Genomic DNA, 64,042 nt, shown 5'->3' on the forward strand with positions numbered 1-64,042 from the left:
TTCTCACCCTAAATCCAAACCACAGCACTATCCCTGTTACTAGGTAGAAAATTAACTCTATCCCAGCTGAAACCAGGACACCCCCAAAGAGCTGGGGCTTCTGAAAATCATCCTGGATGCAGAGGGAAGCACTGCCAGGACAGCAGCTGAGCCCCCAGCCCTGCACCATGGGGTAGAAGGCCCTGGACACCTTTGGGATGCCATCTGAGAAGGCTTTAACCTGGGCTCTGGCCCCAAAACGCCATTGGGATTCTCTTCAGCACCTTTCTGCTGGGCACTGGGGCCCCCCAGGGTGGTCACGAGCCTGGGAACCCTCCAGTTAATGGATGGGGCTTGCTGCAGAGACAAGCAGGCACAGCAGCTTGGGCCAGCAGATTCATAGAAGCGCTTGCCTGGGGGTCCTGAGCAGGTGCCAACATCACGCATCACCCTGTGCGTGACAAGCAGGGGCTCCCCTCTGCCTGACGGGGGGTCTGGTTTAAGGAGGACGCCCTGCTAGTCCTGACCGTGGCCTGATCCATCCCCTGATCCTCACCTAATGTTCTTCTCAGGCTTCACCCATTCTGCTTTAATCCTGTCTCCTTCCCTTTACCAGCAACGCTACCTTCATCCCCAGCCGAGGTCTCCTTCTTTCCCGTGACAGTCCCACAGACCTCACATTCTCCTCTCATCTGGAGAGCGAACATAATATCTACAAACCCGGCTGCCTTCCTGAAGCTGTTACCTGCTTTCCTCATGGGAGGAAAATAGGAAAAATTAGTATGCGGCTTCTTCCTCGAGAAATCAATGTGATCTCAACTCACTGTGAAGTTCCCTGACTGTTAGAGATGCTGCACTAGTAAAAACTAATCCTCTAAGGAGAAATAGTGGAGGAAAAAAGAAAAATAGATTCCAGTGACTAGATGAGGTTAAAATGGTGCAGAGGGCTAAATTCCTGCTAGTGCCAGAGCTTGTTTGGAAGTCCCAGAGCAGAGAGGGCTGCGGAGTGGATTCAGTCCAGCTGTTTATCACCCAGCTAAGAATCAGCTGTAATTGTTAATTCTAATTAAAGCTGTTGAGGAAAAAAAAAATGTAATCAAGAGTTTCCTTTCAAAAAAAAAAAAAAAAGACATTTCAGCTAAATTAAAAATTTTGAGTTTGGGAAAAAGGGGGGTAAAATGTTGAAAATTTTGAAACAACCCATTTCAGCATTTTTGGGATGAAAAGGGATATATTTTTGTTGTGAAATGCATCATCAATTCAAATGTGTTTTATCTTACAGTCTGAAGAGCAAAAATAGTTTTCAAATCAAAGCAAAAATGATATTTTTAGGCTTTCTCTTTAAAAAAGCCTATCTGGGGGTTTCTGTCCTAATTAAGAATGAATTTTTCCTTCTTTATTTCTTTTTTTTTTAATGGACTAAGCTGTTTCTAGTTAGTTGTACTCTGAAATGCTGGGCTGGTGCTTTTCTTGGTGTGTCCACTCACGTCTACCCGACCCCAGGATACCTGGGCCATGCTTACACCACCCTGCTCCCCGTGCCAGCACCCCCTGAAATCCCCTGGGGCTCAAGTCAGGCTTTACAAAACCTCACAGAATTAAACCAGCACCAGCAAAATGGCACTCAGAGTAATTGGGGTTTATTATCATAGTATGATTTAGAGTAATTAGAGATCCAGAACAGCCCACTTACGTGCTCAGGTCGGTGCCATGCAAGCCCACCTCCAGGTCTCCTCCACGTAATTAATCCCAAACCCAGCTGCTTGTCCCACAGAGCTTCTTCCTTGCTGAGAAGGGACCTGGCGGGCAGTGAAAGGAAGATGATCTGCTTTTGTTAGTCTCCCTGCACGTGTAAATTCCTAAAATGAAGATGATCTGGGGGAGCGGAGCAGGTTGTGATGCCCGTGCTCGGGGACAAGGCAGCGACCTCACCACTTGTACATTCGCAACCGAGACAGACCCTGCGGCTTGATGCCATGAGATCTGCTGCAGATCCCAGAGGCGGCTTGTGTCCCGGGGGATCCCCCTCCAGAGGATTAGCAGATCACGTTGATCACGTGGAGAAAGTGACTTAGGATCTGTTAGGGGAAAGGCACTGAGTAACAGAGATTGCAGTTTGCAATCTGTTTTCTGGATGGGAGCACTGAAGGAGGGAGAGAAGCAAGAAAATGGAGGTTGAAGAGGAGCTGAAGGGGACACCAGGGAAAGAGTCTTGGCCCCGGGGCGCCTGGAGGGACGGCAGCTGGGGAGCTGGAGGGCAGGCAGGGCATGCTCCTGCCCAGCCAGGCGCGGACCAGCACTGCACTTGGTGCTGGGGCGGCTGATTTTGGTTTGTATAACCTTTTTCGATTGCTCTTTCCTCTGGGCCAAGGGAGGTTGCTCTCTAGCTCCACAGTGAAGGGAACAGCCTGAGCGGCATTTCCCTGCGCTGCCCAGAGGGATGTGTCCAGCTACAGCCTCAGAGACAGCTCAGCAGCAGATCTCGTCCCGCTGCCATCCCCGGGGAGAGCTGTCACCCCAGGAGACAGCACAGCCACTGGTCTATCAAGACAGACAAATACCAAGCCACGGTGGGAGGCTGCAGGGCCCTTGGCCAGGAAAGGAGACGCAGTTAGATCACTGCTGCTTCTTGCAGGGAGCAACTAGTGGATGAAGCCTGGAGCTCCCACTCATACGCGGGAACAGCAAGCCTCACATTAACCCAGCCCTGCATCTTCATCTCACCGTGCAGCCACTGAATCCCATAGCAGGACAGCTCCCTCCCACTGTGGCCCAGGAAGGTCCACAGAGGAGCAGGGTTTTGTACTCACAACAAGATGACGGGCCCAGCAGGGAGCAGGAAGGTCTGAGCACAGCCAGGTGCTGCTTACAGGGTCCACCGGCAGTCCCAGGTCCAGCTTGTGATGACCCAGGTCCAGAGCCCACCCAGGAGCAAAGGGAGATGAGCCAAGGACAAGGCTGGAGGCATAGCTACAACACAGGTCCAACGTTCGTCTAGAAAATAGAGCCAGAGACACAGCTACAACGTACATCTGAGGGTCCTTCCAGGAGCAGGGCCAGGGGAGGGCTGGAGCCAGGCTCTCCTGCAGCATCACTCATGAGCGAAGCTCTAGGGTTGAGATTAAGTGGGGCTCCTCTCCTGGGGATGTAGGGGTCAGGAGAGGCTGGTCGGGGCTGTTAAGGGCTGTTGGTCTCTTGGGGATGATCCAAGCTGCATTATAACCCTCAGCAAACAGAAACTACCCAGCAAATGAGCTCAGCTATGGCAGCCTGACCTGAGCGAAGCGTTGCCTGCTTTGGTGGCAGCAGCAAGGGCTGAAGGGGAGCACAGTTCCATAGGAGCCAAGGCCATTGCTGATGTCCTCTCCCGAGATCACAGAATCACAGACTGGTTTGGGTTGGAAGGGACCTCAAAGCCCATCCAGTCCCACCCCTGCCACGGGCAGGGACACCCTCCACTAGCCCAGGTTGCCCAAAGCCCCATCCAGCCTGGCCTTGAACACTGCCAGGGAGCCAGGGGCAGCCACAGCTTCTCTGGGCAACCTGTGCCAGGGCCTCAGCACCCTCACAAGGGAAGAACTTCTTTCTAACATCTAAGCTAAATCTCCCCTTTTTTAGTTTAAACCCATTACCCCTTGTCCTGTCACTACACTCCCTGATAAACAGTCCCTCTCCAGCTTTCCTGCAGCCCCTTCAGGTACTGGAAGGGGCTCTAAGGTCTCCCTGGAGCCGCCTTTTCTCCAGGCTGAACAACCCCAACTCTCTCAGCCTGTCTCTATAGCAGAGCTGCTCCAGCCCTCCGATCAGCTTCATGGCCTCCTCTGGACTCTCTCCAACAGCTCCATGTCTCTCCTGTCCTGGGGCCCCCAGAGCTGGATGCAGTACTCCAGGTGGGGTCTCACCAGAGCAGAGCAGAGGGCCAGGATCCCCTCCCTCGACCTGCTGGTCACGCCTCTTTTGATGCAGCCCAGGACATGGTTGGCTTTCTGGGCTGCAAGTGCACATTGCTGGCTCATGTTGAGTTTCTCATCAATCAATACCCCCAAGTCCTTCTCCTCAGGGCTGCTTTCAATCCATTCCTCGCCCAGCCTGTAGTGGTTCTTGGGATTGTGTGATGATGAGGCAGCATATGGGGCTGGAGCTTCCTCCCCAGTGGGGCCGAGCTGAGCTGTGGATGTCAGCTGTGGGTCACGCCATGGGTGGGCAGGTTGCATCCCCTTGAGGGCAGAGGTAGTAGGAGGGATGCAGAGGGGATAGCGCACTGCACTAGGGCTTTACACACCAAACTCAAAATAAACTCTATTAAAAAAAAAATAATAACAAAGAAGAGTGATTTTTCTCTTTTCATTATTATTTTAAAGCTGCAAATTATTGAAAGACTTATCATCACTCTCCCAAACCACTCTAAGGCAAGACAGTTCTAAATTTGGCAGCGCTTTGCAACAAAACGAATTGGGTGCGTTTCGCTCATAATTTGCCCCTGGCTCCCTTTAGCCATGTCTTAAACTACTTCACGGCTCGGTCTGATTAGCAGTGTCTCCTCGGGGGCAGAGGAGGCCCTGGAAGAGCCGGAGGTGTTGCAGGTCAAGATTAAAGCGCTCTGCATGCCATTAACTGTCAAAACTATAACTAGCTTAAATCGGTGCAATTAGATGGCTCACAGGTTACAGGAGTAACGGCTGCAGCTTTTCATACCGCATGCCGTGTGCTTAAAGCACAGCCTTGACATTAAAGGGATGTGATTAAAAGCAAGCGTTGGGGGCTGAGACCTGGCAGAGGAGCTCAGCAGGCAGGGTTAAGTCCACAGCTTCTTCTGGGGTTGGACACCCCAGGGTCTGGAGAAGAGCTCTGAGCATTAGCAGAGCCAACTCAGCTTTTAGGTCTGTGATGCCACCTTGTGATGATAGCTGGGAAGTGGAAATTGCAGGGTCCCCTCTGGAGTCAGATGAAATGCATGGCTCTAAGCACCCCAGTTTAACAACTCAGGAGCTAAGAAAAAATTAGATTTTGATAGAAAAGTCCCTGTTCTTGCTTTGAGAGAGGGAAAATGATCCATTCCATTCATATTTCTCTCTCTAGTTCAATTATCTGGCTGAGAAATCAATTTCTTTCAGGCTGAGGAATCCGACTTGTGTCTCTCCTTGGGTGCTGAGGGCTAATTTTCCTTCTCAGCATGCAAGAACACAGTGCCGCCTGTGTGATGAGCTGCGGTGGAAGGACCTCTGGTTCAAAGTGCCATATGCAAGCAGTAAAAGTACTTTTCTTCCCAGATTGAAGCTGGAGAGTTGATCAAAATCAATTTTGCTGTAAGCATCCACACCGACCTCAATGCTGAGATGCATGTGTAGGGGCGTGAAGAACCAGCGCAGGAAACACAGGATCTGTGACGCTGGAAAAAATGAAATCAAGCGCCAGCTAATGGGAACCAGAGCACAGGTGAGCTGGCTCTCTGCTCACCCCAATGCTGCGCTTCAGACACACAAGGAAGGAAGAGCCAGCTCAGAAACGGCTGTGGGCTGCCAACAGCAAAAACCCTGCCCCGAAACAAGCAGACTAAAGGCGTAGTCCTACCAAATCCCTCGCTGGGAGAGACGCAGCTACACCTTCCCCAGCCTCCACCGGATGCCGTAACACCGGCTCAGTGCTCCGTGTGTCCATGGCCAGGGCAGTGTAGGTATAACCTCTCTCACTTGGACCTGTTCAAAGGAAGTTTTTCATCAGGACTGTGTGGTCCAGTGAGACATTTCAAATGCCTCTGGGGAAAGGCTGGGATCCCTCCCCCAAGCTCCTCCTGTAGCTTAGGCTCTCAGAGCTTGGGGATGCCATGGAGACTCAGCTGGAGCTGTCTCTTGCCTCAGGCAATCATCTGTTCCCATCCCTGTCTTCTTCGAATGCTTCTTAGTCTTTTTTTTTTTTTGGCCCAAAGTGGGCAGCTATTCTTCCTGGTTGCAGGGCTGATCGTGCAGGCAATGATGTGTGGGGTGCTCCTCCCTGACGCAGCCTGTCCTTGCCTCGTCCCAGGTCCCAGGAAATGTCGGGCTTGTTCTGCCCAGGACAGTGTGAGGGGACAGAGGCTGGTGCTGAGCGGTGGAAAGCGTTAGGTGCTTTCCCACCTAGTGATAAAGCTACTGAAGGACAGCAGTTTCCTGGGTACGCTCCAGTGCAGAAGATCCAAGGCTGATGAAAAGCTACGATGGTGGAGGGACAGGTAATAGCAAACACAGAGGGCTCTTCGTGATTTTGTTCTGGAGGTCTTACTGCCTGTGGCTGAGGGCACATGCTCGCAGACGGGGACGGATGATGAGCTCTGCCGATACTCGGAGCAGGCTGCCTACGCCATGGCTCCAGTTCAGAAGCTGTATAACTCATTAGCGCAGCATGGGGCCCAAATTAATATGCCTTGCCTTTTATAATAAGACTTTTTTCAGCAGAACCAGGGAGATACTTCAAAAGCTTTCTGAATGCCAAATACCAGAACTCAGCGACTCACAATGCCAGGACCAGCCTCTCACTTCACAGCGTAGATTCCCTGTGTTCCTGCATGTCTTTCTCCTCTAGTGACTGCGCTTGGAGCATCAGTTTAGCTCACGCGGCGAGGGGAGCTCAGAGAAATGTTTGCACGTTATTTGTGAACTTTGGATAAAAGGTGTTGCACCAGGTGAAACAACGGCTCTGCCCTGGGTATCAAGTAAAGCCCTCTTCTGCTGCAGCTTCCCGGCAAACGTGCTTGCTACGTCGGCTGCATCCCTCCGAGGGGATGAGAAAAGGCTTCTGAAGCTGGCTGAGCCCAGCGATGCCGTGCTGGGAGTCCATGCTGCAGCAGCCTGGCCAGCCACCAGCCTGCAGAGCTGAGCACAACCACACCGTGACTGGAAACAGCACCTGGCTGGGCAATGGGTCCTCCTGCCTGACCTCCTGCCTGCTCCCAGGCCTGGGGACGGGAGATACAGGCAGCTGCCTGAAGCAGCACCCCAGCAGTGTCCACAGCACTGGCTTGACTATCCTAGAGTTGGTTTCATGGCAGTTCCATCTGCTTAGGCATGATGGCCTTCCCCCTCTCCCAGGCCATAGCTGATGGCAGCAAACATCACGTTGTTCTCTGATACCAAGGTCTCTGCTTGGCCTGTTGTTCATCTTAGCTCGGTGGAAGCTAAGTACCTCCTCCTTTTTGCCTGCAAGTGCTGTCTTGGGGACTGAAGGGACTGAAATGCTTTGTTTCAAGCCAGATTAGAGACAATAAGTTACCACAAAACACAAGCACAGCTCTTCAGAAGAGTCCTCTGGTCTAGACACAGCCTCCCCTGAACTCTCTGTGTCCCAGTGCAGCCCTGCAGTTTGTGTTCAAAGCAACACAACAGGCTCCAGAAGCCTGTTTAACCCCTGTCGAGTAAATAAATGCTCAGTTACAGAGTAAAGGAGGGATGGCATCTGAGAGATTTAGCTCCCATAAATTAGCAAGATGGGTTAAATCAGGACATGAACCGCTCTCTGCCTGCACAACTCATCTGCTCGAGGGACTTGCAGTAACATGGAGCTGTAACGCTTCAAAAATATGTGTGCTACCAGCCTAGGATGGGACAGACCGATGTCTGGAGCTCCTGCAACAGCAAGAGCAATGCTTTACTGTAATCCTCAGCTCCTAAACTGCCTGTGCCTGGAGACTTGCTCCCTGCCCCGGGTCGCCGGCTCTTCTCCAGCTCTGGCACTGCAGGCTCCATGCTGTGATTCTTCAGCACGTATCGGACCGTGGCTCAACACCAGCTGTGCTGTATAGATAGTCCCCGGCGCAAAAGAAAGAGCAATGCTGTGGGAGAGGGAAGAAAATTCAGTGTATAGCTGCAAGAGCAGTCCTGCAAACGTGCTGTGGCGGCCAGTCCCATTTCCCTTGGCCATTACGGCCCCCATGCACTGTGGCCGTGATGTCCAGCCCGGGTGCAGAGCAGCTCTGGGGCATGAGCTGGGCTCTGCTGAAAAGCACTTTTATAACCTTAATTGTCTGTCACAGCTGGGGACCAGAGATGGTACCACACTGCATTTATTCCTACAAGCCCTGCATGATAAGATACAAGCTAATTCTCCACACCGGCATGTGTTCTGGCCCCGAACAGAGGAGATACAGACCCACGCCGCTTAAGCTGCCTGTTTTCTTTCACGAGACTATCGAGTTTATGTTCATCCAGCCTGCCCACAGGAAGGCTGCCCGCGCCTGCCGGGCCCCGCCACCGCCCCCGAGCCCCGCCGGGCCGGGCCCGCCCCGAGGGGAGCGGCCGAGGCGGCGCCTGCGGAACCACCCCGGCGGCGCGGCGGGGCCCGACCTCTCTCTGTTCCTGGCGCCGTGGGGGCCTGCATCGGCGCTGGGTGGGGTCGGCCGCCATGAGGTGAGGTGAAGTGAATGCGCCGGGCCGCCTCCCCACCCTGCCGCCATGAGGTGAAGGCGCCGGGCCGCTTCCTCTCCCCCCCCTGCAGCCGTGAGGTGAGGTGAAGACGCCGGGCCGCTTTCCTCCGCCATCCCCCCCCGCCATGAGGTGAAGGCGCCGGGCCACCTCCTTTCCCCCCTGCCGCCATGAGGTGAGGTGAAGACGCCGGGCCGCTTTCCTCCCCTACCCACCCGCCATGAGGTGAAGGCGCCGGGACTCCGCTGCCGTGAGGTGAGGAGCACTTGGGGTGCCTCACTCCTACCCAGGGCTCTGGAAATGGAAAACGCCACGTGCAATATTGCTCCCTTTTGTTTTTTTAATTGTTATTAATGGCCGAAGGGCGGTCCTGCTCTGCTGCCCGCGCTGGCTGATAACATCTGAGGCCATGGGACCAGAGGGTAATTTGTTCAGGCTGTGCCGTTTAGAAGTAATTTCTCAGCCTATTATTCGGTTTGATCCCCCCCCCCCCCCTTCTGTAAGCCAGATCCCAGCTGTTTGACTCTATTAATACAGATTTAATTAATTGAATATTTGAAGTGATGTTTCTCTTGTGCTCTCTTCAGGGCTTCCAGCTGATATGCAGCTTAAGTGTGAGTGAAGAGATGGCTGTAACTCGGAAGGCTTAGGTGGCAAAGAGCTGTCTGGAAGACACATCCTTCAGGTAACGGGTCCTCACTGGTGGCCTTTGTCCATGAAAACCCCCAAGTTTTGCAGTGTATGAAGCAGCCATGCCATGCATGAGGCATCTTCTGGAGGAGACCGCCGCTCCGGGAGCACTTCCCGTAGATGCGAAGGAATAACCTGTGCATGAGGCACGGGGAGAGCTCAGGATCCTTTCGAGCTATGTGGGTGAGCTCTGTGAGCCCAGGGGAGATGGGCAAAGAGACTGCTCCTGCTGCCATGCTGCATATGCTGGCTTGTGAACAGGCTGCTGTGCCGGCCTCTGGGTGAAAATAATAATAACCTGGTTTCTCTAGCGAAGCAGGCAGCGTTTCCCGGGAGCCCTGAGGAGAGGAGGTGTTAAAGCAAGGCCCGCATCACCAGAGCCATGTACTTTTGGGCCTCTACTTCCTTCTGTCCTTTAAAATCTCAATTTTGAGTTCTGTTTCATCCAGCGGTAGTCAGCTAGCCATTGCTGCTCAGTGCCTGTGATAGTGTTATGCTGCTGGGAGAGAAATGTGCTGCCGAGTCGCTCCTGGCACTGCCAGTGCTGTTCTGGCATTAGGTGGTGCCAGGGTTTGGCAGCACTCTGCATGCTTGAGAGTGGAGTAACTCCTTCTCCGTGGAGTTAATCCTGGATTGGATGCAGACAATGCACAGTCAGAAAATATATATTAAAAAAAAAAACCCAACTGTTGCAGATTTTTTAATGTTGCATTTTTTGTACAAAAATGAAGGTCAGCCAATTAACTGGTCAGTGTTAAGGGTTGAATTTGGGGTCTTTAGCGATATTCCTGTTAACTGTCTTTGTATGTTTTTTAATTACAGGCAAGTGGTTTGCATGTTTCCCTGCGGGTGGGGGTTCACTGAGGCAGCAGTTGACAAAAGAAAAGAAAGAAGCTGTTGGTGCTGCATTGAAGAGCCCCATCTGAAGGAGACTGAGAAGATGGAAGCTTCCACAATTTAAATGGGGCTACTGGAGGAGTACTTGTTTTCAGGATCTGGATGTAGTAACTTGAAACATCAAAGGGGGTTGGGGCAAGGTATTAACAAGAATTACATATACACTTTGTTAATTGTTAATCCCCTCCTGCTGTTTAAACCAATATTTTTTCTGTGACCTCTATTTATTAAACTTATTTAAACTTGCAAACTTATTTATATTTAAACTTTTCGTTTTGGTTTTCATTCTGTTGTAAGGCTGTGGGTGCAGCAGGGTTTGAAAGTCAGGTTGAATTCTTGTCTGTGGGAGACTGGGGAGGCCAGAATGCGGTGCTGAGCGCCTGGTGCCCCTCCTGAGGCCACGCACACACGCTGTGCTCCGTAGCTTCTGCTGCAAGGGCTGGTTTTTAACAAGGTTTCCTTTTCTCCTGCACTTTGAAGGAGATCAGATGTTTACAGACAGATGTTTATGTTTCCATAAAGGAAATAAAAGTCTGGAATTCCTATTTCTGCTATGAGTTCATAAGATACCCTTCCCATGCTTCAGTTCCTCACTTGAGAGAACTTTGGCATTATCTCCCTTCCCTGGGTGAGTTGGAAAGGTGCCGATTACGTAAAATACATTGAAACTGGTGGGGAGGGGACAGGCGATAAAAATGCCATTGAAACTCAAAAATGAGCACAGTTGTCAGAGCAGAGGAGGGTGTTGCTCTCGCCAAGATGCCTGACCCATCTGGATTCAGTGCAGTCTTCTGGAGAACCCCGTGCTTGTGAAATAATCCAGACTTAGGAGGTGTTTCAGGCTAAAACGTCTGTTTTCAGCTTTTAAAAAATGGTTCAAAAGTCACATTACGTTACAATTAGCCAACTGTAGATGCTGCTGTAGTTACAGTGCCATCTATGTACAAACTGACCTGAGAGGCAGGACAGGGGACTGCTGCTGCACCCCGTGCTGCAGTGCAGGGGTGTAACGGGTATTCACAGTGTTAGAGCTGGGGCTTGTAACTGTGGGGCTTCTGGTAAGAAGGCAGCAGGCAACAGGTTAGTTCCTGAGTTACGGATGGTTTAAGTCAAACAGGAGCTGCTGTCATGCAGTTAGTAGAAATTAATTACAGTGTGGAATTTTTTTCAGGGCTCTCCTAATTTTGAAACATCCCCTGTGCTGCTCACTTCCCTGTTAGCCCTTCTGCCATCTGGTAGTGCTGACCTCTGACTACGCATTTGTTACGCTCCGTGTGGAAATATCTGTCAAAGTATTCAACATTATTAGAAAAAAGTATTTTCTTAGTTGAAGTTTATGACATACATGAATAATTTTACTGGTTCTATATGAACGAGTTCTACCTGCAAAACTAATGACCAGGCTTCCTATGGATTTATGTTGTAATCTTCCTCTTTGCCAGTACTTGCCCAGGAGGAGAGCGATGGGTGCTCTGCGGCTGGCTGCCCGCTGCCCTCAGGGTGGCTGTGGGTTGCTGACTGCCAAGAACCAAGCTCGCTGCGTTAGGGGTCTCTTGTTTCTGTGTTTCTGAAATTGGCAGAAAATGAGGAATATATACTGTGAACCATGTAAATACATGCTATATGGACAATAAATACAGGCTGACTGGCTTATTTCCTTGAAAAACTGTTCTACATTCATTTTGGGGCTGAACTCAAGACTTGTAGGCCTGGCTGTGCTGTGTCAGAAAAGGCAGCAGAGGAGGACGGAGGAAGGCTGCTGGGGTAACCTCACAGCACACCAGCAGCGGCACTTATCCCATCAGAGCGCTTGGGAACGGCTGCAGGGCTCTGTTCAGTGCCCGCCTTATGCACTGTGAGAGCTCTTCTGAGGCCTCACAACTCTCCAGACAGCTGGTTGGTAGCGCTTTTTCCCCCCAAATCCACCGGGCTTTGTGCATGTACTGGAAAAAAACCAAAAACATAGGAACGTCATTGGTTTGGGTTTGCATGGCAAGGTTTTGGTATTGGGGCGGCTACACAGGTGGCTTCTGCGAGAAGCTGTTAGAAGCTTCCCCCATGTCTGACAGAGCCAATGCCAGCCGGCTCCAAGATGGACCTGCCACTGGCCAAGGCTGAGCCCATCAGTGACGGTGGTAACGCCTCTGGGATAACGTATTTAAGAAGGGGAAAAAAAAAAAAGAGTGGCAGCTTTTGCAGCCAGGGAGAGGAGTGCGATGTAAGAAACTCTGCAGACACAAGGCTGGTGAAGGAGGAGGGGGAGGAGGTGCTCCAGGCGCTGGAGCAGAGATTCCCCTGCAGCCTGTGGAGAAGACCATGGTGAGGCAGGCTGTCCCTATGCAGCCTGTGGAGGATGGTGGGGAGCAGAGATTCCACCTGCAGCCTGTGGAGGACCCCACGCCGTATCAGGTGGAGACACCTGAAGGAGGCGGTGACCCCATGGGAAGCCCACGCCAGAGCAGGTTTGCTGGCAGGACTTGTGACCCCGTGGGGGACCCATGCTGGAGCAGTTTGCTCCTGAAGGTCTGCACCCCGTGGAAGGCACCCACGCTGGAGCAGTTGGTGAAGAACTGCAGCCCCAGGAGTTGTATGAAGTCCATGGAGGACTGTCTCACGTGGGAGAGACCCCAGGCTGGAGCAGGGCAGAGTGAGAGGAGTCCTCCCCTGAGGAGGAAGGAGTGGCAGAGACACCGTGTGATGAACTGACCACAACCCCCATTCCCCGTCCCCCTGTGCCGCTGGCGGGGAGGAGGGAGAGAAATGGGGGGTGAAGTTGGGCCTGGGAAGAAGGGAGGGGCAAGGGGAGGAGTTTTAGGATTTGGGTTTATTTCTCCTTACTCTACTCTGTTTTCCTGGTAATAAATGAGATGAATTTTTTTAAGTTGAGTCTGCTTTGCCCGTGACGGTAATTAGTGAACAATCTCTCCCTGTCCTTATCTTGACCCACAAGCCTCTTGTTGTATCTTCTCTCCCCTGCTCACTTGAGAAGGGGGAGTGAGAGAGCAGCTTTGGGGGGCACCTGGCCTCAACCCAGTGGGCTGGGCTCAACCCAGTGCAGTCATAAACGTTCTCCAGTGATCAGGACGAGTACAGGTTTAGGGAGCTGGAGCTCTGTGTCTTAGCACAGCAGCTGTGTTAGCAGGGTAGTGATGGTCAGCGCTGTGTGGCTCCTTCAGCAGTGCAAACGCAGTCAATAAAGGTCAAAATGATTCACCTCGCTGCCGGTTTGGTGCCTTGACCAAAGGACAACAAAGGAAATGGAGAGAGAACCCGTGTGGGCTCAGAGGAACAAAATGCTAGCGTTGAAATAAAGCCAGGGAAACAGAGCAAGACCTGCTTTTGTACTCGGGAAATGCTAACGTGATTTATGATTCTGTTTATTAGCACCGTATGTTTTGCAATCTATATATGACTTTTACTGGGCAAAAGTGGCTGGATTGCTTTACATTTCATCACAGTGCTTTGCTCTGCTTTTGCTGCTCTGCAGTACTGGAGCACAGAAGTATTGTTAACTTAGATTTATGTGTTTGCTTTTGAGCACTTAATTGTTTTTTATGCTGAGTTTAAGCAAGCTGCATTTCTTGTGATTGTTCTCTGAGCACTTCCATGTTATTTCAACACATATTTTGTACCAACCCTGGTTTTTTCCCAACACCTCCTGCATTATTGTTTCATTGTGCTCTCCAGCCACATATAGAGAAGAAAAATCAGCCTGTGATGAATTCAAAATGCAGATTTTTCCTTTCCCTTGGAGACTGAATTCAGCTACACCCCCTCACAGCAGCTTCCAAGGTGATGGAGAGACTGGTTCTTTAGCCACAAAATCAAATTTGGAACAAATACATTGACTACGAAAGAATTCAAATCATAGTCTTTGCCCGATTGTACGAGTACTGCTTTGGTCATAAAATCAACCAATTTAAGGAAAGCACATGAAAAGTGAACTTTCCTCATACCAGCGCAAGGTGGCAATGTTGGCTTAGACGAACAGGCAAGCCTTGCACATAAGCGGTCGGGCTTTTTTTTTTTTTTGCCAGAATCTTCTAACGAACCAAACAGTCATCGAGAACCCATTGTCTTAAATATCTTAGAGATGGTAACATCTTCCTTCTGCTGAGGAGAGCAGGCCTTGGGCTGACAGAGCATGGCCGCACTGCCTGCCCGGAGCCCGGCCTAGGGAGCTGCAGGGACTATGAGTGCCTGCCCTATTGCAAAGGTAACAATGCTTCGAGGGTGAGAAGAGCCAAGCGCCGGCGATGAATCCTTATTATCTTGGGAAAATACGTGCTAAAGCGCTTGGCTAGCGTTACCCGTTCCTCCGTTTCCAGTCATGGAATGCGGGAGAGGTGGTGGCCGGCGCAGGCCCTGAGGGGAGCTCTGGCTCTGTCGGAGGAGGGTTTGCCTCTGCAGGGGCTGGGGACGCGTTTCTTCCTGGGGGAGCCCCGGGACTGTCCCTCCGGCTGTCACCCCTGCGGTAGCGGCGCTGAGGGCGGCCGCGAACCCGCGGTACCCGGACCCCCCCCCCCTCCCCCCGACCCTCCAGCCTTCCCTCAGCCGGCCCGGGGGGCGGGGACAGGCGGGCGGTGCTAAGCCCCGCCCCCGAGTGCCTTCCCATCCGCCCCCGCGGGAGCGCGCGGACAATGAGCGGGAGGCGGGCGGCGGGCCGGCGCGGCGCTGCGCGACAAGGTTCTCGCGAGAGCAGGGTAAGCGGCTCCCACTTCTCGCGAGACCTGGGCCGGCGGCGCCTCCTCCCTCACCCCCCCCCCCGGCCACGGCCACATCCACACACAGCGGGCGGGGCGGGGCGCCGTCGCCAGCGAGCGGAGCGGCGCGGAGGCGAACGGCACGGCACGGAGCGGGGCGGCCGCCGCTGGGCACGTGAGCGGGCGGGCGACGGGCGGGCGTGCTCTCGCGAGCGCGACGAGACGTGCGCGGGGCTCGCGCAGCCGCCTCGCTCCTTCCCTCCCTCCCTCAGTCCCTCCGTCCCTCCCCTCCCCCGCCGCTGGTGCGACAGCGAACGGGAGGCGCCGCCGCGCTCCCTTTCCGCCGCCCGCGGCCCGCAGGTAGGAGCGGCGCTGCGGCCGCCCTCGGCCCGCCGCCATGTTAGGAACCGGCGACGGCGGCCGCCGCTCCGCGGGAGGGGGTGTGTGTGGGGGAGCGTCCGTTAGGAACGGCCGCGGGGGGTGGGGTGGGGGTGGGGAGGGACCAGGCCTGGCGCGCGGTGGCGGCGGCACCGCGCATGCGGGAGCGGCGGGCCCGGCCCGGCCGGTGCCGCGGCCCCGCCGGCTGCCCCACGGGCCGCCCGCAGCGCCCGCCGGCGCCCCCGCCCGCCGCCTGGCGGTACTGCGGCCGGGCCGAGCCGCGCGGCCTCCGGCGGGCCCGAACAAAGCCCGGCCCGGCGGCCGACCGCTCGCCGGGAGGGGTCGGCTGCGGTGCGCGGCCTGCCCGGCCTGCGCCGTGTCGTCCTCCCCGTGCTGCGGGGCAGCGGCAGGCCGGGGGCCCCCTCCCCTGGCCCCGCCGTGGGCAGTGCCCAGCGCTTGCTGAGCGCAGGGAGAGGGGTTTCTTCTCGGCTGCTCGGCGTTTCGGCACGTAAAACGTGTTTTCAGGGGTGACCCCAGCTAAAAGCACGCTTTTCCCGCCGACTGAAACTTTACCGGAGTGCCCTGCTAGCGCTTCTGGTTCCTGCTGAGGCTTCAGAGTCGGCATCTTTCCTCCCCAGCCCCCCAGAACGTCCCCTCCGAAGCTAAACAGCATGCCAGTAACGTGCCTGCCTTCGTAGCGTCTCTGAAGGCCGTTAGTCTCAAAAAGTGCTGGTTTTGGTGTTTATCTGGCATTAAGAATTAATGAATTGAGCATTACAAATACTGACAGTGGAAGCATCCATTTGACTTCTCTTTCTACTCAGTTTCACTTTCATATAATTTAGGCTGTGGTTACGAGTCATGTTGCAGGGATTTTTTTTTCCTCCTATGGTGGATTAATAACATTCTATCGTTTGTGGGTTGGTTTTTTTTTTTTTTTTTCAAACGTCCATATTTTGTTTCCAGAGTCAATGAGATCTAAAGTTCACCTATGCTGAAAATAAGCTAAAAAGAAGTTTCTGGGAACCTGAAGAACTACTTTGTTCTGATAAATGAAGCATTTATACTGTAGAAAGAAAGCTGAAAAATCCCTCTTTTAAATGTGCATCTTTTTACCTTTCCATGAAGCATACCTTTGGGAAAAAAAGTATTTGATACTGTTTTAAACAATTGAATAGTCCTTGTTCTTTTTACTCAGCCTTAAATTCTTCAGGTTTTTTGAAGTAGGGTTGGAGTTAGGTGGTCCTGACTTTCTAGAATAAGATAAGTAGGGAGCAACTCTTGTTGAAAACGTAACTCTTAAAACAGTCTGTGTAGTTTTTGTGCCTCAGAACAGGAAAAAAGGAGAATTTTCTGATACTTCCTTATAAAGAATCTGGTGATCCAGTGGTTTAATCTTCCTGAATTTTGAAAACTTTAATATGTTTCTCTACATTTTGAAAAAATATGACTTTAATATATTAACATTTTTAATGTATTACTGAGAAATTAGTGAGCTTCTGTCCTGAATTTTATCAAAAAACACACAAAAGATTCATTATTTAATTACATGGAATAATTAAATTTGAGTGAGGATACTGGCACTTGAGCCTTGTACGTGTGTTCGTTCAGTGGTAACCCAATATCCGTACCTTCACGTTGTGCACTGGGTAAGGAGATGAAATCTGAACAACAAATTCAAGAATTTTGATTGCTTCTTACTGATTCTGGTGAGGCTTGCAATGTCACGAGCTTTTTTTTGTGTGTTTGCGTTAGAGAAGCTATCTGAAGTTACTGTGTAGAAAACTTCACCTTTAAGTGTTTTTCACGTATGTAGGTGTTACATACATCCCAGCACTAAATGTTGGGAAGAATAACCATGAGAAATTCTGAATGCATCCTTAAAATGTGTATATCCATGTTCCTAAAGGTAAAAACTAAAAAACAATTATGGAGGAGGGAAGATTCAGTCTTTGAGGCTCCAAACTAAATTAAGGATCAGTGGTATAATGAGCCATAAAACTGAAATATGATTGCCACCTGGTTTATTCAGGACAATGCTTAAATAAAAATGTTCATTAATTTGGTGGGCAATAAGTAAATATTGTCTACTGCCTTTCTCTGTGCCTTGCACGCGTCTCTGCTGAGAGTTTTGGTGAACGTGAAGATATTTTGTAATCTAATACTTGTCAGTGTTCTGGGTAGCTCAGCAAATCTGGGGGAGAAGCTGTTGAAGTGAAGCTGCAAAGTTATTCCATTCAGTTTATTTGTTAATTTATGAGTGTATTTTTGTAGCCTCTATGCTGCTTGCATTCTTCCTCAGTGCTCTAAGTCAACAAGTCTTGAAAACAAAAGTAAATACCTCACAATATTTCTGAACTAGTTTAGTTTGCAAGTGTTTAAGTACCATATTGTGTAGTCATAACTTCAACAACAGAGTTTTTATTTTGAGGACTAAAACAGTCATACAGTCCCTTGATTCTTCTCTGCAGCTAGAATATATCTCAACAACCTCATGCAAGATTTCAGCTGGGAAAGAATGTGATTTTATCCCAGCTCTGGAAATGCCTGGAGGCAGACTTACATTCACTGATTAGTCAGAAGGCTTTTTAATCACTTACCAGATCAGAATACAGAAGTGTTCTGGTTTGGGTTTGATTTGGGTTTTTTTTAAATAGTGAAATTGTTTCTCTGTTACGCTGATTAACTCCCTGGTTTGGTCTGTCTTTGGATCGTTTTATGTATGACCTGTTTATTTCTTAATAATAATAATTATGGTATGTTCTGGGATTTTTGTCAAAGATTTGGTGCCTGTGAGGCTGTTCATCTCCAAAACTGATGTGGATGAATAGTGATTGTCTCCTCGCTTTGCCAAGTGCGTGAACATGCGGTTATTATTACCAGAGCATCCAGGCTAAGATCCTGCATCATTCTGCAATGACTGTTTTTGGCAGACCCCTTCTGTTGAACCGAGTCTTAATGGCTTCATGGAGCTTTTTGTAGGTGCTGGAACCTGTGTGCATCCATCTTGTTGTAGAGTTGGAGCTCTGAAGGTAGTTGCAAAGAGTGGACTTAGAAGTTGTAGGGAGGAGTGCATGGAAGCTGTAGAGGTAATCGTGTTTATGGAGTGGTCAGTGCACGTAATGGCAGTTACTCTATATGTTCCTGGCTGTTTCTGTTTTCCCTTTGTAAAAATAAACATTTTTTGCCTCTTCTAGTCTTTCTGTACTGTTTCTTGCAGCCTTTTTTCACTTCTGTTGTTTCTGTAAAGGAATAAATGCACTTTTTTCCATGCACTTCTTACAAAAAGAAGGATGCTTGAATTTATTAAATTATATAATGAGCAGAAATAGGAAATCACGGTCTTTTACGGTGCTCTTTTCAGCATTCAAATGTTGAAAACTCTAAGTTCTTCTAAGATTCTTAATTGCTAAACTAGTCATTTTAGTTCCCCGTTTATAAATAAGTCTTTTTCATATGTAATACTTCTCTGTTCTGAAGCAATCCTCTGTTACAGTAACTTAAGATCTCAGATTATTACATGCTCTTCTGATCAAGCAAGTCACTGAGATGAAGCTGAATGTAATCCTAAGACATGAAACTCTCCCAGTTCTGCCAGGCCCAAAACAGATTGTCTAATCCGCGCACAAAAAAAGCGCATGCATCCAGTGGGCCAGGTGCTGCTTAAATTTTTGAGGTCGTAACTTTTGAAGATCAGTTGAACAAGATGAGCTGTTTTCTTGCATGTGAAACAGCAATATTAAGTAACCAGTACCTGAAATGGGTGGTAATCTGCAGTTTCTTTATCTAAGGCTGCTAGACAATTCCTCCTTTCCCTTTGGGAAGACAGTGGCCTTTTCTGTATTGTATTAAAGTAATCCCGTAGACTTCAAATCCATTACACTTGGTCATTCAGCGGCTAGATAACATCTGCTTCTAATTTCCTTGCAAGTTCGTGTTTTTACTACCGTTATTTCTCAGAGCGACATGGGGAGCTGTCTGTCTAAATTTGTCACTTGGACTTCCAGGATCTCTTCCATCGATAACCTTTTTTTGCTATGATGTGTTGGAGACAGTTTTGCCAAGAAGCACGTTAATTCTTCCACAGCAGAATGGATTGCTGCACTGAGTGTAATGCATAAGGGAGGAGAAGAAAAATCTGTAGATTTTTATCCCAAAAGCAGGGGCTGTGGGTGTGAAACTTCTTTGAGACTTTTTTTTTCCCAGGGGTGTGCTGTCTTCAAAAGTCTTGTGTTGTTACAAACTGAGGGTGTGTTTTTCAGCTTGCAGATTATTTTGTGTTTCTACTGTAACTGAGTTTATTTAATTCAGTCTGTTTTGAGAAATTTTGGGTTTGAAGTGAAAGTGAAACTGACTAGAAAGTAAAACTGACTAGAAAGTAAAACTAGTCATTTTTGAGACTTTTCTATAAATAGAAGAAGAGGAATGGGTAAAAGACGAATTGTTCTAAGAACAAGATTAATACTAAAGCTATAATACGTATACACAGGTTAAACCTGAGAGTGGTAGAAGGAATAGGGAGCTAAATTATTTTCAGCCTACTGATGGTCCATAAAAGGTGGTAATCTAAGGTGATCATGTTCAGCACAATCAATGTATCCCTAGAATTCACTGAATTAAACTGTTTTCAGGTACAAAATTAATATTTGTGTGGAATAAGAGTTCTGTAAGTTTTATTGAAAAGAGTTTATAATCAACTTTACACAAAAAGAAAATCCTTCTACGGTGTTTGAAAATCAGCCGTGTTTTGGCCTTTATTTAGTAGCAGTGTATTCTCTAGTATTCAAATTTCTTATTTTTGTTGTCAGCCTTTACAGAAAACTCTTTTGCAACTTGTAGATACGAAGTGTTTTTTCATTGTCCACATTTGTCTGGAAATCTAGTAACATTTTGACTTTCAACTTCAAGGTTGCTTTATATTATATATTTTCAAATCTTAATATGGCCAAATTTCTGTCCACAGATCTTAAAAATGTATATCTGAAAGCCTGTCTGTTCCCAGTATAGCTGAAATTACATGAAGAACAATTAGCATAACACTTTCAACTCAACTAAATCATGTCTGGATCTTTAGACAGCTTTGTTCAGTCATACTCATCTTGTTGCTGTGACTCAGTTGATGGCACACTCGCTTAAAAGGGGGCACTGGTCCGTGGGAACCTGTCTCTATCAGATACTGACATGAAATCTTTCAGAAGTGATCAATGCAAGAAATGCAATCTTAAAATCACACATTAGACCTGACCATGTGGAAGTTAAACATCCTTTGGCATGATTTTTTAGAAAAGCTCTTCCCCCACCTTGGTTTGTTGTTGTCTTCATCTGATCTTAAAGAATGGGGATGGTTAGTAGAGTACAACAACAATTGTGAGATGACACTGATGTGATAAATAGCTATTTTTGAGGATAACTTGGAAACTCAGTTTTTGTAAGTAGTCCACTGGAATACCTAATTAGGTGCAGGGCGGTTTGCTGCCTAGCACATCAACTGCCAATGTTATATTCTGTCTTCATCGTACAAATGTCTTACTGTCCCACTTCATGCTTTTTCATAAGATTGTCCCTCTGTGTTTCTTTGTTTCGTTTTCCCCCCCATCTTTCCTGTTTTTATTTTTCCCTTTGCTTCTTTCTTCTGTGGGTGTTTGCAGCAGCAGCACAGTATGGTTATGTAAAACCTCCATGTGTATCTGGGGTCAAAGCATGGCATGTAATCAGGTTCTCTGCAGCCCAGGTCCGTGCCAGACTGGAATATGATGGGTTTTGTTCTCTGCTAATCCCTCCAGAGCAGCGGACAATGAACAGCCAATTGAAAATTGTGACAAGAGGATTAGTGAGCATCTGGTCAAAGAGAAAGGGTATTTTTGAAGAGTGGAGAACTTTCCTGATTTAGTGAAAACTTGAATAGTGCAGGTCCTTGCATTAACAGCAGGATGCACTGTGCCTTTCCCGACCATGTGGCTGTCTGCTGAATCACTGTCAGGGTCAGGTCTGTAAAGCCTTCTGGAATATCGGGTTTTATGAAGAACCTAGTAAGTTCAGTTTTCAAACTGTTCTGTAAGTGTGTGAATGAACTAGAAGGAAATTGGTACGTAAAAATAGAAGGAGTAAGGATTGACTTGTAAAATTGTCATAAAGTACTTTGAAGATTAAGTAAATGTATGTAAGATAAAACATGGTAGCCAGGTGAATATTAAGTGTTTCTCTTGTTTGAACTCAAAAGGGTCTTGATTTTTACAATACATGCTTTCTGTTCAGGTGTTCTTTAGTGTGGTCAGCTTATGCTGGATATCTCACTTAGAATTTGCCTCGTCTGCTCTCCCTGTATTCTTGTTTTACTGTTTTCTTCTGAAGCTTTCTGCGGTGCTTTTCTGTCTTCTGCCTCAGATACTTTTAAACTTGTTTCCATCCCCATGTTTCTCAATTTCTTATTCTTAACCGAATGTTACACAATTAAGCTTACTTTAAGTGACTCCAGTGTATGTGGATCTTAAAAGCATAGCTGAAATACAAGTTTAGATGTGCTGATAACAGAATATGTAGTAAACTGTATAAAGCAGTTGCTTTTCAAATATGGAGTTGTGTGGGGTTTGTGTATTTTGTGTATCTCTCATAGAATCCATTATTTTTCTACAGAAACACGTAATTTTGTAACATGCTGCTAGCGAGAAAGAAAACCCAAGTGCTTTCCAATGTAACTCAGAAAAAACTTTTGCGCTATTGAAAAAGGGCTCTGGATTGAGTAGGTGGTTGGGATAGAGACGTGCTTATAACCTTGACCTTTTTTCTTCTGTTTCCAGTACAAGAGAAACTGCTTTCTGCAGAACTGATCCCTTCAAGGAAAAATCCTTGCTTTCATTTTGTCCTTTCCATTCCTCCCCAAACGTACCTGTTCTCTTAGAAGCTGATTTCATTTGGAGCTATGCAATTTGTGCCTGTTTCTTTTTCAAGTGATTATGTGTTTTATGTGCATCTGAGTGGCAGTGCTGGAGAAGCAAAACTGCTCTGCAGAGATTTGAAAGGACTTTACCACATCGGGAACCCAAGAACAACCTATTCTTGGTGGAATGTTGTCATGTGTGTTGAATTGCTTTAAATTTTGTGCATCTGTCCCAAGGCTGAAAGAGTATGAGGAGAAGTATTACAGTTTATTTCTGCTCTGCGCTAAAAAAAAAAGAACATTTTTTAAATATATGCATTGCACCATAAAATATACTATGGATATCGATACACTGTTTACTTCAGGTAAATGCAGTTGAATCAAATATTTAAATACCAGGTTAGTATTTTAGTGGGCCATGGGACAGATATCTATCTCCCAGAAGTATTGGTTTAGGATCTTTAACTACCACATGTGGTCATGGTATCAAAAGTGTCGGGCCTGAGCCAAGGAAGCAGTGTGCTCGTAAGAGACGGACACAGCTGTCCTGCAGGGCTGGCAGGGGCACAGTGCCATCTCCTGACTCGCTGAGGGTCTCTTTCTGCAGGGCTAGGGTTTTCCTTGGGTCTCCTATCCCAGTACCAAGCCTGACCTTGTTTAGCTTGAGGTCTGAGAGTACGGGCTGATGTCACAGCTGCAATATAACAGAGTAAAGAATCACTTCCGAAGTACTGTTACCACTATAACTGCAATTTGAGCAAGAGGTCTTGTTTACTTCCTGCAAAATTTAAAACTTATTTTCCTTGTTCACATCTGTCTTCACATCAGTAATTTGAATTTTACTGCATAAAGATTGAATGTTATGTTTGGTCTTATTTACCAGATCTTACAGCAGAAACTTTTTGCCCAAACTTCAGTTACTTTTAACTTCCTTTCGTCCTGTTCTGTGGTGGTATAGGTTTCGTTTTCAAAAATGTATTATATGCCAAAGTCATCTTGGATTCTATGGGCTTAAGGTTTTTTTGTGGTCTTCTCATAGACACAGTAATGTAGGGTATAAACAAAAGCATTAACCAGAGATCAAAGCTTATATGCTAGTAAACTTTAGATGCTTTCAGACATCCCAAACTTCTGAAATTCACTTGTCTTCGGTATGATAGTAGCTTTTTGTAGAAGAGCAGCAGTACGTATAGGAGACACTACTGTATTTTTATCTGAAATAATATATGTAGGTTCTGGGTGCCTCTTGAATCTGTTAACTTATGTAATAAAAGCCTGGTAAGATTGAGATCTCTAATGTTTTTTAGATCAACATGATGCATAAGTTTAAAACTGCATCTGTTTAAAGGGATTTATGACTAAAACTGCTTGTTTTTCTACAGAATTGTCTGGTGTTTCTCAGCTTGAAGAAGATCTGCAGTCATTATTGATCCTCTTTCTTGGCGTTACCATTTTTGAAGTGAAGTTTGCCTAGCTTTCTAGTGTGAGCTCTCTTTTCAGCCATCTTAAAAAAAAAAAAAAGGAATTTTTTTTTGATCCATACAGTAGACAAGCTCTAGTTCTACAATGTCCAAGTCATTCCAGCAGTCATCTCTGAGTAGGGATTCACAAGGTCATGGGCGTGACCTCTCTGCAGGAATAGGCCTTCTTGCTGCTGCTACCCAGTCTTTAAATATGCCAGCATCTCTTGGAAGGATGAACCAGGGTACTGCACGCCTTGCTAGCTTAATGAATCTTGGAATGAGTTCTTCATTGAACCAACAAGGATCTCATAGTGCACTGTCTTCTGGTAGTACCTCTTCCCATAATTTGCAGTCTATATTTAACATTGGAAGTAGAGGTCCGCTCCCTTTGTCTTCTCAGCACCGTGGAGATGCAGACCAGGCCACTAACATTTTGGCCAGCTTTGGTCTGTCTGCTAGAGACTTAGATGAACTGAGTCGCTATCCCGAGGACAAGATCACTCCTGAAAACTTGCCTCAGATCCTTCTACAACTTAAAAGGAGGAGAGCTGAAGAAGGTTATGGTAGAGATGGCAGATCATCCACACGGGAACCACCGTACAGAGTACCTAGGGATGATTGGGAAGAAAAAAGGCATTTTAGAAGAGATAGCTTTGATGATCGTGGTCCTAGTCTCAACCCAGTGGTTGACTATGACCATGGAAGTCGTTCTCAAGAATCTGGTTATTATGACAGAATGGATTATGAAGATGACAGATTAAGAGATGGAGAAAGGTGTAGGGATGAATCTTTTTATGGTGAGACTTCGCATAACTATCATAAATTTGACAGTGAGTATGACAGAATGGGTCGTGGTCCTGGTCCTGAGAGATCTCTCTTTGAGAAAAAGAGAGGTGCTCCTCCAAATAGCAATATTGAAGACTTCCATGGATTCTTACCGAAGGGTTATCCCCATCTGTGCTCTATATGTGATATGCCAGTTCATTCTAATAAGGTGAGTTATGCACCAGATACTTCTATTTTCCTTTACGTTGTAGTATCTGTTCTGTTTTTATCTATTTCTTTAATTATTTCTGTAGCCTGGTTGCTTTTGAAATGATCTGAAAGTTGGTTTGAGAGTGAAAAAGGCACTTGGTTTATTTACAAGGTAATTGTTAACAAACATTGTAAACCAGGGCTTTACATTAATGTATTTTGTTTGCCCAGATTGCTTAACTTCAAGTCAAACAGCTATCATCTACTGGGATATCTTATTTATATTTTACATCTACATGTTCTCTTAACCACAAACATCTGGCATTCAAGCAGTTTTGGGGTGGGTTTTTTATTTTTTTGTTGGTTTGGGGGGGTTTTGCAGTGTATCTACTGTGCTATTCAGGAAGCTAGTTTCAGCTCTCCTCCACATCTGTCTTGATTGCTGATTTATATGTAGTTAAGATGCGTTCTTGCACAGTTCTGCTTTTTCCCTGTCCAAAGGGAAAGAGTTAATGTAGAGCCCTGGAACTTATTTGCAAAAGTAAAAACCACGTTTTAGATTAGCTCATTCTTGCCTTTTTAATTTCACTTTAACACTCTATCTCATACTATGGCTGAAATTTGTCGTCATTTTTCTCCTTTTTCACAACTTTCTTAGACACTTCAGACTCACTTTTTATTGTCACATGTTGCATCTATCCCTGTAGACTCTCCGAGCAATCGGTCTGCTGTTGCAGTATCCTGCTCTGTGTTCCTAGTAGTGTTCTTTACTTGGCTCGCAAGTAGAGTGGATCTTCGGGTATATTCGGTTATGCTGAGACTTCCCTCTTAGTTTATTCATGAGTAGTTCAACTCTCTGCCAAGGTAGCAGGTTACTCAAAATGGCCTGTGTATTCAGATGATATTTTCAGAGCCTTCTCACTTTCAGCTTTTCCAATTTTACTCATCTTGCTGATTTTCAGTATACTAGGCAATTTAATTGGCTAATTGGCTAATACAGTGCCCCTCTTGTCACAATTAGTGGCTAATTAGCTTGAAGGCCTTCAATTGAAAATATAATACATGCTATTACTGTAAAATTGATACAATGTGGAATTGCTGTTACTAACCATTTCTTTACAGTTACCTCTCAAAAAGTGCTGCTTCTGTACATCTAATCTTTTTGAAACACGAGAATTATTCTACCCTGCAAGGAAATGATCAAACCAGTTTTAGAGCACGTGTTGTATGACTCCAGCTGATCTGACAGTTTATGAACTCGTGTTGCTTTAATTACTTTTTATATAAAATAATCACAGTAATCCGGGTTTCTTGTCTCCTATATTTGACATTTATTTTCATAAAAGGTTTTAAGCATTAACAGTTTAGATGCCATGCTCAGTTCTGTAAAAGGACTTCATTTGGTTAGATTGAAAAGATAAACTTCTGAGGCCCTTGAAGATGGCAACCAGTAATCCTGTAAGTAGGGTTCTTTTTGGCACTTTATTTTAAAGCCTCGTGGTTCTTAGTTTGCTTTGGTGTGCAGATCTATTGAAAGGATATCCAATGTGAAATATCTTTCCAGGTATGAGAAATACCAAATTCTTTTGACAGCATAATTTAAGTGGCTGACTTCTTCTGCAACATGTAAAACCATCCTTTTTTTTTTTTTTTTTTTTTTTTTTAGGAATAAGCTTTGTCTTAAACTGCTAGTACACCATGAAATAATTGAGATTGGATCATCTGTTTCTTATGACCCAAGTTTGGGCTTTGTTTCTAATTGCAGAAATCATGGCACTGCAAGAATTTTTCTCTTTCTCTCCTTTTTTCCTCCGCTTTGCATACCTAACAGTTACGAAATTTCTTATTTTGTGTCTCCCACAAAATTGAATCAAGTAGAACTTTTAAAGTAATCTGATCTGAACCAAAATTTATGGAAAGCAGAAAGGGAATGCTTTTCTTAGCTGGGACAATGTAAACTTGTTACTGCAGTATCAAAATCTCCTTTTCCCCACCTCCAAACAGAAGATTATTTTTTAAGCATGTGATAAAGCAATGTGTTTTTTATGCCCGAGCAAGGGGTTAAACACCCTTAGCGTAACTTAACCTGACAGGCTAGTCCTCTGTTTTTTCTTTTTTAGTGATGTTCTTAATTGCTTCTTTAATTTGATGTGAATATATTTTAAGACCCAGTTTGTTTTTTGTCTAATTGTGAAGTAAATTGTGCCCCAGGTTTTTTAGGCATTTTGTCAATCCTGATCCCTTTATGAAGGAATGAGGTGTTAGACGTGGAGGGATTGTTTTCCCTGCCAAAGAACAAGGCCGATGCAACACAAGCAGATGAATTTGGAGGTTAAACACTTGAAATGGTGATATGTCTCAAAGGAAAATCATGGCCATGTCCCTAATAGAGGGCTATCTAAAATTAGGTGCTTAAGTTTGGCCTAATTTCTGAAGAACACTGCGTCCTCTTGCTTGCATCAATTGAGGCAAAAGGTAGCCTGAGTTTTAAGAAACTCAGTTCAGATTTTGTCTAGCTTAACTTTGGGTGTTGATATTAATTAGCGTCTGTAAGTACCTAGTGCCCTGAAACCTCTGAGGAGTGACACTTCAGACTGGGTAGAGACAAGGAGTAAAGGGAAGTCCAGGTTAAGGACTGTATTTAATAAATGTAGATGAACCATTGTTCTGAAAACTTTCCCTGGGTAAAAAAAAAAAAAGTTATATGTCAGATCTGTCTTTTTTTTGCCAATTTTAAAAGCATTTGAAGTATAATGAGAATTAGATTTCCTAAACTTTGGCTCTAGTTTGCAGATAATTTCTATTTCAGTTTATAATAATGTTAAATTACATGTTAAGACAGCTTCAAAGCATGGTATATCTAGGAGAATCGGACACCGAGGCTTTACAGATTGTGCACCCAAATTTACAGGGCTTTCTAGTATTTAAAGGACTGTTTTCTGTAGTGTAGTTCTAAAACTTGTTAGCAAGTTTTAAACTGAAGCAGCTTTGGGTTTAAGTATCGAATGTTTCATAGATAGGTGGGTTTGCTTGGGGGTTTTGGTGGTGGTTTTTTTCATCCTAATTGCCAGCATATTTGTTAATGTATAGTTGCAGAGCCTACATCTTGTGCAGTTAACAAGAAAAAGTGGTGCTCTCATTTTCTATCTTCTTGATAAAATGAACGAAGGTTTCATTTTGCTCCACGTTATACTCTGTGTATTGTGGAGTAATATTGTAGTGTAGGTACTTTATGGGAGACTTTAAATCCAGGTTTTTCTCCTTTGTGGAAAGTGCAAGTTAGGCATTTAGCATATGGAAACACCACAGTAAGCCTCAGGAGTGTGTCTAGAAGTGTGGCAGAAACTAAAACTCAGGAAAGATTAGGGATTAAGAAAAAATCATTTGCGGGTGCTGAGCGGAAATAGATGTTAAAGAAGAGACGTATAAAAGTTGGCCAATGCGTTACGCATGTTCACAGTTGAAAATGTGGCTGAAAAGAGAAAGCCTTCAGTTAAACTGTAATTACTTTCCCCTTCATTTCTCTGTGAACCCAAAGCTAACTTGCCTCGTGTCTCTGCTGATCCCTTCGCTTATTGAAGAGCAGTGGAGTGAGAATTAGACTATGGCTCACAGATGCGCAGCAGTGAAACTTCAGAACTTTTGACACTTTACAAATGCGAATATAGCACAAACTAGTGCTGTTACTTGTAAGGATAGGGAGATCAGGCACTCTAATCAAAATAGCCTGCAGAGAAAAAGTAGAAAGCCCTCATTCCTTTCTAGTTCTAAAGCCAGAACAAGAAGGAGTTTTACCTGGCTGATTTGGTTTAATTCCATTATTCCTCCTTTGTACCATCTTAATTTAGATCTCCTTTTTTTTCTTGATTATTCCCCTCAAGTGGTCATATATTTTTATATGTCACCTGTATACTTGTAGTTTGTCCTAGCTATGCGCTTTCATTTCTTTTAGTCTTTCCTTTCTGAATTCCTTGCAATTTCTTGGCTTCTTTATGGTTCTAAAAACTTGACTGTGTAGTTCACATTAATCTTTAAAAGTCTGAGGAATGAAGCAGAGAGAGTGGAGGAAATTCTAAAATTACTGAAGACAAAAAAAGTAAATCTCAGCATCCGGTTCTAAAAGTTGAAATCACAATGATAAGCATGTTTGCTGTAGCAGTTATCCCCTGGTAAGCTTTGCACCTCTGAGGCAGGATCAAGCCCATAGATTACAAGACATTTTTCATCAGACACCTTTTCACCCAGGTTAGGAGTGAAGAGGTAGGTCCAATTTCAGTGTCTCTAAAGCACTACAAAAAGAGATTTCATTATCTGTGTAGCTTCAATACTTCACCTTAGAAGAGAATATACTGCGCTATACAACGTTATTTTGTTAAAAATGGCTTGCCTTATCTAGCTGTTAATTTTTAATTATTTACTTTGCTGCAGGAGTGGAACCATCATATCAATGGAGCGACTCACAGCCGACGTTGTCAGCTGCTGCTTGAAATGTATGAATTTGAACTACAGTAAACATTCTTGTAGCATGAGGGCATGTACAACTAAATAATGGTCAATTATGTTGTACAGAGCAGGTTTAGAAAACACGCTGTGCCTTGTAGGGAATAAAAACAACTTAAAAGAGCATCTTCGGGACAAAAAAGGGATCTCAGTTTATAACTTTTGAATCCTATTGATCTATATATAATGTTTTAATGAGTAGGATCTTAACCATTGAGAATCTATTGTAATTTTTTACTAGTCACTTATATCAACTTCTAAATTTTTGTTGTAAAATAAACTGCAATTTGTAGTATAAATTGGCAGACACGTTAGATATAGCGTAAGAAATTTCTCATGAAGAATAGCACTTCTGTCAATGGATACTGCTAATGTCTCTTGTAGTGGGCAGCATTACCCAGAAATGTGTTCTATCTGTGTTAACATGTAAAGGTGTCACTGCTAGCATGAAAATTATTACGTGGGTAGAGGAGATGGTATTTTTCTTAACTCTTTTTTTTTGTTTCCTTTAAGATATCCAGAATGGAATCCTGACAGTGATTCAGGACATGGAATGTAAGTAGTAATGAATTTTAAAGTATTTGTAATTTTTATTTGAGGCAGAGGATGTTCTTAGCATTTGATGTGAAACAACACACCTCCTTTTCTTCAAATTAGTACCTCCCTTTGTTTTCTACTAGCTGAAGAGCAGCAGTAAAAGTAGCTAAAGTTGACTTTTCCTTAGATGCTCTGCAGAAATTAGGTGGTTTTGAGAGTGAAAGCTTCACAGGTTTTTTTTTGTTTAAAATTAAGGTGTGTTTTCTCTCTTTCTAGGGGTGATCCCTTTATGTTGCAGCAATCCACAAACCCTGCACCAGGAATTCTGGGACCACCACCACCTCCATTTCACCTTGGAGGACCTCCTGTTGGGCCAAGAGGTAACAGCAACAGGCACCTACTTTTACAGGACTTAAGTTCTTGTTTGTGTTTTTCTTATTCTTCTTTTAATTTGTTTTGTTGTTCTGGAACACTGGTAACAAAACACTTTTCTGAGCAAGTGGAACTGAAATACTTGAATCTCTCCCTGGCCACAGACTGGTACTCAGATCCCACACTCTCACGTTTCTACTATCTGCTAACTACCAGTCACATTATTATGGCTGGTTTTTTCACTGTGTTTGATTGATCCACGCTTTTTGGACTTCTGTTTTTTTCTGTCTAGGAGTTTTTTGTATCAGTCTCCTGATTAGCTGCATGTTGATGCGGGGGTTTTTTTGTGAAACTTGAAAGAATTCAATGTCCTGAGTGGTTTTCCCCCTTCATTTCAAATTAATTTGACAAATACATTTGAATAGCAGCTGAGAAATGGGAAGATAGATGATGCAAGCCTCTTCTTCACAGGAAGGCAGGCTAAGAATCAGGTTCTTGCCTGAAGTTGTTACTTCCTACCTTTTAAATAGTTCAAGTAACTCAGCCAAACTAATTTACCTAGGTATTCTGACAGAGTACAAGTATTTCAGACACTTTAAAGGGATTTTTAGATGATGGATGCATTCATGCTTAATTTCATTAAAATAATACTGTTAATTTTTAAAAAATCTCAAACTTGACTTTGAGCCAAACTATCTGAAAGGCTTTTTTCAGGTGTTTCCTAGTAAAATGGGCATTATGATAGAATTGGTGGTGTTTTAGAACCAAAACTAGGAGTCTTTGTCTACACCTAAAACCTCAATTATAAAAAGTGTATCTTGGTTCAAGAGATCTTATCCTTTGCGTACAGAGACGTTTTGCTATGGCAAATCTTACTCTAAAACAGGAGAGATTTTTTTAATGGGCTTTATTTATTCTGCTATTTCTGCACATCAGTAAATGCAGCTCTTTTTCTAGTGTTAAACTGAACAGAAAGGAGCACCTCAAGTTACATAAAAATATGTAACTGAAATAAAACAATTAGCAGCTTTTTAAAACTTGATGTCGTTCTGGTTTAGTATTAGAAGTGACTTCTCTCCTAAGAACTTGTGAAGAGACATGTTAATGCCAGTCTTACAGGTTGAACTAAGATTGCTTATTCTTTTAATTTCTTAAAGGAGCTGGAAATGGAAATATGCAAGGACCGAGACACATGCAGAAGGGCAGAGTGGTTAGTATTGAAAATTTGAGGGTTTTTTATTTAAAACCTACAATTTTGTTACTTACTACTTGTTTGCTTTCATAAATTTTTTTTTAATGGATTGTCTTTAAAAGTGAGATTTTAGAATTTATTTGTGTGGAAATAGTGAAGCTGTGGAATAAGACTGGGCTTTCGTTTTGCTGAGTACTCAACAAAATATTTGTTTCAAAACTATACAGACCTTATTTAAACATTCTCTTATGATGAAGCTGTGGGACATGAACATACAGAAGGGCAACTTTGGCACGGTAGGCATCCTCCTCCGTGGAAATCCGTGGAGGTTGTGTGCCTTTTCTATAGGCAGCTTGTTTTGGTTACTACTGAAGATTTAAAAAATAAAAAAAAAAAAGATACAAGTAGAGCAGAGCCTTGACGGACTTTCTTTTTAGGTTAGCTGAGACATGTTTTCTTTTCATGTCGCGTATGTATGCTTTGTCTTCAGGAGACAAGCAGAGTTGTTCACATCATGGATTTCCAGAGGGGAAAGAACTTGAGATATCAGCTGCTTCAGCTTGTTGAACCATTTGGAATAATAACAAATCACCTGATTCTAAACAAAATCAATGAGGTAAGCTGAGGCCCTGTAGTGCTGCTTTTGGCTCTGCTTGGCATTGTTAGCGTGCTTACTGTCTGAGCTGAATTTTTGTAAAAGGACTTACGCGGCTACCAAGCAAGGTGACACGCGTGTTGCCACGGTCATGTGTGTGAAAGGAAGAGTGACTAGTGTGTTTCTTTACAGAAATGCTGTAGTACTGCATTTTAACTTAAATATTGTTAAAAAATCCTTCTTGTTGATTGTTCATAGCTTTCTCAAAAATACACTCTGCATGCAAATGCTGTTCTTGTTCCAGTATTCTCCGAAAACTTACTTGGCCCTAGTTTGTATTATACAGTGTCATATTTTGAAGTGTGGAAAAAGCCAGTATCGTAGAAGAGAAAAAGCAGGAAGCAATTGAATGTTCTGAATCCAAATCTAGGCGGAATGTAAACAAACCGAATAGTTCTGTTTGTGCACCTAAATAAAGTATCTGAAATTCATGCCAAGTTCTGCAGGTCAGTTAATGTAACCACAAGGCAGTTTTCACTTTTGATGCAGCTATTTTTACAGGGAAGCAAGGAAGAGCTTGAGATTTGTAAACAAAAAGACTAATTCTTGAAGGAGTAGCACTTAATTTGTTTTGTATGTGATTCCAGGCATTTATCGAAATGTCAACCACCGAAGATGCCCAGGCTGCAGTAGAATACTATTCAACAACACCTGCGCTGGTATTTGGTAAACCAGTCAGAGTCCACTTGTCACAGAAATACAAAAGAATAAAGGTAAAACACTTTTGCTTTTTTAACATTGCCTTATTTTAATTCAGGGCAGTCAGTGTTAGGAGGCTGTGGCATTTAAGTTATTCCTAATTCATGTACTTCTCAGCTGTATCACCTTAATCAAGAGACAGTCACCCATGTGTATTTTATATAGTTGTACTTTAAAAAAATTAATTCTCTCTTAATTTTAGAAACCTGAGGGTAAACCTGACCAAAAAACCGAGCCGCCAAAACCAGAACTTGGTCGCGTGATTCACCTCAGCAATTTACCTCATTCGGGATACTCTGACAATGCAGTGCTCAAACTGGCTGAACCGTATGGCAAAATTAAGAACTACATACTCATGAGAATGAAAAGCCAGGTAACTGACCATAGGAATGTGGGTGAAGAGTTGAAACTAAGGGGTTTAACTGTGAAGGAATGACGTGCCTCTAATGGGTGCATGTGTAGACTTTCTGCTCTAGCATGGATATGTAAGTTATTAGAGGTCTGTGTGGGTGGTGTGTTGCTATCTAGCTTACTGCAAGAAGTTACTGTAATGTGAGCTGCTTTAACAAAAAAAGAACAGGCATCAGCTGTGAAGAAGGTATATTTAGCACTGAGGCTTAATTTTTTTGTTATGCAGATTTCTTAGGAGTCTTGGAACTTTTTTTAAGGCTGAAAAAAAAAAACATTACTGATGAAACATGAACAAATATATTCCACTATTACACACTTCTTTCATTTACCCTTTATTTTTCATTCTTTAAACAAAAGCAGTCCTGCTGTGGTGTCCTAACTTTAAAAAAACACGTTTGAAGATAGTGCATTGCGTGTGTGTAGTAAAATGCTTTGGATGTGTATGTACATGATTTCTATAAATACACAGGAGTTTAAAGTATTTAGTTTTTTGGGGTTGTTTTTTTCAGCTTTGCTGTCCCAGTTTGTTACTCCCTTGAGTTCAATAGGAAATTCCAGTGCTTTTTCAAAGAGATGAGTGCCTGAATCCCCTAATGCCTCACTTGTGGAGTGAAAAATTCCTAGAATCTATTGTATGACCCCTAGGAAGTCCTCCCTGACCTTCTTTTCACTAGAAAAATAAAATCCCTTGCTGTTTAAGTTGGATGCAGAAACAGCTTTCTTCTGTCTGTCAATGATACTCTAGCCCAGATGCGTTGTGAAAAGCTTATACAGCAACTTTGTGTGTCACAGGCTTGTTTCTCGGAGGAACACCTCACAAAGCAGGGCTTATGGACGAGCAGTTGCTGTCTTTCTGTTCCGGGCTTCTTTCAAAAAATAAAATCTGGGGTAGTGTGTCAGCTACCCTGGAATGCCCAGATACTTAAGCACCAAATAAATGAGTTTCACTGTCCAGATGTTTTTTATTTGGAATTGTGTTTTACTTGATGGTGCCTTTTTTCCCCCAGATTATTTAAATGCCTGTTGCTTAATTTCAGAATTTTCTATGGGTCAGATATTACTGAATTGAAAAGCTGGGGAATATAGAGCACTCTGGTAAACTTTAAATTGTACAGCTAGTTTGGAGAGGAGATAGCTGAATCTCATAATTTTGTTTCAGCATTTGGAAACACTATGTTTTATGTTAAATAGCTTTGCCCGCAAAACTGTTGTGTATTTCATAGTTGGTTTTAATGTGTGTTTTGATCTTTTCAGGCTTTCATTGAGATGGAGACCAGAGAAGATGCTTTAGCGATGGTTGAGCATTGTGCCAACAAAGCGCTTTGGTTCCAAGGCAGATGTGTGAAAGTGGATTTATCTGAAAAATACAAGAAACTAGTGTTAAGGGTAAGTAGTGTTTTTAGTTGTAGTTGAAGATGTGATTTGAGGTAGAAGACAGCTATCACTTACTGAGAATTCAGTGCTGCTTGTACAATGAAGGATTTGCTTTAGTATTTTCTGGCTACGTAAGTGCAGTTACTTAGCATGAGTGTGGTGTTATGAGGCCTAGAACAAAGGAAAAAGCTTTTCCTTTCAGATGAAACAAAACCCAAACAACTACTAGAATTCAGGTTTTTTAGAGTAATTGGTGTAGGTTTTAATTAAAATTTCTCTATTGAGAATGTTCTGTAATGTGTGGGTTCTTTTTTTTTCTCACCCTCCTCTGAAAATGATCAGTGAGTAAAATGAAGTTGAGTGGCCGAACTATGTACTTGCATGTTGTCTGTTTTGTTGTACGCATACTCTTGTGTTCAGAAAAAAGACAACATGTTATTAGGGACTCCTTTTTAAACTATGAAATATTACAACAGAATGTGTTTCCTGTGTTGAATGCCATCCAAAACCTTTTTTCTTTCGCACCAGGAAGCTTTTTGATCCCTGTTGTGGACACTGACCCCAACTACCTAGATAGATAGTCTTATGATCTAATTTTTAAGAATCAGCTTTGTCAAAACTTAGAACATACCTGCACATTTGCATGTGAAGCTCATATCAAGGAGGGAATGGTTGGCTGATAACTTTTTTGTTTTGGGGTTGGTTTGGGGGTTTTTTTGACATAACACCAGGCTAATACTCTTGCAATTACAAGACTTGCTCCGTCAGACTAGGACGCTAGGTAGAAAAGCAGGAGAAATCTGAACTGTCTCATAAACATAAGCTTTCTGTTGTGGAGTATGAAGAAATCTTACTATTGCACATGATCACGCACTAAAAATGAATGCTTTGTGGCAAATCCGAATACTTGACCAATGCATTGAATAGTTTGCCATGTTACTGCTATACAAGTGGAATTTCCTAGTCAGTAACACCTAAGTGAAGCGGTGCGAGTCTGCTAAAGCTTTCCATGTAGCACACTACTAATGTTAGGGAGAAGAGTATAGACGAAGACTCGCTTGTGTCATTGCCTGCACCGCCCTGTATTGGTTCATAAACAAAAGAGGAATTGTACGTGATTTCCCTGGAGGAGGAGATCCCCTTTGTTTTGTATTGAATAACTGGTGATTACTGTGAATAAAGACGTGAGATTTCTAGCTTGGTAAGGTTCTGCCTAACATAATAGCAGTTTCTTAATTGGTTGGTAGGTGGGCATGGTAAAAGAGTACCTCTGGATTAACATAACTGGAAGCGCTTGGCTAGATCGTGCTGTCTGGTCTGAATTAATGCTGCAACAGTTGTATAAGTAATACTCTACTGTGACTTACAATTTTTTTAAAATTTTATTTTAGATTCCAAACAAAGGAGTTGAACTGCTGAAAAAGGATAAAACTAGGTAATTTCCTATTGCTAAATCATAATGTTATTTAAAAGAAATATGAAAATACTTTATGTATAGAAATCATACAAAAGAAGTCAGGTGAGCTCTGAGATCAAATTGTTTGTTGTGCCCTGAGATGAACTGCTTCTAATATGCCTGTTCTTGTAAATGATGGAGATTTCACAGCCTCTTCAGGCTCCTCAGGAAACCTTTTCCAGTCCTTAGTTAGCCTTGCCTTCCTGCAGTTTTAGCCCTCAAGTGGTTGTCCTGTCTGTAAGAACAGTTCTTCTTGCAGCAACCTTTTGCATATTTGAAGAATGATATCCTTCAAGGTTTCCCTCAACTTTTCCCTTTTTCTGAACTAAACCAGTCTTTTTCAAGCTTGTCTAGAAAAATATAACCTACCTTTTTTTTTCTTTAGTCATTTATGGGCCCTCTTCAGGTTTACAAGCAAGTATTCTTTGTTCTTTACAGAAAGAGAACATATTCTCCAGACAGCAAAGATTCTCCAAGTGATAAGAAGTCTAAAACAGATGCTACACCTAAACCTGAAAGTGGCAGTGTAGAAGATAAAGTGAAAGAGGAGAAACAAGATGATGCTGCTGAGCCATCGGGTGCTAAAAGCAGTGAACAGGCAGACCCAGATGAGCCTAGTTTACTCCTTGAATCTGAAGATGAGCTGCTAGTGGATGAGGAGGAAGCAGCTGCACTGCTGGAAAGCGGCAGCTCAGCAGGAGATGATGCAGATGTTGCCAATTTAGCTGATGTGACTACTGAAGAAAAAAAGGACACAGCTGATGATGTGACTGTAAAACCTGAAGGGAATATTGTGGCCAATCCAGCAACAAAGAAAAAGCTTAAAAAGGTAATTGTATAGCAAGGTACCTGGGTGTGGAAAACACTGTCTAACTTAAATAGTGCATCGTAATATTCTGTTGTGTATCTTTTTCTGTGGGTCTCTCAAACACACATGTGGCACACCTGGCTGAAGAGGAACAGGTGTTAAAACTCCTGTGAAGAAAATGGAAGATCCCACTGGATGCAACTTGCAAATGAAATTAGTTCTAAATTGCTCTTTCTGTTTTGAGAGAACTCTTTAACTTGTGGGCTTCTACCGTTGTCGCTTCCTGGGGTTTTCTTGCCTTTCTCTTTACTCCTTTTAATACTAAGCAGCCAGGAACTGTGTTCTCCCTATAGCAGTTTCTTGTTAGACTGGCTGTAGTTATTCTTTTAAGCACAGAACAGTGACATTAAAAAAAATGATTTATTTGAGACTTGAGGCGGATTTGGACAAAATTGTTTGCACATCTGCTCTTTATGCTTAGCCAGAAAGGTAGGCAAGGCCACTGGGGGTTAGTCAAGGCCCATTTCCAACTGGGGGGAAAAAAAAATTACTTCCAGTCATAGGCAACTTGCTGTGAACTACTTTTTTTTTCCTCACCAGATGATCCCACACTCGTGGTTCTTTATATCCTACCATCTGCTTTTTTCCTGTTTAAATCATACTCAGTTATGTGGAGTAGCATGCAAAGTTTTAGTCACATTATTGACTTGGAATGTTGCTTTGCAAAAAAGTAAGGCACGGTCCTTGCTCTTAATGAAGTGTGTGTGGTTTTCAGTTTGGGGGGGATCGTTCTGTGGGCGGCTAGTTATGTGGTGTTGGGATAATTTCTGCCAGTGCACATGGCAGTGATTATTTCTTACTGTGTGGGTATCCATTGTTACAAACTGCCCGAACCCCCAAACTTGCTTCCTTGAAGACCTACGTTCTTAGAGCACAGTGCTGCTCACGATAGCTGTTAAGCATGTGGAATACTTGGTTCTCCGTTATCAGCAGGAATGTTTCAAAACAAATCAGAATTCAGACAGATTAGCTGTCTTTCAGTGAAGCTGGATTTCGAGACATCCAGAGTTTTGGTGGTTGGTAATTTTGGGGTGGTTTTTTTGTTTGTTTAATGCAGAAGCTCCAAACTTCCCACTGGTTGAAAGAGAGCTCTAAATTTCTTTTTTCTTAATGAACTTTCACACTGTTACTGGGCACAGAAGTGTTCTGGTAAGGTTTTACCTTTTATGCAGGCATGAATTTGAGGATCTTTTGGAACGGTCTCAAATCGAAGCCAAACTTGTGCATTCCAAAATGACTTCCACTTAAAATTAAAATGCTAGAAGGATTTTCAAAGTAAGGATAGAACAAAAAAAATCCTGAAATTCTCAAGTTGAAGATCACATGTTGATATGATAAAACAGTGGACCCTCATGATGCAAGAAAAAAATTATTCTGAAATGGAACACTGGATTCTGGGACAGCAGAGTACACTTAAAAAGAATTTGTTACACTTCCATATGCTTGAGTAACATTTTGAACGAGTGAGGTAGGTCTCAAAGGAACAAATTGAGCATTTTTCCAGGGAATTTGGAGAAGAGATTTCTTTTCTGAAAATTAAGACAGTTTGAGGGAAACATTTAAGAATAAGCTGACCTAAGGAAAACATTTTCTCAACAGCGATACGTGGGTGGCTTTCCGCGGAGCATGGAAGGGTTTGTCACTCTAGATGAGGTCGGTGATGAAGAAGACTCGGATCATCAAAAGCTCCGCAAGTCAGGTTTGGCAGTAAAATCTGCTGGCAAAAACGATGATAGTTTGGCAGAAATCAAGGTAGACAAGATTGAGGAGCCAGAGCAGGAAAACGAAACGTTAGAAAATGGAACCAAACCTGAAGATAATTCGAAGGCTGAAACAGTTGAAGCTTCTGATACCACAACAGCACAGGATACCGAGAAAAATGCCCATGAAAACACAGACACCCAGGATGAACAGGAAACAAAGAATATCCAAGAGAAATCTCTTGTTCCAGATGAATTTCGGATTGGGCCGTACCAGCCAAACATTCCTGTTGGTAAGGCTGTTTCCATTTCCTTTCAAATATGACTCTGTGCATTGCAGTAGCATTTCTCATTTCATTTAACTTTTATTTCTGGCGATGCATTGCCTCTGAGCCTTTCATTTTAGGGCTTCCCACTCTTCTCCCCTTCTTCACTCCTCCCCTAACCCTAGTATTTTCTTTCTTTTTTTTGCTTATTTTCATACAGTTCTCCATAACACTTTCCTTAGGCAGAAATGAAATTGGAAGAGGTGTATTTTAGCAACCCAAATTCAATTAATAGCACAAATCACAATAGTGGTATTAGTTTAGATTCATACTAAATAACTCAGAATACAGAAACTTATCACAGAACGTTGTTAGTTCTTTTGAAGGAACCAATAAAATGGACCCTTAATCTGAAAGGTTGATTTTAAATTTAAAAAGAAAAAAGAAAAGCCTGCACATATTTAGTTATTACTAGGCCCCGGCTTGACTAAACTAAAACAAGGACTTTTAAAGATAAAGCAGCTTTTAATGTAAAGTGAATTATGGTTTTAAGATTTAGCTGAAATGACATATGACATTAAAAGAAATGATGTAGAGTAGATCTCTTAGTTTATTTTGTGGTGTTTACTTCTCTAGGTGTGAATTATGTGGTACCCAAAACAGGGTTTTATTGCAAATTGTGTTCCCTGTTCTACACAAATGAAGATGTTGCAAAAAAGACCCATTGCAGCAGCCTTCCTCATTATCAAAAGTTGAAGGTAAGGCAAAAACTTGTTCATTTTAAATGGCGTGATTCTTTCCTGGGGAATAGATCTGAACGAGACTGGACTGAGGAAGAAAAAAAAAGCTTTCAGGCAGTGGAAATTGGCTTATTCTATAACTTTTAACTCAAGCTAGACCTCTCCAAAACTTCATCTTGTGATAATAATATGCAGGATACACATTTTAAAGATGGGCTCTCACATTTCTTTTGTAAATTTGGATTAAAGAGGGCATTCGGATTGGAGCAGAGACCAGGCTTAGAACTAGTGGTGCAGAGTAAATACAGATGACTCAAATCCCTTCCAGTTGTGCCTTTGAGAGTATTTTTAACCAGCAAACAGAGCTTAAGCTGTTTTTAATATATTTTTAAAAACAGTATCCATATTTGCAACTTCTCATTTTGTGAGCATGTTGTACAATTTCTAATTGGCTTAGGTATCACATGATTGCATGGCATGAGTGGTAGTGCTGCTGCTCTATCTTTGTGTACTGTGAGCTGCTTTTAAATATCACCTCCGAGGAAGGGAAATCCTAAATGAAATTCTAATAATAATGCAGTGTTCACATAAATCGATTTCATACCAGTTGATTACTGAGCTGAAAGCAGACCCCGAGGGTTCCATAGAAAAGAAGGTGGAACCTCAGTCTCAGAACGTTTGCTTTCTCCCTTGGAATAATAGGGAACCCTAAACATATATAGGGCCCTGGAAAGCAGGTGGCACAAATAAATGTCACAAAGCAAACAACATTATCAAGGAGTAGATCAGAAAATCAATTACCATGCAGAATCCTGTAGTAAGAAAACCCCACCTCATCCATCACCCATAGCTTTTTTATTTTATTTTATTTTTCATTGAGGTACCTGATTATGGGACTTTAAAGACTTGATGTAAAAGGGGAAGTGGGGGAAATAACCCAAATTTATTAACTCTGTCTCGTACTTAAATGAAACATGATTTGATTTGCTTTTGCCATGGCACAAGTGACTAGCAAGCAGCTCTTGAATGACTTCGTAACGTTGGTGCAGTTTTAGAATTGGGGAAGGAAGGTGGGAAATACAGCTCTTGTTTCACAGTGGCAAGGCACTTCTCCAGCTGGGAGTCTCGTTCACTTTGAGAGCAATAAAAGTAAATAAATAGATTGATATTGCTACCAAATAACATCAAAGTGATAGCAAATTCCTCAAACTTCCCAAATAACCCTTCTTTAGGGAGGGGAGATCTTTTGTCCCTGGCTTTATTGGTGGCAAATCCCACCCAGGTAAGTGGCACAACAGCTGTCACAAGTCCATGACAAAACGGAAGGTAATTCTTGTGGCTTGCCAGCCTGTTGGGGAGGCGTTAAGGGTAGGGCCAGGTAAACGCCTGCAGAGGCTGTCATTTGTGTGTTGGGTAATGTAACAATGATGTGGTGCTTTGGAGGAGCTCCACGTTGGTACATGGAGAAGTGCTAGGCTCATCAGTTAGGACCTTTGCAGTTAATATTCACAGATTTTACAACTTGTAAGTCGAGTTCGTGTTTCTATTGGTGATGTTGTGACCATGAGAAACTCTTTAAATATATCCATAATATGATTGCTTTCTTTTAACAGAAAATTCTGGATAAAATGGCAGAAGACCACAGGCAAAAGAAAGAAGCTTAAAAGGAAGGATGGATGTAAGGCAAACAGTGGCTTTGTTTTTAATGTTAATCTTTTTTTAAAAGCAGTACAAGTAGTAGATGGAAATACTGTATTCTTTTTTTGTTTTAGTGAAATACAGTAGGCATTATAGGTCTGTTCATGTGTTAAATGTTGTAGCAAAAAGCAGATGCAGTTAAGTTAATGAGAAAAAATTGTTCTTAATGTGAGAATGGCAACAAGTTTTCGTTTTGACACTTCAAGCTATTAAAGAAAAAATCTTGCACCCTTGTGGAAAGCTCATCTATGGGAACTTCATTTAAGTGAAATTTACTACTTTCAAGCTTCAGAAATTGTCTTTCAATTCCATTCTCAATAAAAAATAAAAAGTAACACTGTATTTTTATTTTATCTAGAACATTCCGTATTTCAGTCTGAGCCTAGCAAGTATTTAATTTCGAGTGTAAGGCTGTCATTGCATTTCACTTTTGAAGAGTCTTTAAATGTAGGTTGCATTTTTAAATGTTGAATTGCAGTTTCTTTTAATGTCATTGCTGTTATATAGCAAATAGGAAAATTAGTGATTAGTCAGCTTTACAACTTTGTGATTTTTTTTCCCTAAGCTCTCGATAGACTTTCCTATTCAGCTATTCCGTGTATTTTTAGTGAAAAGTAAATGCCCATTCTCCTCTAAGCAGTATTATTTCCTTGAGCTCTTCCTGCTTTTACTTGAATCTTGTAGCTGTCGTACATCTCTAGTATATTCGAAAGCAGCGTTTGAGTCCTGAAATGTAAAAAGGTATCTTTATATTCTTCACATGTAATTTTTTCATACCTGCATTTTAAAACTGTTTTTGTTAAAATCTGGTTTCGTCAGGAATCTTTAGAACTGTGCTCTTAATGTACCTGCACATGTGAGATGTGAACAGGAATTTGCATGTGTAACCTGTGTTTCTCTGTAGTTTTTGTTATTTACTGCTTATTTGTGAATTCAGGTTACTAAAGTGATTTACCAATAAACAAAGCTAGGCAACAGTAATTTGTTATAGATGTTTGGCATGTTAACCAATGTGTCTACTGAACTCCTGTGTTCATGATACCACACTCAAACTCTAGCTCTCTTTTTAAAATGTGCATGTTTTAACACCTGTGATTTAGCAGCAGCTTACTGCGTTACTTTGCTTTCTCTTTCCTAAAACCTCTTTCGTTTCCAAACAAATTAAAAGATCACTTGTTAAAACACTGGTAGGTATATTCTGCTGACAGTTTTATTTCTTGAGTTTTATGGTATTTTCATCAAAGCCTCATCACATTCACGTGGATAAAAATGACAAGGGGTAATTCTTTTAGCCGGAGGGACGCTTCAGTGCTAAGAAGGGCTTTCAAATGTAGGAGGCTGAATCCTGATGAAGTTAATTTACTTCAGCAAATACACCTAGCAGACACAAGATGGTGTGTTTTGTGGAAGGAAAGTCTTGATAACTTGTCTTTCCAGTTGTAACTTTCTGCTGTTGCAGCCTCACAAAAAGGGGAGGTATGCAATCCCTTTTGTGCGAGAATGAAATGTAACTTCAAACTTTGCTGCTGCGCTGGTAGTTTCTCTGGGGACTCTCAGTGGAGAGTGGGGAAATGCTAATAAGCAGCTTATGGCGCAGATTTTGTTTAGCATATCCACATTATCAAATCTTACTGTGCAGTGACTCATTCTTGCACTTTTACAAAGACAAGTTACTGCTTTGTACACAGCACTCATTAGCATGCAAAATTTTGATTGTGTTTGTATGAAATCGATGAAACTTAATGCAGTGATATAGTCTTAAAAACTGCTCTACAGCTTTTCTAGGCCCCTAAAAGCGTAAGCAGCAGCAAAGTTTTGACTAAGTCCTGCTTGCTTATGATGGTGTTTGTCATGTCTCCAAGCAGAGGACCTGGCTTCCAAGCAGTCACTTGGTGTTTGGCAGTCATCCCCCTTCTCTCTAAAGCTGGTAGATAAAAATGTATTCTGAAGGTCTCCACCTCCCCTGAGCATTTTAACAGTTCCCTTAGAACACATGATAAGACTAATGTATTAAAATACTACAGTTCTGTGTGTTTTATTTTGAAAGTAGCCTCTCCTTAGCTCTTACTGCTGTGCAGCTCAGTATTCTTGCACCACTGTCCTCAGCCTGTTGTAAATGCTAACCTGGGTAATTACTGGGGATTAAACTGTAGGAGGATGTTACATCATGTTTAGTGTCTGAACATAAAGAATTCCCAGGTGTAAAGTAATTGTGGCAGAGTCCAACTTCAGAGTCCAAAAAATCCCTTGTTCCCATCCTCAGTTGATCTTAGATGCCCAACGCATGTCCCTCCAAAGCCCTGTATGTGTGCAACATGATGCTTTTATACATCAGAAAATAAGTCAGACTTTGTTTCCATAAAATGTCTTCTGTTTACGTGCAAGGATGGGGAGAGAATGGGTGCCTTACACTGATTTCTGATAAGGAGAAGGCATCAGAATAACTTGATATTGAGGACAGATGCCAAGAACACACTTTGAGGGCAGACTGATATGCGGTCTTGCCATGGGGAGATCCAAAATTATTTCTTGTTCTTGGAAATAATTGTATCTATGCTGTAAAGGTGTGAGAGGAAATCACAGGCTTTGCAGTTATATGCCAGCTTTCACACATGATTTTTGGCTCAGAAGAGTAACCCTTGTGGCCTCTCTACCTCATGTGGAGTTCCTCAGAGGTGCACCAAGGCCCTGGGCTAGCTGTGGGACAGAAGTAGAAAGAGAAGCCTCTATTATAGATGAGAAAGCCACGTGTCATCCTGGATTTCTTAAAATGGAGTTGGAAATAGGTGTGGAAATAAGAGTAGTAAGAGAAGAGTAGTTTTGGTGTTGTGTGGTTTTTTTTTTTTTTTTTAAGGTATGATCCTTGCAGGGGTAATTTAAGGTAGTACTTGGCTACAGGTAAGCAGTTAGAATATGACAGGCCCTAGAGAAAGAAGTTAGTAGTGGTCCCCAGAAAATCTGCGAAAACTCAGACTTTTGTAGAGTTGGTTATCCCTTAATAAAATTTAGGAGGGAGGAAGGGTCTGAGCAGAGAAATGTTAATGAGATAGTTATCCTCAGCTAGCCCGTCCTGCTTACAAGGCAGCCTACGCATGTTTTGGAAGCAGAGGAGACTTTCCAGCCTAGCAGGTGGCAAAGAGCTAAGCTGAGCAAGTTGGGCTGTGTGTTGCTAGCTCACAAACTGTTCTTGAGCCTGAAAAAACCTGTCTGCAAATGGAAGCACTCTAACCGCTAATGGCTTTCAGGGGTGTGGAAGGTGCAACTTAGCCCTCGGTAACAGACGCTTCTGGGTTTTGCAGTTGCACATAGAAATATTTTTCTGCCGTACCTTTCCTGACTTGCTGTTAGGGCAGATTTTCAGCTTTTTGTGGGGGTTAGCTTGTGTGGCCATCGTGCCCAGGCGGTTGGTGGGTAGAGGGGTTTAGGGCCAGGGCCAGTCGGGTTGTGTTCATCAGAGGCTTGGATGGGAACAAAGGGGTTTGAACTCTGTCAGCATCTAGTTTCTTTGCTTTTTTAAGAGATTGTGAAGATGAGAGGACTGGAAAAGCCCATACCTAGGCAGAGTAGTTGGGAGGATTGCTCTGACTGCACACTAGTTTTAGCAGGTAGTGTCTGAAGGAAAGCATTGGTTCCACCTTACCTTTAAGAAAAAGGGGGGGAGAATCAAAGGAGAGAGTACAAAATTGCTTTTTCAACCCATTTTGTAAATAGGGTTGAAGTCTGGGGACTTAACATAGGTCCCAGTAAGAGTGTTTGTTATGTGCTGGTTCCTAACATAGAGCCTTCAAAACGCACGAGTCTAGTGCAGAAGCATTTGTGTGGTAAACAGGCGTGTATTTCAGAAAGTATTAAAATTCATTCTCCCTGCTGCAGCCCAGGCCGGCTGGCGTCCTCAGCGGGAGGCCGGAAAAGGCTGGGACTCCTTGAGGCGCAGCACACCAGGTTTCCTTCCTCACGGCCTTCTCCCTCCCCGCCCGAGTCCCGCTGCAAGCGGGGCAGGTTTGCCCTGGAAGCGGGCGGCCGTTTGGGGACTACCTCCTCCTCAGCACGGCGGGCCTCTCCCCGGCGGGCCCCGCGCCGTCTGTGTCCCGGCCGGCGCCACAAGATGGAGGCTCGCCCTGCCCCGGCGGGACTACGCTTCCCGGCATGCCCCGCGCCGCCACGGCCGCGCGAAATGGCCGCCAGCCGAACTACAACTCCCGGCATGCGCCGCGCTGCCTCCCCGCCACGGCTGCCGGCCGCGCCGTGCCTGCCGCCGCCGCTGCTTCCGGGGGGCAAGGGGCGGTGCCTATAAGGTCACGCAGGTAACGGAAGTGATTTCACGTCCGGCGGGCTGCGGCGCTGGGAGGGGAGCGGGGCGGCGGGCGCGGAGCGGAGCCGGGAGCGAGCGGGGCAGGAGGCGGCGGAGCAGCTCGGAGCCGGCGTGCGCACCCGCGGCCCTTCCCTCTGCGCGCAGGTGAGGCGGCGCGGGTGGGGGCGCGCAGCCCCGGGCCGCTGCCGACGACAACGCGGGGGGGGCGGGGGAGAGACGCCCCCTCCCCTGAGGCGGCGCCGGCCTCCTCCTCCTCCGCCTCCTCCTCCTTCCCCCCCTCCCCGCGGCGGCGGGGCCGCCCCGTGGCGCCGTCTTTATTGTCTCCAGCTCCATCCGGGTCCTGGGGAGGGGGGGCGCTCCGGCGGCGCGGGGCCTGCCGGGACGGAACGGAACCCCCGCCGCGGGGGCGGCCCTTGTGGGCGAACAAAGCGGGCGGCGGGGGGGGCGGCCCCGGCGGCGCCACGGAGGCCGCAGCGGCCTGTTGGGCCCGGGAGCGGATCCACCCGCGCCGGGAGCTGGTCCGCCGTTCCAGCGTGCTTATCGGCAAGGCGAGTACGCGGCCGCCGCCGGGAGGGGTCGAGCCCGCCCCGCCTCCGTAACCGCGATGGTATCGGCGGAGCGGAGCGTCACCCGCGCGGCCCGGCAGGTTCGCCCGGTTCCTGCTGAAGCGAAGCGGCTCCGCGGGCGTCGGCGCTCGCTGTTACCCGAAAACTTCGGCACCGAGCGAGGTGTTTTGGGGAGCGAACCCCGCTCCCGCCGAGGGGTTTCGGTGCCCGCCCGGCTCCCGGCGGAGCTGCTGGTCTGCGCGCCTTATAACCGGCTGCTTTTATGAAGCCTCAGCGCTGGCTCGCTGTGTAAATGTAACGCAGTCGGCTGTTTTCAAGTAAACTGGAGTGCTTTGAAGTGTTTCCATCAGATAGCATTGGCATTCCTCATTAATTTCATTAAGAAATCTGTTTATTATAGGGAGTATAATCACTTGACTTGATAACTGCCACTTGCTAATCTAATTAGATAAGAAACTGGGCCGCCGCTCCTGACTCAAGAGTAATCGCTAGTTAATAAACAAATAACACCGTTTTCTGCACAAGTTCAGAGCACTCACTGCTGCACCAAACCAGGTTTGCTTAAACTTCAGCTTAGGCTAAAATCCTCCCGTGCTGTTTGCTGGGATGCTCGAAGCAAATATTTTAATTTTTTTTCCTTTTTTTTTTTTTTAATCCAGGGTAAGGACGTGGGTTTTGTCATTAGGCCCATTGGCCTTCTCTTTCGAAGTAGGCGTTAGATAATCTTCTTTTGTGATTGGTGTTTAAGTGCAAAATCTTGAATTGGAAAGCTTTGAATTTTAGCTGTGGTCAGTCTAGGGCTCTTCACTGCTTTAAATGCAGCAAAACTCAGACAGGTAAATTAATGGACCTTAGCAATGTTCTGCAGTAACAAGTTCCACACTTCATACAGAAAATATTCTGGGTTCATAGAATCCTAGAATGGTTTGGGTTGGAAGGGACCTTAAAGATCATCTAGTTGTTGACTGAAAGTCCTGTTGTTACGGGATTTTTAATTGCTGACTTCACTCCCAAGATAAAAATCCCATTTTTTTTAGTGTCTTTCCTTATGCACTTACACTGTTTTTCCTGCATCACCCCCACCAAAATCCCAGAATAATTTGGGGCTGGATCTCCAGTCATATCGCTATGCAGAATTCTCTATATTTTCTGTTCCTTCACACTACTAATGTTGTATTTCCTGTTCTAGTGTAAGGAGCTTTGAGATCCTCTGTTTTCCACCTACTCCCAGACGGAAAATGCATTATTTTTATTCACCACAGTAGTGTAGCCTGTTACTGTGGCTCGTTTTCTGCAGTGGCCTCCCTAGATTGTGACTTTTTGCAAGACTTAAGTGGCATTTGGCTCTCCTCCTCAGAATTGCCTGTGGCTCATGACTACAAAGCCTGTAGCCGATACCGGTGAGACGAGACTAATCCTGTCCTTGCAAATGAGTGCAGAAAGCCAACTGGTTTGTTTCTTGAAACGGTGAAATGGAAAGCTCCCCGTAGAGTGTATTTTATTACAAGTTGCAGAAAACCAAATTACAAGGAGTTGCTGTGAGTAAGGCACTGGCCTGGGGCTCCCTAACTGTTCTTGTAGGGTGTTTGTTGATATTTTTTCCTGTGGGAAAACTTTAGCGGGCTGAGGGCTTCATCAGATAAACTTCAGATATTCAGGTTGAGCCTCGGATCTTTCTTGACGATAATCAGCCACGTCGTCCTTGGGCAGCGATGGAAAAAGTTGTTTCAGTCCAAACGTGAAACATTTCCCTCCCTCCTAAAGTAAATAGCTTGCGTTCTGTGGGAACATTTAAGAAATTGGAAAACTAGCCCATGATTCAGCAAATTAACCTTTCAAGCTTTTACATGAACAAGTAGAGGTGTTTTGGTTATTATTGTTACCTTCATGGACTTGTCTGGGTACAGTTGTCTTTGTACAGAAGTTGCCTGGAATTTGGCCTGAGGACCTTACACTGCTAATGCAGAGTTATTCACCTGTAGTGTAAATTGTTGGTGTGCAGAAAGCCCGGTGGAATATTAATAGCAAGATTCACTCCACAAAAAAAAAGGTGAAAACAAACAAACAAAAGTTAAAAAATATCAATAAATAGGTTTTTTAGACTCTGAGGACTCATTTCTTTTAGTCCATCCTGTTTGTGAGCTTGTGAACACCTGAAGTTGCTTAAAGCAATTTCAAGCTTGAATCGGGGTGTTAAATGCAATGTCTTTTCCTGTTTTATGTTAAATGCTGCCAGTAATCCTTTGCAAGTTTGTTTTGAAAGAACATCAAAAAGAACCTGTTTTCTCTTGCTAGAATACCCGGGTTCTGCTCCCATTTGTTGTACTTCCTAGGGAGCTAAAGTGTCTTCCGTACTTGGGTTTGCCTTTGATTTAAAAACATTGAATAGAGCAAACCAGGCAAGTTCCTTTTTCTTTGTGCTTTTCTTAATTAGTCATTTGGCTGTGGCAAGTCTTTGACCTGCTATTACCAAGGTTGGCACCAAAACTTGCATTAATTCCGTAGATAATAGGACCAACTGAAATATGAAGGGAAAATACGAACTTCTACGTGATAAGCCCTTGTACTCTGATACCAATGGAGGCTATGTTTTGATATCCACTTCTCCAAATCAGTCATTTTTTTGATACGCAGACAATGAGCTAAAACATTGATTTGAGAATAAAATAAAAATAGTTCCAGTCACTGCTGCTTCATTTCCTTGCAAATATTTAGCACTAGAAGATCACTCGAGTTGGATTGGTTTTTTTGAGCTCATTGCCTCATGTGCTTTTCATACTGTTAAAAACAAACAAACACTGCCAGTATTAGTATCTAAAAATACTCAGCTTTTCCAGTATTGATATCAGTTAGAACCTAGGTCGTGAGTAGACCTGAGTCTCTGAACTCAGAGTTACGAGCTTCACGCGGGCTGACGAGCCTGACAGAAAGGCTGCAATACCAATTTTAGGACAAGGATTCATCCCAAATGTGGCTGGTTGTGGCTAGGTGGAACAAAGCACACTTGCCAACTGTACCTTCGTTCCTTGAGTTCAGGGCGTTGCGATATCACGTATCGCAGACATGTTGCGCGCTCTCCAGGCATGACCCAATCCGTAGTAATGAGGTGGGATGAGAGGCAAGCACATACTGTCTTCCAGTGCCTTGTCGTGTCATCTTTACCTGAAGCTTCCCAATCACTGGGCTTTTGCTAATGAAGTACCTGGGAGAACTGTTGTGCTAACTTGGCTCTGTGAGGAATCTGTGCGTAATGGTTTCTGCCTCGCTCGCAAGATGTCCCACGGTGAAACGGCCGTGCAAGTTGGTTCATGCGATCGCATAGAGCATCCCGTAACTGAATTTGGGGAGGCTAAAAGTCACACTGAAGTTTCCCCTGCTGTGGATATCCCTGCAAATTGTTGAAACTCATGTGGGAGCTTTAAAAGTATTTTGGAAAACAAATTTTCCTGTTTTTTCTTGAATGTTGCCTTAAATTTATTTTCCTACTGGCAAATACGCATGCTTTCTGGTTTTTTTTCTATCGCTTTTCATTGGTCTTGGTGCTTGGCGTTTGGTGAGGTGTAATTTGGGAAATTAATTTGTCACTTGCATCTGCATATAATGGAACCTGTGTTTCTGATACTCTTGTTGTGATTAGCAGAGCTCCTCTGCCACAGTCACGCCAAGGCTACCTGGAGCCCTCGAATAGAGGTGCAGCCTGCCCTTGGGCTGGACTTACGCAGAAGCAGGGTGATGAGTGAATCTGCACATCTTTAATGACTGCATTTCTTAATTGCAGACTTCAAATTGAAGACGCAGCCATGAAAGATCCGAGTCGCAGCAGTACTAGCCCAAGCATCATCAGCGAAGATGTGATTATAAATGGTCATTCTCATGAAGATGACAATCCCTTTGCGGAGTACATGTGGATGGAGAACGAAGAGGAGTTTAACAGGCAGGCAAGTCATTTCCCTCTGTAATGGTGTGATGTGCTTTACCATTTTCTAGCTGAAGGGATCGGTGCTGTGGCTTAGCAACTGGGGTACAAGACTGGGAATCCTTCAGAGACAGGGTTTTTAGATAGAATTGCTAGAACGATCCTGGGGAACAGACAGATCTTAGTTTCTCTGGCAATAAATAATTATTTGCTGTAATCTTGGTGGAAAATACGGGAAGTACAGCATGTTCTAATGCATCCATTAATTCCCTACTTCTGCAGGAGGGAGGGGGGAAAAAAACCCCAAACAGTTGACAGGCTTTATGTGGCACTTTGGAAGGGACAGGTCTTGCTGGGCTACTGAGCTGCGGCGGGTTTACGTGTGCAAACGTGCCGGCTGTGGTAGTTGTGAACTAGATGTGTCCAGGTCTGCACCTGCCTCATCAGCAGGGCTGTTCCTAAGGGAGTTGGTGGACGTGGCCGTCCCGTTCATTGCTTAATACCTGTGTGTTACAGCTGGCCTTCGCAGTCAGGTTGGAAGGAAGCCTTAACTTCATCTTCACCTTGTATCTGGACGCAATTTTCTTTCCTGTGGAGGCTGGGAACAGCCCACCTCTTTCCACTGCCCCTTTTTTTTAATCAAAACTCAATCTTTGTACTCAAAGAACTGTTTGCTCTGCTCTCTGGCACAGCATGGCCCTGTTGAAGGCTCAGAAGTCTGAGCTTCTGAAACAGGATAGGTCTGCTGCACTCTCTTTAGGGTGCCAGCAGGGCACAAAGCTAATCTGAAATTCAGGTTGCTTGCAAAACTTAAATTCTCTCGTGTGTACGCCAGGATGATCTCGATGTTGTTTCCTGTTTGGTGGGTTTTTCCTCCTGGGGACTGTTACCGTAGTTAGCATATGGGGTGTGTAGTTCTTGGGGAAGGAGCTGAGAGTTGTGCTGTGAATAAACTATTTTTCAGGTACGGATTCAGTTTTCAGAGAAGAGGAAAGATGGGAGAATGGTCTTATTCAGACAGGCAAACACTTTGCGGCAGCCTGGTTGCCTGCCACTGCAGGCACATCTCTCTGTGGGAACCTGAACGAGTTTAAACTCAGGCTGGAAAACACAAGCAGGCAATATTAATTTCAAGACATTGGGGGAATTAAACGTAATTTAGTACTTCTGGAGCTGCCATTGGAGGCACCTGTAGGTGTACACCCATGTAACAAAATACCTGGAGCCAGGCAACCCCTGCTGTAATCCTAGCTGGTGGCTGCCTGCCCACGGCTGCTGTTTACCCGCCCACAGGACAGAGACGGTGCCTCACAAGAAGGATTGATTGGAGAGCGCCGTCCTTGCTGGAGTGCTTTACTGGGGAAATTACTAAATTGGGGGTTTGTGCAGGGTTTGAATTGTCTGGACAGTGGCTTAGAGCATGTGGTGATGAGTCCCTGTTCCCCAAAAGCTGTGCAGCTTGAGCCCCAAGTGAGCTGGTGAGTGGGTTTGCCCTGAGCACGGAGGACCTAGATTTTACAGGAATCCTGAACTCTGGCATTAATTTTTTTGATTTGGTATTTGTGGTGTGTAACTGAATTTCCACTTTAGGATCGAGGATTGTGTTTGATTTCAGAGCAAGGGATAGATAGGAAAACTTGTTTGAGCTTCCACTGAGTGAACTTTTAAATCTGTCCTGAATCATTTTTCCACTCCCTTATGTCTGGCAAGTCATTCACACCAGCTTCTATTTCCCGGCTTTCCACTCTGAAGTACTGCGGTGCAGGACATGGAAAATTTGTCAGGACGAACTGCCTCCAAAGCTTGTTTACTGAACAACCAAGCAAAACTTTCCTTTAATCCCTGCAATGCGTGTCAGTTCTGCATCAGTTGATTTGTCCTGCTTATAGTACAGCAGGTCAGCATTCTTAACGACTGCTGAGATCGTGTGGAGCTCTTAAGAGAGCTGCATAACCTACAGCTGAGGAGATGCGTGTTCCAAGTGATGGGCAGTGGTTATTTTTTTCCCCAAGACTCTTGCGGGATGCTTTCTTAGGGAGTGTGCCTGGCTGCATGTCTTGTCCCTGGTTCCCTTCCTCCTACTTGTGGTGAATTCAATCTAGACTAGTTGGTACAACTGAAATTTTCACTTGGAACTAACATTTTTCCTTCTCCTTGAGCTCATAACAAGCTGCAAACAAAGCAGCCAGGGCTGAGGGGTTGTCCTGCCATTCCTTTTTAACTGCAGCCCAAGTTCCTGGGACGAAACACTTTTCTAGATTAAAAAATCGAAGCCGCTTGCTTTCCTGCAGCACAAGCGTGGTGTTCTGCTAGGAGTCCTGTCGCATGGCTAGAAAGAAGGTCAGCTGGGTGCGCGCACCTTGGAATGAAGACACAAGCTCTCGATAAGTTTGTTGATGAAATGGTTTCTTGTCGTTGTATAGATCGAAGAGGAGTTGTGGGAGGAAGAATTTATCGAGCGCTGTTTCCAGGAGATGCTGGAAGAAGAGGAGGAGCACGAATGGTTTATTCCAGCCCGTGATCTCCCACAAACAATGGATCAAATCCAGGACCAGTTCAATGACCTTGTTATCAGTGACAGCTCATCACTGGAGGATCTGGTGGTAAATTTGGTTTTTCATTGTATTTCTAAAACTTGACATCTCTCATCCAAGGTTGATTGTTGTTGTTGATAATGGCAAGAGAAAATCCTTTACTCTTAGCTCAGAGACCCTTAAACCTTGCCTAGCTGTGGTGGAGGGGGAAATGTGGAATGGTTGCGTAAGGGATGTTTCCTTGAGTGACGGGACCTATTCAGTGGTTTTCTTCATAACTACATGGTGCCTTTCCTAGCCCATGTCATAAATTCAAGTGGCTTTGGGTGTGCATACCATGTTATGAAAGAAAGGCACTGAGTGAGGCACGCTGACCACGTGAAGTGCCGTTCGGTGGCAGGACTGCAAACGTTTAATTTGGCATCTGCCAACACGTACGTGTTGGGTAGGTACGAGCCGTGTCGTCAGGTCTGGTTTGGAGCCTGTAAACTGTAGCAGGTCTCTTTGTAGAAATCCTAAGGACAAGGAAAGCAGTTAAACTATGATTATTCCCCATTTCTTGCCGTATGACTTCTGTCCAGAGCTTAACTAAAAGGAAAGGGCAGTGTGTGCATATTTTCCCTAACAAAATATGAAATTACTGATAGAGAGCACAAAACCCACATAGTCGTGTCACAGAACTGCTGTGAAATTCAGATGCAAACCCCTACTTTTCTAAGCTTAAGCAGCTGCAGGTGACAGTTTTGGACTCAGTTAAGAACACAAAAAGCCTAATCCTCCATTTTGTTATGATAAAGAGCTTGTTTTGGGGGTGCTGGCTGCCCACCTAGAACTGTCGGACCTTGTAGAGCAGCAGCTTGCCAAGCGGGAGGGCAGGGCAGTCACAGACGTAGACATATAAAAAAATCAATACAGTGCTCATATACGTTAAATTCCCAGAAGTGGCTTCGGTTCCTGGAACAAGTCTCCCCTTGCTTAAACAAGCAAGATCCTAAAAACCTCCTGGCACATTTTACCAGCTCAAGCTTCAGAAAAAGCTATTTCAGCCTTAATCAAAGTCGCTGTATTTGCTGCATGCCTGAGGTTTTCTTGTTTCTTATTCCCCGAGCCCTCATCTGACTGAAATGCCCAGGTGGTGGATGGATAATTCAGAGACTAGCACAGAGGAGCAGGCTTTTCTAGTGATTATAGAGACTTTGGGTATGTGCAGAAACCCTACGATACGCCTGTCTGTCACTCTAAATCCGTAAACTCTTCCTAACGCCGTCGGCCTAGCGTTGTATTCAGCTTAAAAATGAAAGATGAAATTCAACTAGACTTCTGTTTTTTCTCTTCCTCAGGTGAAGAGTAATCTGAATCCAAACGCAAAGGAGTTTGTTCCTGGGGTGAAGTACTTAAATATTTGAGTAGACTGGGCCCTCTCTTGGTGGATGTAGCACAATTTCCACACTGTGAAGCCAGTATTAGAAGATTTAATTGTAAAAGCTCTCTCTTCTTGTCACTGTGTTACACTTATGCATTGCCAAAGTTTTGTTAGTCTTGCATGCTCAATAAAAGTGCTGAGACTGTTATTAAGTAAATCTGTCAAAAGTTTAATGGAAACATAATTGGGCCCTGGCTCTCTGCAAAGGAGGCAGCGAGTGAGGTAAGAAGCACCAGTCAAGTTGAGACAAAGTACCACGTTCATAAAACCTTCTGCAGACTCTGTCTTTTTAAATAGGTATCGGAATTTGCTACAGATGGTCTGTTTTTAACTAAAGATGTGTTAACTGGTGCCAGTTTGCACCTGATAATGCCTTAACTTAAAAATGAAAGTGAGGAGATCTGATTGTTATGCAAAATTAGCTAACTTTCCTTTGAAATATCAGTATTGTTACTAATGTTAATTTTTTTCCCCATAAAAAAACCTTCGTGCTCCTTTTAAGCAGCATGAGCTTTAACAGAAATTTTACAGACCTGTACAGAGTCGTAGATCTCAGCTACTGAACTAACATCCAAGCGATCGGAAGGAAGGAATTCCCTGTACTTTGCAGTATGTTATCAGGTTAGAAACGTTTCACTTCCTAATTATGTTAAAGGATCTGTGAGTTTCATCACAATTTCTTCCAAGAACCCAGATGCGTACATAGCGCTGCCTATGTAACTTTTAGCATACAACTTTATTCTAGCTGGATTTAACCAAGGAAACCCTAGCATTAGTGATTTGAGTGGTGCTTTTCCCTTGCTTTCTTTAATCATCACTACACAATAGTCTACAGCACAACGACTTTTTTTTTTTTTTTCTTTTAATAAAGCTAGAACAGTTTTGGCTTCTTAAACTTCATATTCGGGTAGGTTAAGCTGCCATACGTGTTCAGTGTGAATAGTGTTTAAGTTGAAAATATTGTAAAAAAATTATATTTTTTCAAAAATATTTAAAAAAATAAATAATAGTAGAACTGATGTGGTGGCTGTCTCATGAATGTGCATCTCGCATGGAAACTCATTTGGCAGCGTGCAGAGGAAAGGGCTGACGTTATGGATTTGGTGTGTCTTCATCCGAGGCTGGACCTTGCTCTTTTATTTATTCTCTCCCGCTTTTTGCGTTTCCCTGCCCGTATTTTCCTTCCTCCTCACTGCCACTAATCCCGGTTGAGCTGCGCTGCTGCGGCACGGGCAGTCCTGGTTTAACAGCTGATGCACTATAAATCCCGCTGTCCGAGCTGGGGTGCTCCGGGTCCGTAAGCCTGAGCGCTGCGGGACGTGGGTGGTGGGTGCAGCGACGGCCTCCAGCAGCCTTCGGGCACGAGTCGGATCCGCTCGTGCTTTGTAAATTGTCCAGCCTTGCTGCTTATCTTTTATTTTTTCAAGCTCTGCGTAAATCAAAGGGAAACACTTCAGAAATTACGCCGTGCCGCAGAGCAGGAAGAGTGAGATGACGCCTTTACGCAGGTGTTAGCCTGCGGCATAGCCGCATCGCTGCGTCGGTCTTGGTGGAAGAACCCCTCGGAGCAATTCAGTCACACTGACTCGTTTGGCCGTTGCTTTGCAAAATGTTAATTGCAATTAGCCCAGGCTCCTTCCCGAGCGTTACCTTCCCCCCCGGGTCCTGCAGCCTTGCTAAAGCAGCAGAACTCTTCTTGGTGTTTCCACTGACGGAGGTAGTTCAGACTCGAGCGCCTAAAGACAGAAGGTCAGGAAATAAAACGCTACCGTGCCCCAGCTTATTTTTAGCCGGAGTGGGAGTTTCTCCAGAGAAGCCCGGTGTGGCTGGCAGCGCTGGCTCGTCGCTGAGCTTCCTCCCGGGGTCTCAGCCCGGCCCGTCGTAGCACGTGGCTGTAAGGGACGCCGGTGTTCTGGCTGTTGCCGATTGGCATGGTGACGGGGCGCTCTTTCTCTTGCTCCAGCCGCAGGAAGAAGCGGGAAGAGGACAGAGCTGACCCAAAGGGTGTTGGACACCGTGTGACATCGTGCTCGGCAACAAAACTGGGGCAGCAGCAGAAGGGGTGGGGGGGAGCGCGGCTGGGCATCGCTGTGTTTGTAGGAGGTGACGAGTGTTTGCATTTGCATCGCTTGGGGGGGTTTTGGTGGTTACTTTTTTCCTCTCTTCACTTACTAAACTCTTTGTCTCGACCCGTGGGGGTTTTTTTCGCTTCTGCTCTTCCTGCTCGGGCTGGGGAGCGAGTATGTGGCCGTGCCACCGCGCCAGTGCCGACGGGCCGTGGCAGGGTCGCGCAACGCTGGCGTCAGCTTTGGCGTTTCGCTGCTAAATCCAAGCCCTGAAACAGGCTTCGCTGTCGGCAGTGGGGCCACCGGCTGCGCGAGGCAGCGCTTCACCGCGGTGGCCGGGATGGGGCCGGCTGCCCCGTGCTCCCCGCGGCAGGGGTGAGATCTAGTGTGTGTCCGTGTTGGGCAGCCCGGGAGGTGGCATGGAAAGCTGCCGGAGCCCTCGAAACGCAGGAGGGACGAAGGAGCGGTGCAGGACGCAGCAAAGACACCGGTAGGGCAAGTGGGCTTGGATTTTTTTATTTTTTTTTCTTTTTAATTGTATGATCTTCAAATAGGCATCCTAGCGCTGGTCTGGATACTGTGCCCTGCGCAGAGCCCGCTTCACCGGGAAGCCCTGCCGAGGCCAAGGGTGAAAATTCGTGGCCCAGGGTGGGAGTTCGTGGCCCAGGGTGGCTCACGAGCTTCGGCGAGCGCTGAACGAGTCTCAACCAGCCACAGCCTGCGGCGGAGCGATGGCACGGGGGGGTGGGTCCCCAGGCCGGTGCCCCGGGAGCTCGGGGTGTCCCCCAAAGGCACCTTTGAGTTTCGCCAGCCCTGCGTTCCAGAGGAGCACCAGAAGCCTTGGCTTTGGACTTGGTGGGTGCTAACGAACTCGGACAGCACCCATGGGAGCTCGGCTCGGCTTCTCCAGCGCCGGGGCGCGAGCCCTCCCCTGGCTCAGACCTTCGTGCACACGGAGAGCCTGTCTGCGGTATCCTGCGCGTCTGCAGCCGCCGCCGCGCCGCTGCCCCTCGCCCGGGCCTTAAACCCCGTGAACACCGGGCAGATGGGCACGTGCTTCAGCCACCGGCTCCTCCGCACCGCGCTCATCCCGAAGGGGAAGTCGTAGCTCCTCAGGCTGGCTCTCGCTGCGCTGTCCGAGTGCGCGCCCGCCTTCCACTGCACCAGCCCTCGCTCCTCCTGCGTCCCTGCGGCAGCCGGTACCGCGTCGGCCAAGACCCCGGCCCCTGCCCGCCCGCAGCCGGGGTGCCCAGCTTCCCCCCCCGACCCGCAATCCCCCCGTGCAGCTCTGAGCCAAAAGGAATCTGTCTCCAACCCTCCCCGCTTCCTCCCGCTGGCTCCACGTGCTTTCATTACCCGGGATGGTGTTGTCCAGGATGAAGGCGATGGTTCCCCCGACGAACATCTCCGTCGTTAGCAGCACCGTCAGTATCTGGTCCAGCTCGGGGACACCTGTGAGAGCACGGGGACTGAGCCGGGGCGTGCTGCGATAAGCAGGATTTGCTTAATTAATCATTTCTTACCCAGGGCGGGCAAGCGCCTGTGAGATCCTCCCTCCCGAAACTGGGGCTTTTTGTGGCGGGCAGGTACCTGTGCTAATGGCCTTGGGGTGGGAATCCAGATAGTTTGGCAGCGTCAGCCCGAAAAACATGGCGAAGCCCAGCACGAAGAGGTTGCGGGAGGAGTTCATGTCGACGAACTGCAGGTTGGAGAGGCCGACGGCCGTGATCATGCCTGCCAGCAGAGATGGCGGCCGGGTTGCAGGCAGGCAGGGATGTCCACGCTGCCGGCTGGGAGCGGGGCGTCGGAGCGGGATGCCCCCAAAAGCAGTGAAGGGCGTCAAACCCAGCCCCACACCCTGGAAACCCACCCTGCATCCCTTGGGCTGCCAGACCCCCAGTCCCTGGGAAAACGGCCCCGGCCTGATGATAACAGCGCCCAGGTTTGACGTGCCGAGGTTACCGAATAAGGTGCAGAACATCCCGCCGAGGATGGGGTCGGGCAGGGAGGCGAACAGCGCCGTGAACTTGCCGATGGTCCCCAACATGAGCATGATGCCGGCCCCGTACTGTATCACCCTCCTGCTCCCCACCTGCACGGAGAGACCGGCAGCGGGTGATGGCACCCGGCCCCCCGACCGAGTCGGGGCCCCTCCCCGGCCCCTGTACCTTGGTGATGCCCAGGACGCCGATGTTGGGGCTGGAGGAGGTGGAGCCGTTGCCGGTTCCCAGCAGCCCTGCGATGATGCAGGAGATGCCTTCGGTGAAAATGCCCCTGGGGAACAACGCGAACGGGCTGGTCCCCGCCACGGCGCTCCTGCGGCGGCCCTGCCTGCTGCTGCCCAGGGATGCCGTGGCGTGGGCAGGGAACCGGCTGGCCGTACCTGTTAATGGCGTGCACAGGGGGAGGGGGGGCTCCCGCCAGCCGGGCGCAGGAGTAGTAGTCCCCGATGGACTCGATGATGCCTGCCAGCGTGGCGCTGAACATGCCCAGCACGGCCGCCGAGGTCACGGTGGGCAGACCCCACTGGCCTGGCAAGGGGCGGAGCAGGGTGTCAGGGCGGGGGGGCACCCTGGGACCCGGCCCACGGGTGCTTTGGGGCCTCCCCGGGTGCTCCCCAGCCCCGGTGATGCTGTGCCAGGTCCCTGCATCCCCTGAGGCGAAGGGGTACCGGGGGGGCCTGCGTGTTGTGGGGCTGCCTGGCACTCACAGGGGTAGGGCACCCGAAACCAGGGTGCCACGGACAGGATCTCCCCCCGGGCGTCCGTCCTGGCCTTGTAGCCGTACACCTCGGGCTGGCTGGGGAAGACGCCGGTGCGCGTCAGCACGTAGCAGAGCAGCCACACCACCATGATGGCCAGGATGATCTGTGGGGGCAGAGTCCGGGGACGCACCCTGCATCGTTTGCAAATCCGTGCTTGGAAAAGGAGGGGGTTTTTGGGACACCCCCCCCCCCGCCCCCCCCCCCCCAGGACCCGTCAGCTCTCGGCCAGGCCCTACTGGGAACATCTTGAAGATCTGGACGCGGAGCAGGACGAAGCCTCTGCCCCGCCGGTAGCCGGGCAGGCAGACGGTGATGTGCCGCAGGTACTGGGCGAACAGGACGATCAGGAAGATGGTCCTGGGGGGGTGGGGGGGTGGGAGAGTGAGATGTGGTCCCTCACACCCCCAGCAAGCTCCTGGCTCTGCAGGGGACACCCCTACCCCCGGTCCACCTGTCCCTGTGCCATACAGTGCGGCGATGCCCCAGTGGGAGCCGGCCCGCTCGCCGGCCGCCTGGAAGACGGAGAGCCCGATGAGGGAGACAGTGGGGGTGACGGTCAGCGGCCCGATGTAGCTGAGCAGCGCCCCGGGGAGCCCCAGCAGCCCGATGGCCACCTCCACCAGGCTGGACACCACGATGGCCCCCTGGATCTGCAGGGCATGGGGGGGGGGGGGGGAGTAAGTGGCCCACTGGGGATTTTGGGGTCCCGCGGGGCCGGCGGCAGGGGCGTACGTACCTCCCGCATGCGGGGCTGCCAGATGTGGGAGGTGTTGAGCGGCAGCGCCCAGTTGCCGTAGATCTGCTCTGGGGATGGAGGGGGGTGAGGTGGTCCCTGGGGTGGGGGGGCAGAGGCTGGGGACCCCCTCCCCGTGCACCCCCTCTGCCCTCACCTTCGGGCGGGCATCGCCACTTCTCCAGGGCCAGGATGGACTTGGCGGGGACGAGGAAGGCCAGCGCACTCGCCTGGAAGAGGGGCAGCCTGGGGCGGGGACGAGAGGGGATGCCTGCGCCCGCGCCCTGGGGACAGGCGGGGGGTCTCCGCCGGGGCCGCGGCTCTACCTGATGCCCACGGTGGTCTGGATGAGGGTGGTGATGCCGACGCAGGTGAAGATGGTGCCGATGAGGTAGCTGACGGTGAGCTGGTCCTTGCCCACACACAGGCTCTCGGCCAGCAGGAAGGGGACGGCGATGGTGCCACTGAAGCAGGTCAGGTAGTGCTGGGGGGCGAGGGGGGGCTCAGCAGGGTTAGGGTGCTGTGGGGTGCCCCACGCCATGGGGAGCAAGGGCTCAGGCTCTGCCGATGAAGGGTACCCCCCTTCCAGGCCGTACCTGGAAGCCGAGCAGGATGCAGAGGTACCAGGGGGGCACGTCCTCAATCCTGTAGAGCATGTCCATCTCTGGCCGGGGGGGCCCGGCACCCGCCCCGGGGTCCTGGCATGCAGGGGGCACAGCTCAGCCCCAGCTCACCCCAGGGGGCTGGGGACTGGGGAGACACCCCACACTGACCCCACGGGGGGCACAGACTGCCCCATGGGACCTCCTGCAGCCAGGGGGTGGGGAGGGGTCCCAGCTCCGTCCAACGGTGCATCACAGAAGGAATTTGGGGGGGGGGTGTGGGGGTGTGCTGTGTGTGCCCCATACTCACCCTGCCCACTGCAGGCAGCTCCTTCCCGGGGGGACGCGGGGGGCCGGCGGGGGTGAGAGCCGAGTTCCCGTTCTGGCAGCAAGGGTGAGGCGGGAGCCGGGTCAGTGCTGTCCCGGGTGTCCCATGGGAACGGGGACGGGCTCTGCCCCGGGGACACGGCTGGGCGCGCACGGCTGGTCAGCATCACCCGGCACCCGCTCTGCTCCCTGAGATGGGTCTGGGCTCCGAAACCCGCTGTCCCTACGTGATGGCTTGTCCCCAGGGGAGGGTGGAGGGGGGGGAGTCCCCGCTGGCCCTGGGGTGCCCGGACCATCCAGCAGGAAGGATGGCACAGCCCGTCCCAGCTGCAGCAACCCAGCATGTCCCCTTGGTCCCGGGCTTCACTGCAGCCCTCCTGCTCGTCTCATCCTGGCCATCATGGGGGGGGGTCCACACCCCCGGCCACCCGCCTTCCTCCCCACGCCCCGGGATATGGCCGAGGACGGGATGGGGACGGGGACAGGGACGGAGGCTGCGTTCACCTGGGGCTGAGCCAGGTCTCCCGAGCGGGTCCCCATCCTCCAGCGATGCGGCCCCGGCGGCGATGGCACCGTGCGGGGGGTTTTATGGCCGTGGGAAGGACTTTAGCCACCACCCGGGCCGGGCCGCGGCACAGGGCGGCAGGCTGGGAGGCGGCCATTGGCTGCGGGTTGTGAAACCGGGGAGCGCTGCCTTGGGGACAGATCAGCTATTAACTCCTTTAATTACAGCTGGCACCACCGGCGGGGCCAGGGCGCTGCCGCCACGAGCACCACGTTGGTAAAACATTAGAGCCGGTGGGTTACAGAGTAATTCCCGGCTCCCGGGGGGTCCGGTGGCACGGGGCACCGGTTGTCACCAAACCCTCCCGGCATGGCACAGCCGGGCATCGAGGGACGGTCGCGATGGCGGGCGACACCGGGAAGGTGCCCACCTCCCGGCACGTGTCAGTTCTTGCTGGGGACGAAGTCGGCTCCGAAGGTCGCCGGGGCATTAAGCATTAACCGCATTGGGGCTACAGCTCGTTCTGCATCGCCTTGGGGGGGGCTGGCCCCCCGGCCTTGCCGCCGGCGCAGGCCCCCTTCTCCCCATGGCAGAGCAGCTCCCGCAGGGCGGCCGGGCCCCGCCGATGCGCCCCGTAGATCTGGGTCTCCCCCTGCTCGCCCACGTAGCCGTGGCACATCTTGGACAGCCTGCGAGGAGCCAGAGATGGTTACGCCACGTCCCGCTGCCACGGCGGCAAAAGTGCCCCGCACACCCTGCCCCCCCCCCCCCCCCCCCAGTGCCAATTCCCCTGGACTTACCTGCTCGGCCAGGGTCCCCCCGTCACCATCACGGTCATGGGCTCCTGTCTCATCAGCCCCGGCCCCGCCAGCCGCTTCTCCCCGTCCAGCTCCTGCACGCCATAGCTGCATGGAGAGGTAGGGGTTGGGGACACCCTGGTCCCTGGGGACACCCCCCCATCCCCAGAGATGCCCCGCTCACCTCTCCCAGCCCTGCGAGCAGCTCCTCTCCAGCACCTCCACGTAGTCAGACTCGCTCAGCGCCTTCCTGCCCACCTTGCCCTCTGCCCTGCGCAGCTGCTCCTCAATCTGGGGTGAAAAAGGGCAGAATCCAGCCAGTGAGGGTGGCAGCCTCCCCAGGACCCTGTTCCCAAGCAGGGATGGGGGCTGCACCCCGTTCCATGTGGCCCTGGCACCTGAGGCACTTTTGCACAGGGTGGTGGGTCCATGAGTAGCTGCCAGGGCGCTTGCTGGCCCCAAAGGACTTTTTGGGGTGCTGGCAGGGGCCAGCGGGGTGCCCCAGGGGAGCCGGCAGCATCTCCCCAGGCCGGACTATCTCCACGAGGGCTCTCAGCCCCGGTTTTGGGGTGCCATCTCCCCGATCCCCACCTGGAAGGCGATGGCGTGGCAGGCGTCGCAGCGCAGGGACTCAGGCATGTGGGGCGAGAGCTGCTCCTCGGGGCTGAGCTGGGGCGCAGGGATGGAGCGGGACGAGGTGGCGGGGTGGCCCCCACACATCTCCTCAGCCCCTGTCCCCGCCAGCAGGCTCAGGGCCAACCACGCCACCAGCGCCGGCTGCATCCTGCCACGATGCTGAAAGTGCCGGGGCAGAGGCGCGGGGTGGCTATAAACCCCCCAGGGCCGGCAAGCGGGCGCTGATGCGTTGCCGACGCACCTGCATCCGGCTGACGTGGCCCCGTCCATCTCCGGGGCGTCGGGGCGGGGTGTGCGTGTGTACGTGGGGTGTCCCCGACTAACTGTCCCCTCTCCGGAAGGATTTTTTTGGTGTAATTCAGGCCTGTAACGCCTGACCCCTCCTCCTCCACCCAAATCCTCCCCAGGGTAGTGTGGACCCTCCGGGGCTGGGGCAGAGGTCTGGGGGTCAGGGCTGGAGTTTGGGGTTCAGGCACAACCACAGAGTCTTCTCCTGCCCCAGGGACTCATCCAGTGGCTGCTCCAGGACAGACAGATGGGCTGCGGGGTCCAGGCGCCTCAGCTCCCCTGCGGGGGACCATGGGAGCCCCTCGCACCACCCCCCCCCCTTCAGTCCACACAGACACAGGATGAATACGCAGGATTTAACGCTGTCTCAGCGATTTTATTACTATTTTAGGGAGTCTGTGCTGCAGCCGTGGCTGCGGGGGCTGGCGGTGGCCGGGCCATCGTCCCCCCATGCGAACCAGCCCGGGTTGCCCTTGGGACAGGATGGATGTGGGGGGAAGTGGGGGGGCTGTGCATCTGGTCCCTTTGCTGTCGGGGCCCATGACTTCAGGCCTCCCCGGGGCTGCCAGGTGCTCACATTGGGAAATGCCCTTTTTCTCCCCATTCCCATGAGGAGCCGGTGAGGTCCAGCCGTTGCCTGTTATCCCTTGGCGCTTTGCCAGCTCAGCCGCAGGCAGGGGGTATATCTCCCGTGCTGGGGGGTGATGCTGATTTTGGGGTTAAAGCCTGGCCGTTTGGGAAGGGACGTGCCACAAGGGTCCGTCCCCAGCCGAGGACCATCACATCTGGAGCAGCGGTCCCTTCTCGGGCCTGGCAGGGCTGGCACGGGCAGGGGGCTGGCTGGGGCCAGGGCTGGCCCGCATCCCCGTGGGGATGTAGTACAGGCTCTCCAGGTACCCGCAGTCAGGACCCCCAGCAGCGGGTGGCCCCTCACCCTTGGGAGCAGGGCTGAAGGTCCTGGAGAAGCTGGGGTTTTCGGCAGCCGGCAGGTCAGGGTGCACCGGGGAGGGGGCAGCGGGCGGTGGGGGTGCTGGGAGCCCTGGGAAGCTGCTGTAGGGCATGTAGGGTGGAGCATAAACCCCTGGGGCCATGACCAGGGGGTTGAAAGGAGCCTGGTAGAGCCCGGCATGCGATGCCACTGGTGGGATGAGCACCTCCAGGTATTGCCCTGTCTCAGGGTCATAGAGTGTTTTCAGCTGGGGCTGCCGCGGCGGCTCCATGTAGTAGCATTTCCCACTGTCGGGATCGACGAGCATCCTCCGGTGCGTGGGCAGGTGGGGGGCGAAGGGCTTGGTGGGGCTGGGCGTACTCTTACTGCTCAGAGAGGTGCCCTCAGTCTTCCTTAGGAAATGGGGAGCATCCTCGAGGCGAGGTTGGGGCTGGGCTGGGGGCAGCGACACCGGGTGCTCCCCAGCTGCCAGGCCCTCGGGGGGCTGGGGCAGGGGGGGCTCGGGGGTGGGTTTGCTCCAGGGCGCTTCCCCACTGGCCAGTGGAGCGCTGGCTGGGTTGGGGGCCAAAAGGGAACCAAAGGATGAGCTGGCCACGTTGGAGACTGATGGGTGCCCAAGGGAAGCGGGGACTGGGTTGGGGACCAAGGGGGACCCAAGTGATGAGTTGGCCACATTAGGGACTGAGGGGGTCCCAAAGGATGCACGGGATGGACTGGGGACCAAGGGGGTCCCAAAGGTTACACTGGATGGATTAGGGACCAAGGGGGTCCCAAAGGATGCATTGGCTGAGTTAGGGAGCA

General features: G+C 47.4%; 5 protein-coding genes, 1 long non-coding RNA gene and 1 other non-coding gene across 21 annotated transcripts in view; 4 read left to right on the forward strand and 3 right to left on the reverse strand.

The window, feature by feature from the left end:
- The first annotated feature begins 8,249 nt into the window (after positions 1-8,249).
- Positions 8,250-11,542, forward strand: LOC129213016 (uncharacterized). The gene is made up of 3 exons (XR_008579336.1): positions 8,250-8,627; positions 8,960-9,057; positions 9,885-11,542. It is a non-coding gene; the product is annotated as an uncharacterized LOC129213016 (long non-coding RNA).
- On the forward strand, positions 9,507-9,710 carry LOC129213025 (small nucleolar RNA SNORA74). Its single transcript, XR_008579339.1, has one exon. It is a non-coding gene; the product is annotated as a small nucleolar RNA SNORA74 (small nucleolar RNA).
- A 2,497-nt stretch (positions 11,543-14,039) lies between the features above and the next one.
- MATR3 (matrin 3) lies at positions 14,040-42,007 on the forward strand. 11 transcript variants are annotated; one of them, XM_054841319.1, is made up of 15 exons: positions 14,640-14,662; positions 23,300-24,374; positions 28,784-28,845; positions 29,369-29,410; positions 29,669-29,772; positions 30,922-30,974; positions 31,447-31,572; positions 32,199-32,324; positions 32,513-32,683; positions 33,976-34,107; positions 35,487-35,530; positions 35,990-36,380; positions 38,019-38,412; positions 39,022-39,143; positions 40,739-42,007. In XM_054841319.1, exons 2-15 carry the CDS (start codon positions 23,484-23,486, stop codon positions 40,787-40,789), a joined length of 2,709 nt encoding a protein of 902 aa, XP_054697294.1. In that variant the 5' UTR covers positions 14,640-14,662; positions 23,300-23,483; the 3' UTR covers positions 40,790-42,007. The 11 variants fall into 11 exon arrangements, with proteins under 11 accessions (XP_054697298.1, XP_054697297.1, XP_054697294.1 ...); XM_054841318.1 differs by lacking the exon at positions 14,640-14,662 and adding an exon at positions 14,724-14,837; XM_054841317.1 differs by lacking the exon at positions 14,640-14,662 and adding an exon at positions 14,737-15,022.
- A 3,117-nt stretch (positions 42,008-45,124) lies between these two features.
- Positions 45,125-54,593, forward strand: PAIP2 (poly(A) binding protein interacting protein 2). 2 transcript variants are annotated; one of them, XM_054841676.1, is made up of 4 exons: positions 45,125-45,279; positions 49,480-49,639; positions 52,041-52,220; positions 53,492-54,593. In XM_054841676.1, exons 2-4 carry the CDS (start codon positions 49,502-49,504, stop codon positions 53,555-53,557), a joined length of 384 nt encoding a protein of 127 aa, XP_054697651.1. In that variant the 5' UTR covers positions 45,125-45,279; positions 49,480-49,501; the 3' UTR covers positions 53,558-54,593. The 2 variants fall into 2 exon arrangements, with proteins under 2 accessions (XP_054697651.1, XP_054697650.1); XM_054841675.1 differs by lacking the exon at positions 45,125-45,279 and adding an exon at positions 45,572-45,683.
- Positions 54,594-56,141: 1,548 nt separating this feature from the next.
- SLC23A1 (solute carrier family 23 member 1) lies at positions 56,142-60,738 on the reverse strand. 4 transcript variants are annotated; one of them, XM_054841670.1, is made up of 15 exons: positions 60,571-60,738; positions 60,050-60,121; positions 59,734-59,835; positions 59,464-59,621; positions 59,295-59,383; positions 59,141-59,208; positions 58,873-59,054; positions 58,641-58,761; positions 58,351-58,507; positions 58,024-58,171; positions 57,809-57,914; positions 57,603-57,732; positions 57,231-57,374; positions 56,997-57,092; positions 56,142-56,827 (listed from the first exon to the last, which is right to left on the reverse strand). In XM_054841670.1, the coding sequence occupies exons 1-15, from the start codon at positions 60,604-60,606 to the stop codon at positions 56,577-56,579; spliced, it is 1,860 nt and encodes a 619-aa protein (XP_054697645.1). In that variant the 5' UTR covers positions 60,607-60,738; the 3' UTR covers positions 56,142-56,576. The 4 variants fall into 4 exon arrangements, with proteins under 4 accessions (XP_054697645.1, XP_054697646.1, XP_054697647.1 ...); XM_054841671.1 differs by having other exon boundaries at positions 57,164-57,374; positions 60,571-60,631; XM_054841672.1 differs by lacking the exons at positions 58,641-58,761; positions 58,873-59,054.
- Positions 60,739-60,772: 34 nt separating this feature from the next.
- On the reverse strand, positions 60,773-62,254 carry MZB1 (marginal zone B and B1 cell specific protein). Its single transcript, XM_054841674.1, has 4 exons — positions 61,960-62,254; positions 61,553-61,659; positions 61,372-61,476; positions 60,773-61,260 (listed from the first exon to the last, which is right to left on the reverse strand). The coding sequence occupies exons 1-4, from the start codon at positions 62,149-62,151 to the stop codon at positions 61,083-61,085; spliced, it is 582 nt and encodes a 193-aa protein (XP_054697649.1). The 5' UTR covers positions 62,152-62,254; the 3' UTR covers positions 60,773-61,082.
- Positions 62,255-62,791: 537 nt separating this feature from the next.
- Positions 62,792-64,042, reverse strand: part of PROB1 (proline rich basic protein 1) — a 4,791-nt gene continuing 3,540 nt past the window's right edge. The window contains exon 1 of the mRNA XM_054841669.1: positions 62,792-64,042. This exon is cut by the window's right edge and continues 3,540 nt beyond it. Within this exon, the coding sequence (XP_054697644.1) occupies positions 63,072-64,042 (971 nt within the window). The 3' untranslated portion in view covers positions 62,792-63,071.

Source organism: Grus americana, chromosome 14 (genome assembly GCF_028858705.1).
Source record: "Grus americana isolate bGruAme1 chromosome 14, bGruAme1.mat, whole genome shotgun sequence".
In the NCBI taxonomy this organism is placed as follows: Eukaryota; Metazoa; Chordata; class Aves; order Gruiformes; family Gruidae; genus Grus; species Grus americana.

What these genes read in the sequence shown, in the direction of transcription:
- MATR3 (XM_054841319.1), top strand. Translation starts at nt 23,484, where the DNA reads ATGTCCAAGTCATTCCAGCAGTCATCTCTGAGTAGGGATTCACAAGGT. An exon ending in TGTCAGCTGCTGCTTGAAAT is followed by an intron (nt 28,846 to 29,368) that starts GTATGAATTTGA and finishes GTTTCCTTTAAG; the next exon opens with ATATCCAGAATGGAATCCTG. An exon ending in TTCTAAACAAAATCAATGAG is followed by an intron (nt 31,573 to 32,198) that starts GTAAGCTGAGGC and finishes ATGTGATTCCAG; the next exon opens with GCATTTATCGAAATGTCAAC.
- PAIP2 (XM_054841676.1), top strand. Translation starts at nt 49,502, where the DNA reads ATGAAAGATCCGAGTCGCAGCAGTACTAGCCCAAGCATCATCAGCGAA. An exon ending in AAGAGGAGTTTAACAGGCAG is followed by an intron (nt 49,640 to 52,040) that starts GCAAGTCATTTC and finishes GTCGTTGTATAG; the next exon opens with ATCGAAGAGGAGTTGTGGGA. An exon ending in CATCACTGGAGGATCTGGTG is followed by an intron (nt 52,221 to 53,491) that starts GTAAATTTGGTT and finishes TCTCTTCCTCAG; the next exon opens with GTGAAGAGTAATCTGAATCC.
- SLC23A1 (XM_054841670.1), bottom strand. Translation starts at nt 60,606, where the DNA reads ATGGGGACCCGCTCGGGAGACCTGGCTCAGCCCCAG. An exon ending in CCTGTGCACGCCATTAACAG is followed by an intron (nt 57,915 to 58,023) that starts GTACGGCCAGCC and finishes GTTGTTCCCCAG; the next exon opens with GGGCATTTTCACCGAAGGCA. An exon ending in GATGTTCTGCACCTTATTCG is followed by an intron (nt 57,375 to 57,602) that starts GTAACCTCGGCA and finishes CTCTGCTGGCAG; the next exon opens with GCATGATCACGGCCGTCGGC.
- MZB1 (XM_054841674.1), bottom strand. Translation starts at nt 62,151, where the DNA reads ATGCAGCCGGCGCTGGTGGCGTGGTTGGCCCTGAGCCTGCTGGCGGGG. An exon ending in GCCACGCCATCGCCTTCCAG is followed by an intron (nt 61,660 to 61,959) that starts GTGGGGATCGGG and finishes TTTTCACCCCAG; the next exon opens with ATTGAGGAGCAGCTGCGCAG. An exon ending in TGCTCGCAGGGCTGGGAGAG is followed by an intron (nt 61,477 to 61,552) that starts GTGAGCGGGGCA and finishes CTCTCCATGCAG; the next exon opens with CTATGGCGTGCAGGAGCTGG.